This window comes from Diceros bicornis, chromosome 11, assembly GCF_020826845.1.
Source record: "Diceros bicornis minor isolate mBicDic1 chromosome 11, mDicBic1.mat.cur, whole genome shotgun sequence".
Classification (NCBI taxonomy): domain Eukaryota; kingdom Metazoa; phylum Chordata; class Mammalia; order Perissodactyla; family Rhinocerotidae; genus Diceros; species Diceros bicornis.
The window spans coordinates 78,701,514-78,773,602 of record NC_080750.1 but is presented as its reverse complement, the minus strand read 5'-3'; positions in this window follow the sequence as shown (position 1 = coordinate 78,773,602).

Genomic DNA, 72,089 nt, shown 5'->3' with positions numbered 1-72,089 from the left:
GTAAGGGAGTTGGGGCATGAAGGTATTTCTAGGAGTTGGACACAAACCAAGTTTAGCACAGTTCTGGGCATCTTAGAAATACCTATACAAACTTGTTCCTACATAGTAACTTGCAACTTTGAATGAGAATGTGCTTGCTTACAGCAACGTGCTATATGTCCTGAATGCCCGAATAGGGAATCTGTGTCACAACTTTGTTAGGAATTATGTGATCCTTACTAGATGGAAGTAAGGGAGATGGGGCATGAAGTTATTTCTAGGAGTTGGACACATACCAAGTTTAGCTCAGATCTGGGCATCTTTGAAATACCTATACAAACTTGTTCCTACATAGTAACTTGCATCTTTGAATGAGAATGTGCTTGCTTACAGCAACGTGCTATATGTTCTGAATGCCCGAATTGGGAATCTGTGTCAAAACTTTGTTAGGAATTATGTGATCCTTACTAGCTGGAAGTAAGGGAGATGGGGCATGAAGTTATTTCTAGGAGTTGGACACATACCAAGTTTAGCTCAGTTCTGGGCATCTTTGAAATACCTATACAAACTTGTTCCTACATAGTAACTTGCAACTTTGAATGAGAATGTGCTTGCTTACAGCAACGTGCTATATGTTCTGAATGCCCGAATTGGGAATCTGTGTCAAAATTTGTTAGGAATTATGTGATCCTTACGAGCTGGAAGTAAGGGAGTTGGGGCATGAAGGTATTTCTAGGAGATGGACACTAACCAAGATTAGCATAGTTCTGGGCATCTTTGAAATACCTATACAAACTTGTTCCTACATAATAACTTGCAACTTTGAATGAGAATGTGCTTGTTTACAGCAACGCGCTATATGTTCTGAATGCCCGAATTGGGAATCTGTGTCAAAAATTGTTAGGAATTATGTGATCCTTTCTAGCTGGAAGTAACGGAGTTGGGGCATGAAGGTGTTTCTAGGAGTTGGACACATAGCAAGTTTAGCTCAGTTCTGGGCATCTTTGAAATACCTATACAAACTTGTTCCTACATAGTAACTTGCAACTTTGAATGAGAATGTGCTTGCTTACAGCAACGTGCTATATGTTCTGAATGCCCGAATTGGGAATCTGTGTCAAAACATTGTTAGGAATTATGTGATCCTTACCAGCTGGAAGTAAGGGAGATGGGGAATGAAGTTATTTCTAGGAGGTGGAGACATACCAAGTTTAGCTCAGTTCTGGGCATCTTTGAAATACCTGTACAAACTTGTTCCTACATAGTAACTTGCAACTTTGAATGAGAATGTGCTTGCTTGCAGCAACGTGCTATATGTTCTGAATGCCCGAATTGGGAATCTGTGTCAAAACTTTGTTAGGAATTATGTGATCCTTACTAGCTGGAAGTAAGGGAGATGAGGCATGAAGTTATTTCTAGGAGTTGGACACACACCAAGTTTAGCTCAGTTCTGGGCATCTTTGAAATACCTATACAAACTTGTTCCTACATAGTAACTTGCATCTTTGAATGAGAATGTGCTTGCTTACAGCAACGTGCTATATGTTCTGAATGCCCGAATTGGGAATCTGTGTCAAAACTTTGTTAGGAATTATGTGATCATTACTAGATGGAAGTAAGGGAGTTGAGGCATGAAGGTATTTCTAGGAGTTGGACACATACCAAGTTTAGCTCAGTTCTGGGCATCTTTGAAATACCTGTACAAACTTGTTCCTACATAGTAACTTGCAACTTTGAATGAGAATGTGCTTGCTTGCAGCAACGTGCTATATGTTCTGAATGCCCGAATTGGGAATCTGTGTCAAAACTTTGTTAGGAATTATGTGATCCTTACTATCTGGAAGTAAGGGAGATGAGGCATGAAGTTATTTCTAGGAGTTGGACACACACCAAGTTTAGCTCAGTTCTGGGCATCTTTGAAATACCTATACAAACTTGTTCCTAGATAGTAACTTGCATCTTTGAATGAGAATGTGCTTGCTTACAGCAACGTGCTATATGTTCTGAATGCCCGAATTGGGAATCTGTGTCAAAACATTGTTAGGAATTATGTGATCCTTACTAGCTGGAAGTAAGGGAGATGGGGCATGAAGTTATTTCTAGGAGTTGGACACATACCAAGTTTAGCTCAGTTCTGGGCATCTTTGAAATACCTATACAAACTTGTTCCTACATAGTAACTTCCAACTTTGAATGAGAATGTGCTTGCTTACAGCAACGTGCTATATGTTCTGAATGCCCGAATTGGCAATCTGTGTCAAAACTTTGTTAGTAATTATGTGATCCTTACTAGATGGATGTAAGTGAGATGGGGCATGAAGTTATTTCTAGGAGTTGGAGACATACAACGTTTAGCTCAGTTCTGGGCATCTTTGAAATACCTATACAAACTTGTTCCTACATAGTAACTTGCAACTTTGAATGAGAATGTGCTTGCTTACAGCAACGTGCTATATGTTCTGAATGCCCGAATTGGGAATCTGTGTCAAAACTTTGTTAGAAATTATGTGATCCTTACTAGATGGAAGTAAGGGAGTTGGGGCATGAAGGTATTTCTAGGAGTTGGACACATACCAAGTTTAGCTCAGTTCTGGGCATCTTTGAAATACCTATACAAACTTGTTCCTACATAGTAACTTGCAACTTTGAATGAGAATGTGCTTGCTTGCAGCAACGTGCTATATGTTCTGAATGCCCGATTTGGGAATCTGTGTCAAAACTTTGTTAGGAATTATGTGATCCTTACTAGCTGGAAGTAAGGGAGATGGGGCATGAAGTTATTTCTAGGAGTTGGACACATACAACGTTTAGCTCAGTTCTGGGCATCTTTGAAATACCTATACAAACTTGTTCCTACATAGTAACTTGCAACTTTGAATGAGAATGTGCTTGCTTGCAGCAACGTGCTATATGTTCTGAATGCCCGAATTGGGAATCTGTGTCAAAACTTTGTTAGGAATTATGTGATCCTTACTAGCTGGAAGTAAGTGAGATGTGGCATGAAATTATTTCTAGGAGTTGGACACATACCAAGTTTAGCTCAGTTCTGGGCATCTTTGAAATACCTATACAAACTTGTTCCTACATAGTAACTTGCAACTTTGAATGAGAATGTGCTTGCTTACAGCAACGTACTATATGTTCTGAATGCCCGAATTGGGAATCTGTGTCAAAACTTTGTTAGGAATTATGTGGTCCTTACTAGCTGGAAGTAAGGGAGATGGGGCATGAAGTTATTTCTAGGAGTTGGACACATACCAAGTTTAGCTCAGTTCTGGGCATCTTTGAAATACCTATACAAACTTGTTCCTACATAGTAACTTGCATCTTTGAATGAGAATGTGCTTGCTTACAGCAACGTGCTATATGTTCTGAATGCCCGAATTGGCAATCTGTGTCAAAACTTTGTTAGGAATTATGTGATCCTTACTAGCTGGAAGTAAGGGAGATGGGGCATTAAGTTATTTCTAGGAGTTGGACACATACCAAGTTTAGCTCAGTTCTGGGCATCTTTGAAATACCTATACAAACTTGTTCCTACATAGTAACTTGCATCTTTGATTGAGAATCTGCTTGCTTACAGCAACGTGCTATATGTTCTGAATGCCCGAATTGGGAATCTGTGTCAAAACTTTGTTAGGAATTATGTGGTCCTTACTAGCTGGAAGTAAGGGAGATGGGGCATGAAGTTATTTCTAGGAGTTGGACACATACCAAGTTTAGCTCAGTTCTGGGCATCTTTGAAATACCTATACAAACTTGTTCCTACATAGTAACTTGCAACATTGAATGAGAATGTGGTTGCTTACAGCAACGTGCTATATGTTCTGAATGCCCGAATTGGGAATCTGTGTCAAAACTTTGTTAGGAATTATGTGATCCTTACTAGCTGGAAGTAAGGGAGATGGGGCATGAAGTTATTTTTGAGTTGGAGACATACCAAGTTTAGCTCAGTTCTGGGCATCTTTGAAATACCTATACAAACTTGTTCCTACATAGTAACTTGCAACTTTGAATGAGAATGTGCTTGCTTGCAGCAACGTGCTATATGTTCTGAATGCCCGAATTGGGAATCTGTGTCAAATCTTTGTTAGGAATTATGTGATCCTTACTATCTGGAAGTAAGTGAGATGTGGCATGAAATTATTTCTAGGAGTTGGACACATACCAAGTTTAGCTCAGTTCTGGGCATCTTTGAAATACCTATACAAACTTGTTCCTACATAGTAACTTGCAACTTTGAATGACAATGTGCTTGCTTACAGCAACGTGCTATATGTTCTGAATGCCCGAATTGGGAATCTGTGTCAAAACTTTGTTAGGAATTATGTGGTCCTTACTAGCTGGAAGTAAGGGAGATGGGGCATGAAGTTATTTCTAGGAGTTGGACACATACTAAGTTTAGCTCAGTTCTGGGCATCTTTGAAATACCTATACAAACTTGTTCCTACATAGTAACTTGCATCTTTGAATGAGAATGTGCTTGCTTACAGCAACGTGCTATATGTTCTGAATGCCCGAATTGACAATCTGTGTCAAAACTTTGTTAGGAATTATGTGATCCTTACTAGCTGGAAGTAAGGGAGATGGGGCATGAAGTTATTTCTAGGAGTTGGACACAAACGAAGTTTAGCTCAGTTCTGGGCATCTTTGAAATACCTATACAAACTTGTTCCTACATAGTAACTTGCAACTTTGAATGAGAATGTGCTTGCTTACAGCAACGTGCTATATGTTCTGAATGCCCGAATTGGGAATCTGTGTCAAAACTTTGTTAGGAATTATGTGATCCTTACTAGCTGGAAGTAAGGGAGATTGGGCATGAAGTTATTTCTAGGAGTTGGAGACATACAACGTTTAGCTCAGTTCTCGGCATCTTTGAAATAGCTATACAATCTTGTTCCCACATAGTAACTTGCAACTTTGAATGAGAATTGGCTTGCTGACAGCAACGTGCTATATGTTCTGAATGCCCGAATTGGCAATCTGTGTCAAAACTTTGTTAGAAATTATGTGATCCTTACTGGATGGAAGTAAGTGAGTTGGGGCATGAAGGTATTTCTAGGAGTTGGACACATACCAAGTTTAGCACAGTTCTGGGCATCTTTGAAATACCTATACAAACTTGTTCCTACATAGTAACTTGCAACTTTGAATGAGAATGTGCTTGCTTACAGCAACGTGCTATATGTTCTGAATGCCCGAATTGGGAATCTGTGTCAAAACTTTGTTAGGAATTATGTGATCCTTACTAGCTGGAAGTAAGGGAGATGGGGCATGAAGTTATTTCTAGGAGTTGGAGACATACAACGTTTAGCTCAGTTCTGGGCATCTTTGAAATACCTATACAAACTTGTTCCTACATAGTAACTTGCAACTTTGAATGAGAATGTGCTTGCTTACAGCAACGTGCTATATGTTCTGAATGCCCGTATTGGGAATCTGTGTCAAAATTTGTTAGGAATTATGTGATCCTTACTAGCTGGAAGTAAGGAACTTGGGGCATGAAGGTATTTCTAGGAATTGGACACATACCAATTTGGCACAGTTCTGGGCATCTTTGAAATACCTATACAAACTTGTTCCTACATAGTAACTTGCATCTTTGAATGAGAATGTGCTTGCTTACAGCAACGTGCTATATGTTCTGAATGCCCGAATTGGCAATCTGTGTCAAAACTTTGTTAGGAATTATGTGATCCTTACTAGCTGGAAGTAAGGGAGATGGGGCATTAAGTTATTTCTAGGAGTTGGAGACATACAACGTTTAGCTCAGTTCTGGGCATCTTTGAAATACCTATACAAACTTGTTCCTACATAGTAACTTGCAACTTTGAATGAGGATGTGCTTGCTTGCAGCAACGTGCTATATGTTCTGAATGCCCGAATTGGCAATCTGTGTCAAAACTTTGTTAGGAATTATGTGATCCTTACTAGCTGGAAGTAAGGGAGATGGGGCATGAAGTTATTTCTAGGAGTTGGACACATACGAAGTTTAGCTCAGTTCTGGGCATCTTTGAAATACCTATACAAACTTGTTCCTACATAGTAACTTGCAACTTTGAATGAGAATGTGCTTGCTTACAGCAACGTGCTATATGTTCTGAATGCCCGAATTGGCAATCTGTGTCAAAACTTTGTTAGGAATTATGGGATCCTTACTAGCTGGAAGTAAGGGAGATGGGGCATGAAGTTATTTCTTTGAGTTGGAGACATACAACTTTTAGCTCAGTTCTGGGCATCTTTGAAATACCTATACAAACTTGTTCCTACATAGTAACTTGCAACTTTGAATGAGAATGTGCTTGCTTGCAGCAACGTGCTATATGTTCTGAATGCCCGATTTGGGAATCTGTGTCAAAACTTTGTTAGGAATTATGTGATCCTTACTAGCTGGAAGTAAGGGAGATGGAGCATGAAGTTATTTCTAGGAGTTGGACACATACCAAGTTTAGCTCAGTTCTGGGCATCTTTGAAATACCTATACAAACTTGTTCCTACATAGTAACTTGCATCTTTGAATGAGAATGTGCTTGCTTACAGCAACGTGCTATATGTTCTGAATGCCCGAATTGGCAATCTGTGTCAAAACTTTGTTAGGAATTATGTGATCCTTACTAGCTGGAATTAAGGGAGATGGGGCATGAAGTTATTTCTAGGAGTTGGACACATACCAAGTTTAGCTCAGTTCTGGGCATCTTTGAAATACCTATACAAACTTGTTCCTACATAGTAACTTGCATCTATGAATGAGAATGTGCTTGCTTACAGCAACGTGCTATATGTTCTGAATGCCCGAATTGGGAATCTGTGTCAAAACTTTGTTAGGAATTATGTGATCCTTACTAGCTGGAAGTAAGGGAGATGGGGCATGAAGTTATTTCTAGGAGTTGGACACATACCAAGTTTAGCTCAGTTCTGGGCATCTTTGAAATACATATACAAACTTGTTCCTACATAGTAACTTGCAACTTTGAATGAAAATGTGCTTGCTTACAGCAACGTGCTATATGTTCTGAATGCCCGAATTGGGAATCTGTGTCAAAACTTTGTTAGGAATTATGTGATCCTTACTAGCTGGAAGTAAGGGAGATGGGGCATGAAGTTATTTCTAGGAGTTGGACACATACCATGTTTAGCTCAGTTCTGGGCATCTTTGAAATACCTATACAAACTTGTTCCTACATAGTAACTTGCAACATTGAAGGAGAATGTGCTTGCTGACAGCAACGTGCTATATGTTCTGAATGCCCGAATTGGGCATCTGTGTCAAAACTTTGTTAGGAATTATGTGATCCTTACTAGCTGGAAGTAAGGGAGATGGGGCATGAAGTTATTTCTTGGAGTTGGAGACATACCAAGTTTAGCTCAGGTCTGGGAATCTTTGAAATACCTATACAAACTTGTTCCTACATAGTAACTTGCATCTTTGAATGAGAATGTGCTTGCTTACAGCAACGTGCTATATGTTCTGAATGCCCGAATTGGGAATCTGTGTCAAAACTTTGTTAGGAATTATGTGATCCTTACTAGCTGGAAGTAAGGGAGATGGAGCATGAAGTTATTTCTAGGAGTTGGACACATACCAAGTTTAGCTCAGTTCTGGGCATCTTTGAAATACCTATACAAACTTGTTCCTACATAGTAACTTGCATCTTTGAATGAGAATGTGCTTGCTTACAGCAACGTGCTATATGTTCTGAATGCCCGAATTGGCAATCTGTGTCAAAACTTTGTTAGGAATTATGTGATCCTTACTAGCTGGAAGTAAGGGAGATGGGGCATGAAGTTATTTCTAGGAGTTGGACACATACCAAGTTTAGCTCAGTTCTGGGCATCTTTGAAATACCTATACAAACTTGTTCCTACATAGTAACTTGCATCTTTGAATGAGAATCTGCTTGCTTACAGCAACGTGCTATATGTTCTGAATGCCCGAATTGGCAATCTGTGTCAAAACTTTGTTAGGAATTATGTGATCCTTACTAGCTGGAAGTAAGGGAGATGGGGCATGAAGTTATTTCTAGGAGTTGGACACATACCAAGTTTAGCTCAGTTCTGGGCATCTTTGAAATACCTATACAAACTTGTTCCTACATAGTAACTTGCAACTTTGAATGAAAATGTGCTTGCTTACAGCAACGTGCTATATGTTCTGAATGCCCGAATTGGGAATCTGTGTCAAAACTTTGTTAGGAATTATGTGATCCTTACTAGCTGGAAGTAAGGGAGATGGGGCATGAAGTTATTTCTAGGAGTTGGACACATACCAAGTTTAGCTCAGTTCTGGGCATCTTTGAAATACCTATACAAACTTGTTCCTACATAGTACCTTGCAACATTGAATGAAAATGTGCTTGCTTACAGCAACGTGCTATATGTTCTGAATGCCCGAATTGGGAATCTGTGTCAAAACTTTGTTAGGAATTATGTGATCCTTACTAGCTGGAAGTAAGGGAGATGGGGCATGAAGTTATTTCTAGGAGTTGGACACATACCAAGTTTAGCTCAGTTCTGTGCATCTTGGAAATACCTATACAAACTTGTTCCTACATAGTAACTTGCAACTTTGAATGAGAATGTGCTTGCTTACAGCAACGTGCTATATGTTCTGAATGCCCGAATTGGGAATCTGTGTCAAAACTTTGTTAGGAATTATGTGATCCTTACTAGCCGGAAGTAAGGGAGATGTGGCATGAAGTTATTTCTAGGAGTTGGACACATACCAAGTTTAGCTCAGTTCTGGGCATCTTTGAAATACCTATACAAACTTGTTCCTACATAGTAACTTGCAACTTTGAATGAGAATGTGCTTGCTTGCAGCAACGTGCTATATGTTCTGAATGCCCGAATCGGGAATCTGTGTCAAAACTTTGTTAGGAATTATGTGATCCTTACTAGCTGGAAGTAAGGGAGATGGGGCATGAAATTATTTCTAGGAATTAGAGACATACCAAGTTTAGCTCAGTTCTGGGCATCTTTGAAATACCTATACAAACTTGTTCCTACATAGTAACTTGCAACTTTGAATGAGAATGTCCTTGCTTGCAGCAACGTGCTATATGTTCTGAATGCCCGATATGGGAATCTGTGTCAAAACTTTGTTAGGAATTATGTGATCCTTACTAGCTGGAAGTAAGGGAGATGGAGCATGAAGTTATTTCTAGGAGTTGGACACATACCAAGTTTAGCTCAGTTCTGGGCATCTTTGAAATACCTATACAAACTTGTTCCTACATAGTAACTTGCATCTTTGAATGAGAATGTGCTTGCTTACAGCAACGTGCTATATGTTCTGAATGCCCGAATTGGGAATCTGTGTCAAAACTTTGTTAGGAATTATGTGATCCTTACTAGCTGGAAGTAAGGGAGATGGGGCATGAAGGTATTTCTAGGAGTTGGACACATACCAAGTTTAGCACAGTTCTAGGCATCTTTCAAATACCTATACAACTTGTTCCTACATAGTAACTTGCAACTTTGAATGAGAATGTGCTTGCTTACAGCAACGTGCTATATGTTCTGAATGCCCGAATAGGGAATCTGTGTCAAAACTTTGTTAGGAATTATGTGATCCTTACTAGCTGGAAGTAAGGGAGATGGGGCATGAAGTTATGTCTAGGAGTTGGACACATACCAAGTTTAGCTCAGTTCTGGGCATCTTTGAAATACCTATACAAACTTGTTCCTACATAGTAACTTGCATCTTTGAATGAGAATGTGCTTGCTTACAGCAACGTGCTATATGTTCTGAATGCCCGAATTGGGAATCTGTGTCAAAACTTTGTTTGGAATTATGTGATCCTTACTAGCTGGAAGTAAGGGAGATGGGGAATGTTGTTATTTCTAGGAGTTGGACACATACCAAGTTTAGCTCAGTTCTGGGCATCTTTGAAATACCTATACAAACTTGTTCCTACATAGTAACTTGCAACTTTGAATGAGAATGTGCTTGCTTACAGCAACGTGCTATAAGCTCTGAATGCCCGAAAATGGAATCTGTGTCAAAACTTTGTTAGGAATTATGTGATCCTTACTATCTGGAAGTAAGTGAGATGGGGCATGAAGTTATTTCTAGGAGTTGGAGACATACAACGTTTAGCTCAGTTCTGGGCATCTTTGAAATACCTATACGAACTTGTTCCTACATAGTAACTTGCAACTTTGAATGAGAATGTGCTTGCTTACAGCAACGTGCTATATGTTCTGAATGCCCGAATTGGCAATCTGTGTCAAAACTTTGTTAGTAATTATGTGATCCTTACTAGATGGAAGTAAGTGAGATGGGGCATGAAGTTATTTCTAGGAGTTTGAGACATACAACGTTTAGCTCAGTTCTGGGCATCTTTGAAATACCTATGCAAACTTGTTCCTACATAGTAACTTGCAACTTTGAATGAGAATGTGCTTGCTTACAGCAACGTGCTATATGTTCTGAATGCCCGAATTGGGAATCTGTGTCAAAACTTTGTTAGAAATTATGTGATCCTTACTAGATGGAAGTAAGGGAGTTGGGTCATGAAGGTATTTCTAGGAGTTGGACACATACCAAGTTTAGCTCAGTTCTGGGCATCTTTGAAATACCTATACAAACTTGTTCCTACATAGTAACTTGCTACTTTGAATGAGAATGTGCTTGCTTGCAGCAACGTGCTATATGTTCTGATTGCCCGATTTGGGAATCTGTGTCAAAACTTTGTTAGGAATTATGTGATCCTTACTAGCTGGAAGTAAGGGAGATGGGGCATGAAGTTATTTCTAGGAGTTGGACACATACTAAGTTTAGCTCAGTTCTGGGCATCTTTGAAATACCTATACAAACTTGTTCCTACATAGTAACTTGCATCTTTGAATGAGAATGTGCTTGCTTACAGCAACGTGCTATATGTTCTGAATGCCCGAATTGACAATCTGTGTCAAAACTTTGTTAGGAATTATGTGATCCTTACTAGCTGGAAGTAAGGGAGATGGGGCATGAAGTTATTTCTAGGAGTTGGACACAAACGAAGTTTAGCTCAGTTCTGGGCATCTTTGAAATACCTATACAAACTTGTTCCTACATAGTAACTTGCAACTTTGAATGAGAATGTGCTTGCTTACAGCAACGTGCTATATGTTCTGAATGCCCGAATTGGGAATCTGTGTCAAAACTTTGTTAGGAATTATGTGATCCTTACTAGCTGGAAGTAAGGGAGATTGGGCATGAAGTTATTTCTAGGAGTTGGAGACATACAACGTTTAGCTCAGTTCTCGGCATCTTTGAAATAGCTATACAATCTTGTTCCCACATAGTAACTTGCAACTTTGAATGAGAATGGGCTTGCTGACAGCAACGTGCTATATGTTCTGAATGCCCGAATTGGCAATCTGTGTCAAAACTTTGTTAGAAATTATGTGATCCTTACTGGATGGAAGTAAGGGAGTTGGGGCATGAAGGTATTTCTAGGAGTTGGACACATACCAAGTTTAGCACAGTTCTGGGCATCTTTGAAATACCTATACAAACTTGTTCCTACATAGTAACTTGCAACTTTGAATGAGAATGTGCTTGCTTACAGCAACGTGCTATATGTTCTGAATGCCCGAATTGGGAATCTGTGTCAAAACTTTGTTAGGAATTATGTGATCCTTACTAGCTGGAAGTAAGGGAGATGGGGCATGAAGTTATTTCTAGGAGTTGGAGACATACAACGTTTAGCTCAGTTCTGGGCATCTTTGAAATACCTATACAAACTTGTTCCTACATAGTAACTTGCAACTTTGAATGAGAATGTGCTTGCTTACAGCAACGTGCTATCTGTTCTGAATGCCCGTATTGGGAATCTGTGTCAAAATTTGTTAGGAATTATGTGATCCTTACTAGCTGGAAGTAAGGAACTTGGGGCATGAAGGTATTTCTAGGAATTGGACACATAACAATTTGGCACAGTTCTGGGCATCTTTGAAATACCTATACAAACTTGTTCCTACATAGTAACTTGCATCTTTGAATGAGAATGTGCTTGCTTACAGCAACGTGCTATATGTTCTGAATGCCCGAATTGGCAATCTGTGTCAAAATTTTGTTAGGAATTATGTGATCCTTACTAGATGGAAGTAAGGGAGATGGGGCATTAAGTTATTTCTAGGAGTTGGAGACATACAACGTTTAGCTCAGTTCTGGGCATCTTTGAAATACCTATACAAACTTGTTCCTACATAGTAACTTGCAACTTTGAATGAGAATGTGCTTGCTTGCAGCAACGTGCTATATGTTCTGAATGCCCGAATTGGCAATCTGTGTCAAAACTTTGTTAGGAATTATGTGATCCTTACTAGCTGGAAGTAAGGGAGATGGGGCATGAAGTTATTTCTAGGAGTTGGACACATACGAAGTTTAGCTCAGTTCTGGGCATCTTTGAAATACCTATACAAACTTGTTCCTACATAGTAACTTGCAACTTTGAATGAGAATGTGCTTGCTTACAGCAACGTGCTATATGTTCTGAATGCCCGAATTGGCAATCTGTGTCAAAACTTTGTTAGGAATTATGTGATCCTTACTAGCTGGAAGTAAGGGAGATGGGGCATGAAGTTATTTCTTTGAGTTGGAGACATACAACGTTTAGCTCAGTTCTGGGCATCTTTGAAATACCTATACAAACTTGTTCCTACATAGTAACTTGCAACTTTGAATGAGAATGTGCTTGCTTGCAGCAACGTGCTATATGTTCTGAATGCCCGATTTGGGAATCTGTGTCAAAACTTTGTTAGGAATTATGTGATCCTTACTAGCTGGAAGTAAGGGAGATGGAGCATGAAGTTATTTCTAGGAGTTGGACACATACCAAGTTTAGCTCAGTTCTGGGCATCTTTGAAATACCTATACAAACTTGTTCCTACATAGTAACTTGCATCTTTGAATGAAAATGTGCTTGCTTACAGCAACGTGCTATATGTTCTGAATGCCCGAATTGGCAATCTGTGTCAAAACTTTGTTAGGAATTATGTGATCCTTACTAGCTGGAATTAAGGGAGATGGGGCATGAAGTTATTTCTAGGAGTTGGACACATACCAAGTTTAGCTCAGTTCTGGGCATCTTTGAAATACCTATACAAACTTGTTCCTACATAGTAACTTGCATCTATGAATGAGAATGTGCTTGCTTACAGCAACGTGCTATATGTTCTGAATGCCCGAATTGGGAATCTGTGTCAAAACTTTGTTAGGAATTATGTGATCCTTACTAGCTGGAAGTAAGGGAGATGGGGCATGAAGTTATTTCTAGGAGTTGGACACATACCAAGTTTAGCTCAGTTCTGGGCATCTTTGAAATACATATACAAACTTGTTCCTACATAGTAACTTGCAACTTTGAATGAAAATGTGCTTGCTTACAGCAACGTGCTTTATGTTCTGAATGCCCGAATTGGGAATCTGTGTCAAAACTTTGTTAGGAATTATGTGATCCTTACTAGCTGGAAGTAAGGGAGATGGGGCATGAAGTTATTTCTAGCAGTTGGACACATACCATGTTTAGCTCAGTTCTGGGCATCTTTGAAATACCTATACAAACTTGTTCCTACATAGTAACTTGCAACTTTGAATGAGAATGTGCTTGCTTGCAGCAACGTGCTATATGTTCTGAATGCCCGAATTGGCAATCTGTGTCAAAACTTTGTTAGGAATTATGTGATCCTTACTAGCTGGAAGTAAGGGAGATGGGGCATGAAGTTATTTCTAGGAGTTGGACACATACGAAGTTTAGCTCAGTTCTGGGCATCTTTGAAATACCTATACAAACTTGTTCCTACATAGTAACTTGCAACTTTGAATGAGAATGTGCTTGCTTACAGCAACGTGCTATATGTTCTGAATGCCCGAATTGGCAATCTGTGTCAAAACTTTGTTAGGAATTATGTGATCCTTACTAGCTGGAAGTAAGGGAGATGGGGCATGAAGTTATTTCTAGGAGTTGGACACATACCAAGTTTAGCTCAGTTCTGGGCATCTTTGAAATACCTATACAAACTTGTTCCTACATAGTAACTTGCATCTTTGAATGAGAATCTGCTTGCTTACAGCAACGTGCTATATGTTCTGAATGCCCGAATTGGGAATCTGTGTCAAAACTTTGTTAGGAATTATGTGATCCTTACTAGCTGGAAGTAAGGGAGATGGGGCATGAAGTTATTTCTAGGAGTTGGACACATACCAAGTTTAGCTCAGTTCTGGGCATCTTTGAAATACCTATACAAACTTGTTCCTACATAGTAACTTGCAACTTTGAATGAAAATGTGCTTGCTTACAGCAACGTGCTATATGTTCTGAATGCCCGAATTGGGAATCTGTGTCAAAACTTTGTTAGGAATTATGTGATCCTTACTAGCTGGAAGTAAGGGAGATGGGGCATGAAGTTATTTCTAGGAGTTGGACACATACGAAGTTTAGCTCAGTTCTGGGCATCTTTGAAATACCTATACAAACTTGTTCCTACATAGTACCTTGCAACATTGAATGAAAATGTGCTTGCTTACAGCAACGTGCTATATGTTCTGAATGCCCGAATTGGGAATCTGTGTCAAAACTTTGTTAGGAATTATGTGATCCTTACTAGCTGGAAGTAAGGGAGATGGGGCATGAAGTTATTTCTAGGAGTTGGACACATACCAAGTTGAGCTCAGTTCTGTGCATCTTGGAAATACCTATACAAACTTGTTCCTACATAGTAACTTGCAACTTTGAATGAGAATGTGCTTGCTTACAGCAACGTGCTATATGTTCTGAATGCCCGAATTGGGAATCTGTGTCAAAACTTTGTTAGGAATTATGTGATCCTTACTAGCCGGAAGTAAGGGAGATGTGGCATGAAGTTATTTCTAGGAGTTGGACACATACCAAGTTTAGCTCAGTTCTGGGCATCTTTGAAATACCTATACAAACTTGTTCCTACATAGTAACTTGCAACTTTGAATGAGAATGTGCTTGCTTGCAGCAACGTGCTATATGTTCTGAATGCCCGAATCGGGAATCTGTGTCAAAACTTTGTTAGGAATTATGTGATCCTTACTAGCTGGAAGTAAGGGAGATGGGGCATGAAATTATTTCTAGGAGTTAGAGACATACCAAGTTTAGCTCAGTTCTGGGCATCTTTGAAATACCTATACAAACTTGTTCCTACATAGTAACTTGCAACTTTGAATGAGAATGTGCTTGCTTGCAGCAACGTGCTATATGTTCTGAATGCCCGATATGGGAATCTGTGTCAAAACTTTGTTAGGAATTATGTGATCCTTACTAGCTGGATGTAAGGGAGATGGAGCATGAAGTTATTTCTAGGAGTTGGACACATACCAAGTTTAGCTCAGTTCTGGGCATCTTTGAAATACCTATACAAACTTGTTCCTACATAGTAACTTGCATCTTTGAATGAGAATGTGCTTGCTTACAGCAACGTGCTATATGTTCTGAATGCCCGAATTGGGAATCTGTGTCAAAACTTTGTTAGGAATTATGTGATCCTTACTAGCTGGAAGTAAGGGAGATGGGGCATGAAGGTATTTCTAGGAGTTGGACACATACCAAGTTTAGCACAGTTCTAGGCATCTTTGAAATACCTATACAACTTGTTCCTACATAGTAACTTGCAACTTTGAATGAGAATGTGCTTGCTTACAGCAACGTGCTATATGTTCTGAATGCCCGAAAATGGAATCTGTGTCAAAACTTTGTTAGGAATTATGTGATCCTTACTAGCTGGAAGTAAGTGAGATGGGGCATGAAGTTATTTCTAGGAGTTGGAGACATACAACGTTTAGCTCAGTTCTGGGAATCTTTGAAATACCTATACGAACTTGTTCCTACATAGTAACTTGCAACTTTGAATGAGAATGTGCTTGCTTACAGCAACGTGCTATATGTTCTGAATGCCCGAATTGGCAATCTGTGTCAAAACTTTGTTAGTAATTATGTGATCCTTACTAGATGGAAGTAAGTGAGATGGGGCATGAAGTTATTTCTAGGAGTTTGAGACATACAACGTTTAGCTCAGTTCTGGGCATCTTTGAAATACCTATACAAACTTGTTCCTACATAGTAACTTGCAACTTTGAATGAGAATGTGCTTGCTTACAGCAACGTGCTATATGTTCTGAATGCCCGAATTGGGAATCTGTGTCAAAACTTTGTTAGAAATTATGTGATCCTTACTAGATGGAAGTAAGGGAGTTGGGTCATGAAGGTATTTCTAGGAGTTGGACACATACCAAGTTTAGCTCAGTTCTGGGCATCTTTGAAATACCTATACAAACTTGTTCCTACATAGTAACTTGCTACTTTGAATGAAAATGTGCTTGCTTGCAGCAGCGTGCTATATGTTCTGAATGCCCGAATTGGGAATCTGTGTCAAAACTTTGTTAGGAATTATGTGATCCTTACTAGCTGGAAGTAAGTGAGATGGGGCATGAAATTATTTCTAGGAGTTGGACACATACCAAGTTTAGCTCAGTTCTGGGCATCTTTGAAATACCTATACAAACTTGTTCCTACATAGTAACTTGCAACTTTTAATGAGAATGTGCTTGCTTACAGCAACGTGCTATATGTTCTGAATGCCCGAATTGGGAATCTGTGTCAAAACTTTGTTAGGAATTATGTGGTCCTTACTAGCTGGAAGTAAGGGAGATGGGGCATGAAGTTATTTCTAGGAGTTGGACACATACCAAGTTTAGCTCAGTTCTGGGCATCTTTGAAATACCTATACAAACTTGTTCCTACATAGTAACTTGCAACTTTGAATGAGAATGTGCTTGCTTACAGCAATGTGCTACATGCTCTGAATGCCCGAAAACGGAATCTGTGTCAAAACTTTGTTAGGAATTATGTGATCCTTACTAGCTGGAAGTAAGGGAGATGGGGCATGAAGTTATTTCTAGGAGTTGGAGACATACAACGTTTAGCTCAGTTCTGGGCATCTTTGAAATACCTATACGAACTTGTTCCTACATAGTAACTTGCAACTTTGAATGAGAATGTGCTTGCTTGCAGCAACGTGCTATATGTTCTGAATGCCCGATTTAGGAATCTGTGTCAAAACTTTGTTAGGAATTATGTGATCCTTACTAGTTGGAAGTAAGGGAGATGGAGCATGAAGTTATTTCTAGGAGATGGACACATACCAAGTTTAGCTCAGTTCTGGGCATCTTTGAAATACCTATACAAACTTGTTCCTACATAGTAACTTGCATCTTTGAATGAGAATGTGCTTGCTTACAGCAACGTGCTATATGTTCTGAATGCCCGAATTGGGAATCTGTGTCAAAACTTTGTTAGGAATTATGTGATCCTTACTAGCTGGAAGTAAGTGCGATGGGGCATTAAGTTATTTCTAGGAGTTGGACACATACCAAGTTTACCTCAGTTCTGGGCATCTTTGAAATACCTATACAAACTTGTTCCTACATAGTAACTTGCATCTTTGAATGAGAATCTGCTTGCTTACAGCAACGTGCTATATGTTCTGAATGCCCGAATTGGGAATCTGTGTCAAAACTTTGTTAGGAATTATGTGATCCTTACTAGCTGGAAGTAAGGGAGATGGGGCATGAAGTTATTTCTAGGAGTTGGACACATACCAAGTTTAGCTCAGTTCTGGGCATCTTTGAAATACCTACACAAACTTGTTCCTACATAGTAACTTGCAACTTTGAATGAAAATGTGCTTGCTTACAGCAACGTGCTATATGATCTGAATGCCCGAATTGGGAATCTGTGTCAAAACTTTGTTAGGAATTATGTGATCCTTACTAGCTGGAAGTAAGGGAGATGGGGCATGAAGTTATTTCTAGGAGTTGGACACATACCAAGTTTAGCTCAGTTCTGGGCATCTTTGAAATACCTATACAAACTTGTTCCTACATAGTAACTTGCAACATTGAATGAGAATGTGCTTGCTTACAGCAACGTGCTATATGTTCTGAATGCCCTAATTGGGAATTTGTGTCAAAACTTTGTTAGGAATTATGTGATCCTTACTAGCTGGAAGTAAGGGAGATGGGGCATGAAGTTATTTCTTGGAGTTGGAGACATACCAAGTTTAGCTCAGTTCTGGGCATCTTTGAAATACCTATACAAACTTGTTCCTACATAGTAACTTGCAACTTTGAATGAGAATGTGCTTGCTTGCAGCAACGTGCTACATGTTCTGAATGCCCGATTTGGGAATCTGTGTCAAAACTTTGTTAGGAATTATGTGATCCTTACTAGCTGGAAGTAAGGGAGATGGAGCATGAAGTTATTTCTAGGAGTTGGACACATACCAAGTTTAGCTCAGTTCTGGGCATCTTTGAAATACCTATACAAACTTGTTCCTACATAGTAACTTGCATCTTTGAATGAGAATGTGCTTGCTTACAGCAACGTGCTATATGTTCTGAATGCTCGAATTGGGAATCTGTGTCAAAACTTTGTTAGGAATTATGTGATCCTTACTAGCTGGAAGTAAGGGAGATCGGGCATGAAGTTATTTCTAGGAGTTGGACACATACCAAGTTTAGCTCAGTTCTGGGCATCTTTGAAATACCTATACAAACTTGTTCCTACATAGTAACTTGCAACTTTGAATGAAAATGTGCTTGCTTACAGCAACGTGCTATATGTTCTGAATGCCCGAATTGGCAATCTGTGTCAAAAATTTGTTAGGAATTATGTGATCCTTACTAGCTGGAAGTAAGGGAGATGGGGCATGAAGTTATTTCTAGGAGTTGAAAACATACCAAGTTTAGCTCAGTTCTGTGCATCTTTGAAATACCTATACAAACTTGTTCCTACATAGTAACTTGCAACTTTGAATGAGAATGTGCTTGGTTAGAGCAACGTGCTATATGTTCTGAATGCCCGAATTGGGAATCTGTGTCAAAACATTGTTAGGAATTATGTGATCCTTACTAGCTGGAAGTAAGGGAGATGGGGCATGAAGTTATTTCTAGGAGTTGGACACATACCAAGTTTAGCTCAGTTCTGGGCATCTTTGAAATACCTATACAAACTTGTTCCTACATAGTAACTTGCAACTTTGAATGAGAATGTGCTTGCTTACAGCAACGTGCTATATGCTCTGAATGCCCGAAAACGGAATCTGTGTCAAAACTTTGTTAGGAATTATGTGATCCTTACTAGCTGGAAGTAAGTGAGATGGGGCATGAAGTTATTTCTAGGAGTTGGAGACATACAACGTTTAGCTCAGTTCTGGGCATCTTTGAAATACCTATAGGAACTTGTTCCTACATAGTAACTTGCAACTTTGAATGAGAATGTGCTTGCTTACAGCAACGTGCTATATGTTCTGAATGCCCGAATTGGAAAACTGTGTCAAAACTTTGTTAGTAATTATGTGATCCTTACTAGATGGAAGTAAGTGAGATGGGGCATGAAGTTATTTCTAGGAGTTGGAGACATACAACGTTTAGCTCAGTTCTGGGCATCTTTGAAATACCTATACAAACTTGTTCCTACATAGTAACTTGCAACTTTGAATGAGAATGTGCTTGCTTACAGCAACGTGCTATATGTTCTGAATGCCCGAATTGGGAATCTGTGTCAAAACTTTGTTAGAAATTATGTGATCCTTACTAGATGGAAGTAAGGGAGTTGGGGCATGAAGGTATTTCTAGGAGTTGGACACATACCAAGTTTAGCTCCGTTCTGGGCATCTTTGAAATACCTATACAAACTTGTTCCTACATAGTAACTTGCTACTTTGAATGAGAATGTGCTTGCTTGCAGCAACGTGCTATATGTTCTGAATGCCCGAATTGGCAATCTGTGTCAAAAATTTGTTAGGAATTATGTGATCCTTACTAGCTGGAAGTAAGGGAGATGGGGCATGAAGTTATTTCTAGGAGTTGAAAACATACCAAGTTTAGCTCAGTTCTGTGCATCTTTGAAATACCTATACAAACTTGTTCCTACATAGTAACTTGCAACTTTGAATGAGAATGTGCTTGCTTACAGCAACGTGCTATATGTTCTGAATGCCCGAATTGGGAATCTGTGTCAAAACATTGTTAGGAATTATGTGATCCTTACTAGCTGGAAGTAAGGGAGATGGGGCATGAAGTTATTTCTAGGAGTTGGACACATACCAAGTTTAGCTCAGTTCTGGGCATCTTTGAAATACCTATACAAACTTGTTCCTACATAGTAACTTGCAACTTTGAATGAGAATGTGCTTGCTTACAGCAACGTGCTATATGCTCTGAATGCCCGAAAACGGAATCTGTGTCAAATCTTTGTTAGGAATTATGTGATCCTTACTAGCTGGAAGTAAGTGAGATGGGGCATGAAGTTATTTCTAGGAGTTGGAGACATACAACGTTTAGCTCAGTTCTGGGCATCTTTGAAATACCTATAGGAACTTGTTCCTACATAGTAACTTGCAACTTTGAATGAGAATGTGCTTGCTTACAGCAACGTGCTATATGTTCTGAATGCCCGAATTGGAAAACTGTGTCAAAACTTTGTTAGTAATTATGTGATCCTTACTAGATGGAAGTAAGTGAGATGGGGCATGAAGTTATTTCTAGGAGTTGGAGACATACAACGTTTAGCTCAGTTCTGGGCATCTTTGAAATACCTATACAAACTTGTTCCTACATAGTAACTTGCAACTTTGAATGAGAATGTGCTTGCTTACAGCAACGTGCTATATGTTCTGAATGCCCGAATTGGGAATCTGTGTCAAAACTTTGTTAGAAATTATGTGATCCTTACTAGATGGAAGTAAGGGAGTTGGGGCATGAAGGTATTTCTAGGAGTTGGACACATACCAAGTTTAGCTCCGTTCTGGGCATCTTTGAAATACCTATACAAACTTGTTCCTACATAGTAACTTGCTACTTTGAATGAGAATGTGCTTGCTTGCAGCAACGTGCTATATGTTCTGAATGCCCGATTTGGGAATCTGTGTCAAAACTTTGTTAGGAATTATGTGATCCTTACTAGCTGGAAGTAAGGGAGATGGGGCATGAAGTTATTTCTAGGAGTTGGACACATACCAAGTTTAGCTCAGTTCTGGGCATCTTTGAAATACCTATACAAACTTGTTCCTACATAGTAACTTGCAACTTTGAATGAGAATGTGCTTGCTTACAGCAATGTGCTACATGCTCTGAATGCCCGAAAACGGAATCTGTGTCAAAACTTTGTTAGGAATTATGTGATCCTTACTAGCTTGAAGTAAGGGAGATGGAGCATGAAGTTATTTCTAGGAGATGGACACATACCAAGTTTAGCTCAGTTCTGGGCATCTTTGAAATACCTATACAAACTTGTTCCTACATAGTAACTTGCATCTTTGAATGAGAATGTGCTTGCTTAGAGCAACGTGCTATATGTTCTGAATGCCCGAATTGGCAATCTGTGTCAAAACTTTGTTAGGAATTATGTGATCCTTACTAGCTGGAAGTAAGTGAGATGGGGCATTAAGTTATTTCTAGGAGTTGGACACATACCAAGTTTAGCTCAGTTCTGGGCATCTTTGAAATACCTATACAAACTTGTTCCTACCTAGTAACTTGCATCTTTGAATGAGAATCTGCTTGCTTGCAGCAACGTGCTATATGTTCTGAATGCCCGAATTGGGAATCTGTGTCAAAACTTTGTTAGGAATTATGTGATCCTTACTAGCTGGAAGTAAGGGAGATGGGGCATGAAGTTATTTCTAGGAGTTGGACACATACCAAGTTTAGCTCAGTTCTGGGCATCTTTGAAATACCTATAGAAACTTGTTCCTACATAGTAACTTGCAACTTTGAATGAAAATGTGCTTGCTTACAGCAACGTGCTATATGTTCTGAATGCCCGAATTGGGAATCTGTGTCAAAACTTTGTGAGGAATTATGTGATCCTTACTAGCTGGAAGTAAGGGAGATGGGGCATGAAGTTATTTCTAGGAGTTGGACACATACCAAGTTTAGCTCAGTTCTGGGCATCTTTGAAATACCTATACAAACTTGTTCCTACATAGTAACTTGCAACTTAGAATGAGAATGTGCTTACTTACAGCAACGTGCTATATGTTCTGAATGCCCGAATTGGGAATCTGTGTCAAAACTTTGTTAGGAATTATGTGATCCTTACTAGCTGGAAGTAATGGAGAAGGGGCATGAAGTTATTTCTTGGAGTTGGAGACATACCAAGTTTAGCTCAGTTCTGGGCATCTTTGAAAAACCTATACAAACTTGTTCCTACATAGTAACTTGCAACTTTCAATGAGAATGTGCTTGCTTACAGCAACGTGCTATATGTTCTGAATGCCCGATTTGGGAATCTGTGTCAAAACTTTGTTAGGAATTATGTGATCCTTACTAGCTGGAAGTAAGGGAGATGGGGCATGAAGTTATTTCTTGGAGTTGGAGACATACCAAGTTTAGCTCAGTTCTGGGCATCTTTGAAATACCTATACAAACTTGTTCCTACATAGTAACTTGCAACTTTGAATGAGAATGTGCTTGCTTGCAGCAACGTGCTATATGTTCTGAATGCCCGATTTGGGAATCTGTGTCAAAACTTTGTTATGAATTATGTGATCCTTACTAGCTGGAAGTAAGGGAGATGGAGCATGAAGTTATTTCTAGGAGTTGGACACATACCAAGTTTAGCTCAGTTCTGGGCATCTTTGAAATACCTATACAAACTTGTTCCTACATAGTAACTTGCATCTTTGAATGAGAATGTGCTTGCTTACAGCAACGTGCTATATGTTCTGAATGCCCGAATTGGCAATCTGTGTCAAAACTTTGTTAGGAATTATGTGATCCTTACTAGCTGGAAGTAAGGGAGATGGGACATGAAGTTATTTCTAGGAGTTGGACACATACCAAGTTTAGCTCAGTTCTGGGCATCTTTGAAATACCTATAGAAACTTGTTCCTACATAGTAACTTGCAAGTTTGAATGAAAATGTGCTTGCTTACAGCAACGTGCTATATGTTCTGAATGCCCGAATTGGGAATCTGTGTCAAAACTTTGTTAGGAATTATGTGATCCTTACTAGCTGGAAGTAAGGGAGATGGGGCATGAAGTTATTTCTAGGAGTTGGACACATACCAAGTTTAGCTCAGTTCTGGGCATCTTTGAAATACCTATACAAACTTGTTCCTACATAGTAACTTGCAACTTTGAATGAGAATGTGCTTGCTTACAGCAACGTGCTATATGTTCTGAATGCCCGAATTGGGAATCTGTGTCAAAACTTTGTTAGGAATTATGTGATCCTTACTAGCTGGAAGTAAGGGAGACGGGGCATGAAGTTATTTCTTGGAGTTGGAGACATACCAAGTTTAGCTCAGTTCTGGGCATCTTTGAAATACCTATACAAACTTGTTCCTACATAGTAACTTGCAACTTTGAATGAGAATGTGCTTGCTTGCAGCAACGTGCTATATGTTCTGAATGCCCGATTTGGGAATCTGTGTCAAATCTTTGTTAGGAATTATGTGATCCTTACTAGCTGGAAGTAAGGGAGATGGAGCATGAAGTTATTTCTCGGAGTTGGACACATACCAAGTTTAGCTCAGTTCTGGGCATCTTTCAAATACCTATACAATCTTGTTCCTACATAGTAACTTGCATCTTTGAATGAGAATGTGCTTGCTTACAGCAACGTGCTATATGTTCTGAATGCCCGAATTGGGAATCTGTGTCAAAACTTTGTTAGGAATTATGTGATCCTTACTAGCTGGAAGTAAGGGAGATGGGGCATGAAGTTATTTCTAGGAGTTGGACACATACCAAGTTTAGCTCAGTTCTGGGCATCTTTGAAATACCTATACAAACTTGTTCCTACATAGTAACTTGCATCTTTGAATGAGAATCTGCTTGCTTACAGCAACGTGCTATATGTTCTGAATGCCCGAATTGGGAATCTGTGTCAAAACTTTGTTAGAAATTATGTGATCCTTACTAGCTGGAAGTAAGGGAGATGGGACATGAAGTTATTTCTAGGAGTTGGACACATACCAAGTTTAGCTCAGTTCTGGGCATCTTTGAAATACCTATACAAACTTGTTCCTACATAGTAACTTGCAACTTTGAATGAAAATGTGCTTGCTTACAGCAACGTGCTATATGTTCTGAATGCCCGAATTGGGAATCTGTGTCAAAACTTTGTTAGGAAATTTGTGATCCTTACTAGCTGGAAGTAAGGGAGATGGGGCATGAAGTTATTTCTAGGAGTTGGACACATGCCAAGTTTAGCTCAGTTCTGGGCATCTTTGAAATACCTATACAAACTTGTTCCTACATAGTAACTTGCATCTTTGAATGAGAATGTGCTTGCTTACAGCAACGTGCTGTATGCTCTGAATGCCCGAAAACGGAATCTGTGTCAAAACTTTGCTAGGAATTATGTGATCCTTACTAGCTGGAAGTAAGTGAGATGGGGCATGAAGTTATTTCTAGGAGTTGGAGACATACAACGTTTAGCTCAGTTCTGGGCATCTTTGAAATACCTATACGAACTTGTTCCTACATAGTAACTTGCAACTTTGAATGAGAATGTGCTTGCTTACAGCAACGTGCTATATGTTCTGAATGCCCGAATTGGGAATCTGTGTCAAAACTTTGATAGAAATTATGTGATCCTTACTAGATGGAAGTAAGGGAGTTGGGGCATGAAGGTATTTCTAGGAGTTGGACACATACCAAGTTTAGCTCAGTTCTGGGCATCTTTGAAATACCTATAGAAACTTTTCCTACATAGTAACTTGCAACTTTGAATGAGAATGTGCATGCTTGCAGCAACGTGCTATATGTTCTGAATGCCCGATTTGGGAATCTGTGTCAAAACTTTGTTAGAAATTATGTGATCCTTACTAGCTGGAAGTAAGGGAGATGGGGCATGAAGTTATTTCTAGGAGTTGGACACATACCAAGTTTAGCTCAGTTCTGGGCATCTTCGAAATACCTATACAAACTTGTACCTACATAGTAACTTGCATCTTTGAATGAGAATGTGCTTGCTTACAGCAACGTGCTATATGTTCTGAATGCCCGAATTGGGAATCTGTGTCAAAACTTTGTTAGGAATTATGTGATCCTTACTAGCTGGAAGTAAGGGAGATGGGGCATGAAGTTATTTCTAGGAGTTGGACACATACCAAGTTTAGCTCAGTTCTGTGCATCTTTGAAATACCTATACAAACTTGTTCCTACATAGTAACTTGCATCTTTGAATGACAATCTGGTTGCTTACAGCAACGTGCTATATGTTCTGAATGCCCGAATTGGGAATCTGTGTCAAAACTTTGTTAGGAATTATGTGATCCTTACTAGCTGGAAGTAAGGGAGATGGGGCATGAAGTTATTTCTAGGAGTTGGACACATACCAAGTTTAGCTCAGTTCTGGGCATCTTTGAAATACCTATACAAACTTGTTCCTACATAGTAACTTGCAACTTTGAATGAGAATGTGCTTGCTTACAGCAACGTGCTATATGTTCTGAATGCCCGAATTGGGAATCTGTGTCAAAACTTTGTTAGGAATTATGTGCTCCTTACTAGCTGGAAGTAAGGGAGATGGGGCATGAAGTTATTTCTAGGAGTTGGACACATACCAAGTTTAGCTCAGTTCTGGGCATCTTTGAAATACCTATACAAACTTGTTCCTACATAGTAACTTGCAACTTTGAATGAAAATGTGCTTGCTTACAGCAACGTGCTATATGTTCTGAATGCCCGAATTGGGAATCTGTGTCAAAACTTTGTTAGGAATTATGTGATCCTTACTAGCTGGAAGTAAGGGAGAAGGTGCATGAAGTTATTTCTAGGAGTTGGAGACATACCAAGTTTAGCTCAGTTCTGGGCATCTTTGAAATACCTATACAAACTTGTTCCTACATAGTAACTTGCATCTTTGAATGAGAATGTGCTTGCTTACAGCAACGTGCTATATGTTCTGAATGCCCGAATTGGGAATCTGTGTCAAAATTTGTTAGGAATTATGTGATCCTTACTAGCTGGAAGTAAGTGAGATGGGGCATGAAGTTATTTCTCGGAGTTGGACACATACAAAGTTTAGCTCAGTTCTGGGCATCTTTGAAATACCTATACAAACTTGTTCCTACATAGTAACTTGCAACTTTGAATGAGAATGTGCTTGCTTACAGCAACGTGCTATATGCTCTGAATGCCCGAAAACGGAATCTGTGTCAAAACATTGTTAGGAATTATGTGATCCTTACTAGCTGGAAGTAAGTGAGATGGGGCATGAAGTTATTTCTAGGAGTTAGAGACATACAACGTTTAGCTCGGTTCTGGGCATCTTTGAAATACCTATACGAACTTGTTCCTACATAGTAACTTGCAACTTTGAATGAGAATGTGCTTGCTTACAGCAACGTGCTATATGTTCTGAATGCCCGAATTGGGAATCTGTGTCAAAACTTTGTTAGTAATTATGTGATCCTTACTAGATGGAAGTAAGTGAGATGGGGCATGAAGTTTTTTCTAGGAGTTAGAGATATACAACGTTAAGCTCAGTTCTGGGCATCTTTGAAATACCTATACAAACTTGTTCCTACATAGTAACTTGCAACTTTGAATGAGAATGTGCTTGCTTACAGCAACGTGCTATATGTTCTGAATGCCCGAATTGGGAATCTGTGTCAAAACTTTGTTAGAAATTATGTGATCCTTACTAGATGGAAGTAAGGTAGTTGGGGCATGAAGGTATTTCTAGGAGTTGGACACATACCAAGTTTAGCTCAGTTCTGGGCATCTTTGAAATACCTATACAAACTTGTTCCTACATAGTAACTTGCATCTTTGAATGAGAATGTGCTTGCTTACAGCAACGTGCTATATGTTATGAATGCCCGAATTGGGAATCTGTGTCAAAACTTTGTTAGGAATTATGTGATCCTTACTAGCTGGAAGTAAGGGAGATGGGGCATGAAGTTATTTCTAGGAGTTGGACACATACCAAGTTTAGCTCAGTTCTGGGCATCTTTGAAATACCTATACAAACTTGTTCCTACATAGTAACTTGCATCTTTGAATGAGAATGTGCTTGCTTACAGCAACGTGCTATATGTTCTGAATGCCCGAATTGGGAATCTGTGTCAAAACTTTGTTAGGAATTATGTGATCCTTACTAGCTGGATGTAAGGGAGATGGGGCATGAAGTTATTTCTAGGAGTTGGACACATACCAAGTTTAGCTCAGTTCTGGGCATCTTTGAAATACCTATACAAACTTGTTCCTACATAGTAACTTGCATCTTTGAATGAGAATCTGGTTGCTTACAGCAACGTGCTATATGTTCTGAATGCCCGAATTGGGAATCTGTGTCAAAACTTTGTTAGGAATTATGTGATCCTTACTAGCTGGAAGTAAGGGAGATGGGGCATGAAGTTATTTCTAGGAGTTGGACACATACCAAGTTTAGCTCAGTTCTGGGCATCTTTGAAATACCTATACAAACTTGTTCCTACATAGCAACTTGCAACTTTGAATGAGAATGTGCTTGCTTACAGCAACGTGCTATATGTTCTGAATGCCCGAATTGGGAATCTGTGTCAAAACATTGTTAGGAATTATGTGATCCTTACTAGCTGGAAGTAAGGGAGATGGGGCATGAAGTTATTTCTAGGAGTTGGACACATACCAAGTTTAGCTCAGTTCTGGGCATCTTTGAAATACCTATACAAACTTGTTCCTACATAGTAACTTGCAACTTTGAATGAAAATGTGCTTGCTTACAGCAACGTGCTATATGTTCTGAATGCCCGAATTGGGAATCTGTGTCAAAACTTTGTTAGGAATTATGTGATCCTTACTAGCTGGAAGTAAGTGAGATGGGGCATGAAGTTATTTCTAGGAGTTGGACACATACCAAGTTTAGCACAGTTCTGGGCATCTTTGAAATACCTATACAACTTGTTCCTACATAGTAACTTGCAACTTTGAATGAGAATGTGCTTGCTTACAGCAACGTGCTATATGTTCTGAATGCCCGAATAGGGAATCTGTGTCAAAATTTTGTTAGGAATTATGTGATCCTTACTAGCTGGAAGTAAGGGAGATGGGGCATGAAGTTATTTCTAGGAGTTGGACACATACCAAGTTTAGCTCAGTTCTGGGCATCTTTGAAATACCTATACAAACTTGTTCCTACATAGTAACTTGCATCTTTGAATGACAATCTGGTTGCTTACAGCAACGTGCTATATGTTCTGAATGCCCGAATTGGGAATCTGTGTCAAAACTTTGTTAGGAATTATGTGATCCTTACTAGCTGGAAGTAAGGGAGATGGGGCATGAAGTTATTTCTAGGAGTTGGAGACATACAACGTTTAGCTCAGTTCTGGGAATCTTTGAAATACCTATACAAACTTGTTCCTACATAGTAACTTGCAACTTTGAATGAGAATGTGCTTGCTTACAGCAACGTGCTATATGTTCTGAATGCCCGAATTGGGAATCTGTGTCAAAACTTTGTTAGTAATTATGTGATCCTTACTAGATGGAAGTAAGTGAGATGGGGCATGAAGTTATTTCTAGGAGTTAGAGACATACAACGTTAAGCTCAGTTCTGGGCATCTTTGAAATACCTATACAAACTTGTTCCTACATAGTAACTTGCAACTTTGAATGAGAATGTGCTTGCTTACAGCAACGTGCTATATGTTCTGAATGCCCGAATTGGGAATCTGTGTCAAAACTTTGTTAGAAATTATGTGATCCTTACTAGATGGAAGTAAGGTAGTTGGGGCATGAAGGTATTTCTAGGAGTGGGACACATACCAAGTTTAGCTCAGTTCTGGGCATCTTTGAAATACCTATACAAACTTGTTCCTACATAGTAACTTGCATCTTTGAATGAGAATGTGCTTGCTTACAGCAACGTGCTATATGTTATGAATGCCCGAATTGGGAATCTGTGTCAAAACTTTGTTAGGAATTATGTAATCCTTACTAGCTGGAAGTAAGGGAGATGGGGCATGAAGTTATTTCTAGGAGTTGGACACATACCAAGTTTAGCTCAGTTCTGGGCATCTTTGAAATACCTATACAAACTTGTTCCTACATAGTAACTTGCATCTTTGAATGAGAATGTGCTTGCTTACAGCAACGTGCTATATGTTCTGAATGCCCGAATTGGGAATCTGTGTCAAAACTTTGTTAGGAATTATGTGATCCTTACTAGCTGGATGTAAGGGAGATGGGGCATGAAGTTATTTCTAGGAGTTGGACACATACCAAGTTTAGCTCAGTTCTGGGCGTCTTTGAAATACCTATACAAACTTGTTCCTACATAGTAACTTGCATCTTTGAATGAGAATCTGGTTGCTTACAGCAACGTGCTATATGTTCTGAATGCCCGAATTGGGAATCTGTGTCAAAACTTTGTTAGGAATTATGTGATCCTTACTAGCTGGAAGTAAGGGAGATGGGGCATGAAGTTATTTCTAGGAGTTGGACACATACCAAGTTTAGCTCAGTTCTGGGCATCTTTGAAATACCTATACAAACTTGTTCCTACATAGTAACTTGCAACTTTGAATGAGAATGTGCTTGCTTACAGCAACGTGCTATATGTTCTGAATGCCCGAATTGGGAATCTGTGTCAAAACATTGTTAGGAATTATGTGATCCTTACTAGCTGGAAGTAAGGGAGATGGGGCATGAAGTTATTTCTAGGAGTTGGACACATACCAAGTTTAGCTAAGTTCTGGGCATCTTTGAAATACCTATACAAACTTGTTCCTACATAGTAACTTGCAACTTTGAATGAAAATGTGCTTGCTTACAGCAACGTGCTATATGTTCTGAATGCCCGAATTGGGAATCTGTGTCAAAACTTTGTTAGGAATTATGTGATCCTTACTAGCTGGAAGTAAGTGAGATGGGGCATGAAGTTATTTCTAGGAGTTGGACACATACCAAGTTTAGCACAGTTCTGGGCATCTTTGAAATACCTATACAACTTGTTCCTACATAGTAACTTGCAACTTTGAATGAGAATGTGCTTGCTTACAGCAACGTGCTATATGTTCTGAATGCCCGAATAGGGAATCTGTGTCAAAATTTTGTTAGGAATTATGTGATCCTTACTAGCTGGAAGTAAGGGAGATGGGGCATGAAGTTATTTCTAGGAGTTGGACACATACCAAGTTTAGCTCAGTTCTGGGCATCTTTGAAATACCTATACAAACTTGTTCCTACATAGTAACTTGCATCTTTGAATGAGAATGTGCTTGCTTACAGCAACGTGCTATATGTTCTGAATGCCCGAATTGGGAATCTGTGTCAAAATTTGTTAGGAATTATGTGATCCTTACTAGCTGGAAGTAAGGGAGATGGGGCATGAAGTTATTTCTAGGAGTTGGACACATACCAAGTTTAGCTCAGTTCTGGGCATCTTTGAAATACCTATACAAACTTGTTCCTACATAGTAACTTGCAACTTTGAATGAGAATGTGCTTGCTTACAGCAACGTGCTATATGTTCTGAATGCCCGAATTGGGAATCTGTGTCAAAACTTTGTTAGTAATTATGTGATCCTTACTAGATGGAAGTAAGTGAGATGGGGCATGGAGTTATTTCTAGGAGTTAGAGACATACAACGTTAAGCTCAGTTCTGTGCATCTTTGAAATACCTATACAAACTTGTTCCTACATAGTAACTTGCAACTTTGAATGAGAATGTGCTTGCTTACAGCAACGTGCTATATGTTCTGAATGCCCGAATTGGGAATCTGTGTCAAAACTTTGTTAGAAATTATGTGATCCTTACTAGATGGAAGTAAGGGAGTTGGGGCATGAAGGTATTTCTAGGAGTTGGACACATACCAAGTTTAGCTCAGTTCTGGGCATCTTTGAAATACCTATACAAACTTGTTCCTACATAGTAACTTGCAACTTTGAATGAGAATGTGCTTGCTTGCAGCAACGTGCTATATGTTCTGAATGCCCGATTTGGGAATCTGTGTCAAAACTTTGTTAGGAATTATGTGATCCTTACTAGCTGGAAGTAAGGGAGATGGGGCCTGAAGTTATTTCTAGGAGTTGGAGACATACAACGTTTAGCTCAGTTCTGGGCATCTTTGAAATACCTATACAAACTTGTTCCTACATAGTAACTTGCAACTTTGAATGAGAATGTGCTTGCTTACAGCAACGTGCTATATGTTCTGAATGCCCGAATTGGGAATCTGTGTCAAAACTTTGTTAGGAATTATGTGGTCCTTACTAGCTGGAAGTAAGGGAGATGGGGCATGAAGTTATTTCTAGGAGTTGGACAGATACCAAGTTTAGCTCAGTTCTGGGCATCTTTGAAATACCTATACAAACTTGTTCCTACATAGTAACTTGCAACTTTGAATGAGAATGTGCTTGCTTACAGCAACGTGCTATATGTTCTGAATGCCCGAATTGGGAATCTGTGTCAAAACTTTGTTAGGAATTATGTGATCCTTACTAGCTGGAAGTAAGGGAGATGGGGCATGAAGTTATTTCTAGGAGTTGGAGACATACCAAGTTTAGCTCAGTTCTGGGCATCTTTGAAATACCTATACAAACTTGTTCCTACATAGTAACTTGCAACTTTGAATGAGAATGTGCTTGCTTGCAGCAACGTGCTATATGTTCTGAATGCCCGATTTGGGAATCTGTGTCAAAACTTTGTTAGGAATTATGTGATCCTTACTAGCTGGAAGTAAGGGAGATGGAGCATGAGGTTATTTCTAGGAGTTGGACACATGCCAAGTTTAGCTCAGTTCTGGGCATCTTTGCAATACCTATACAAACTTGTTCCTACATAGTAACTTCCATCTTTGAATGAGAATGTGCTTGCTTACAGCAACGTGCTATATGTTCTGAATGCCCGAATTGGGAATCTGTGTCAAAACTTTGTTACGAATTGTGTGATCCTTACTAGCTGGAAGTAAGGGAGATGGGGCATGAAGTTATTTCTAGGAGTTGGACACATACCAAGTTTAGCTCAGTTCTGGGCATCTTTGAAATACCTATACAAACTTGTTCCTACATAGTAACTTGCAACTTTGAATGAGAATGTGCTTACTTGCAGCAACGTGCTATATGTTCTGAATGCCCGAATTGGGAATCTGTGTCAAAACATTGTTAGGAATTATGTGATCCTTACTAGCTGGAAGTAAGGGAGATGGGGCATGAAATTATTTCTAGGAGTTGGACACATACCAAGTTTAGCTCAGTTCTGGGCATCTTTGAAATACCTATAGAAACTTGTTCCTACATAGTAACTTGCAACTTTCAATGAGAATGTGCTTGCTTACAGCAACGTGCTATATGTTCTGAATGCCCGAATTGGGAATCTGTGTCAAAACTTTGTTAGTAATTATGTGATCCTTACTAGATGGAAGTAAGTGAGATGGGGCATGAAGTTATTTCTAGGAGTTAGAGACATACAACGTTAAGCTCAGTTCTGGGCATCTTTGAAATACCTATACAAACTTGTTCCTACATAGTAACTTGCAACTTTGAATGAGAATGTGCTTGCTTACAGCATCGTGCTATATGTTCTGAATGCCCGAATTGGGAATCTGTGTCAAAACTTTGTTAGAAATTATGTGATCCTTACTAGATGGAAGTAAGGTAGTTGGGGCATGAAGGTATTTCTAGGAGTTGGACACATACCAAGTTTAGCTCAGTTCTGGGCATCTTTGAAATACCTATACAAACTTGTTCCTACATAGTAACTTGCATCTTTGAATGAGAATGTGCTTGCTTACAGCAACGTGCTATATGTTATGAATGCCCGAATTGGGAATCTGTGTCAAAACTTTGTTAGGAATTATGTGATCCTTACTAGCTGGAAGTAAGGGAGATGGGGCATGAAGTTATTTCTAGGAGTTGGACACATACCAAGTTTAGCTCAGTTCTGGGCATCTTTGAAATACCTATACAAACTTGTTCCTACATAGTAACTTGCATCTTTGAATGAGAATGTGCTTGCTTACAGCAACGTGCTATATGTTCTGAATGCCCGAATTGGGAATCTGTGTCAAAACTTTGTTAGGAATTATGTGATCCTTACTAGCTGGATGTAAGGGAGATGGGGCATGAAGTTATTTCTAGGAGTTGGACACATACCAAGTTTAGCTCAGTTCTGGGCGTCTTTGAAATACCTATACAAACTTGTTCCTACATAGTAACTTGCATCTTTGAATGAGAATCTGGTTGCTTACAGCAACGTGCTATATGTTCTGAATGCCCGAATTGGGAATCTGTGTCAAAACTTTGTTAGGAATTATGTGATCCTTACTAGCTGGAAGTAAGGGAGATGGGGCATGAAGTTATTTCTAGGAGTTGGACACATACCAAGTTTAGCTCAGTTCTGGGCATCTTTGAAATACCTATACAAACTTGTTCCTACATAGTAACTTGCAACTTTGAATGAGAATGTGCTTGCTTACAGCAACGTACTATATGTTCTGAATGCCCGAATTGGGAATCTGTGTCAAAACATTGTTAGGAATTATGTGATCCTTACTAGCTGGAAGTAAGGGAGATGGGGCATGAAGTTATTTCTAGGAGTTGGACACATACCAAGTTTAGCTCAGTTCTGGGCATCTTTGAAATACCTATACAAACTTGTTCCTACATAGTAACTTGCAACTTTGAATGAAAATGTGCTTGCTTACAGCAACGTGCTATATGTTCTGAATGCCCGAATTGGGAATCTGTGTCAAAACTTTGTTAGGAATTATGTGATCCTTACTAGCTGGAAGTAAGTGAGATGGGGCATGAAGTTATTTCTAGGAGTTGGACACATACCAAGTTTAGCACAGTTCTGGGCATCTTTGAAATACCTATACAACTTGTTCCTACATAGTAACTTGCAACTTTGAATGAGAATGTGCTTGCTTACAGCAACGTGCTATATGTTCTGAATGCCCGAATAGGGAATCTGTGTCAAAATTTTGTTAGGAATTATGTGATCCTTACTAGCTGGAAGTAAGGGAGATGGGGCATGAAGTTATTTCTAGGAGTTGGACACATACCAAGTTTAGCTCAGTTCTGGGCATCTTTGAAATACCTATACAAACTTGTTCCTACATAGTAACTTGCATCTTTGAATGAGAATGTGCTTGCTTACAGCAACGTGCTATATGTTCTGAATGCCCGAATTGGGAATCTGTGTCAAAATTTGTTAGAAATTATGTGATCCTTACTAGCTGGAAGTAAGTGAGATGGGGCATGAAGTTATTTCTAGGAGTTGGACACATACCAAGTTTAGCTCAGTTCTGGGCATCTTTGAAATACCTATACAAACTTGTTCCTACATAGTAACTTGCAACTTTGAATGAGAATGTGCTTGCTTACAGCAACGTGCTATATGCTCTGAATGCCCGAAAACGGAATCTGTGTCAAAACATTGTTAGGAATTATGTGATCCTTACTAGCTGGAAGTAAGTGAGATGGGGCATGAAGTTATTTCTAGGAGTTGGAGACATACAACGTTTAGCTCAGTTCTGGGCATCTTTGAAATACCTATACGAACTTGTTCCTACATAGTAACTTGCAACTTTGAATGAGAATGTGCTTGCTTACAGCAACGTGCTATATGTTCTGAATGCCCGAATTGGGAATCTGTGTCAAAACTTTGTTAGTAATCATGTGATCCTTACTAGATGGAAGTAAGTGAGATGGGGCATGGAGTTATTTCTAGGAGTTAGAGACATACAACGTTAAGCTCAGTTCTGGGCATCTTTGAAATACCTATACAAACTTGTTCCTACATAGTAACTTGCAACTTTGAATGAGAATGTGCTTGCTTACAGCAACGTGCTATATGTTCTGAATGCCCGAATTGGGAATCTGTGTCAAAACTTTGTTAGAAATTATGTGATCCTTACTAGATGGAAGTAAGGGAGTTGGGGCATGAAGGTATTTCTAGGAGTTGGACACATACCAAGTTTAGCTCAGTTCTGGGCATCTTTGAAATACCTATACAAACTTGTTCCTACATAGTAACTTGCAACTTTGAATGAGAATGTGCTTGCTTGCAGCAACGTGCTATATGTTCTGAATGCCCGATTTGGGAATCTGTGTCAAACCTTTTTAGGAATTATGTGATCATTACTAGCTGGAAGTAAGGGAGATGGGGCCTGAAGTTATTTCTAGGAGTTGGAGACATACAACGTTTAGCTCAGTTCTGGGCATCTTTGAAATACCTATACAAACTTGTTCCCACATAGTAACTTGCAACTTTGAATGAGAATGTGCTTGCTTACAGCAACGTGCTATATGTTCTGAATGCCCGAATTGGGAATCTGTGTCAAAACTTTGTTAGGAATTATGTGGTCCTTACTAGCTGGAAGTAAGGGAGATGGGGCATGAAGTTATTTCTAGGAGTTGGACAGATACCAAGTTTAGCTCAGTTCTGGGCATCTTTGAAATACCTATACAAACTTGTTCCTACATAGTAACTTGCAACTTTGAATGAGAATGTGCTTGCTTACAGCAACGTGCTATATGTTCTGAATGCCCGAATTGGGAATCTGTGTCAAAACTTTGTTAGGAATTATGTGATCCTTACTAGCTGGAAGTAAGGGAGATGGGGCATGAAGGTATTTCTAGGAGTTGGAGACATACCAAGTTTAGCTCAGTTCTGGGCATCTTTGAAATACCTATACAAACTTGTTCCTACATAGTAACTTGCAACTTTGAATGAGAATGTGCTTGCTTGCAGCAACGTGCTATATGTTCTGAATGCCCGAATTGGGAATCTGTGTCAAAACTTTGTTAGGAATTATGTGATCCTTACTAGCTGGAAGTAAGTGAGATGGGGCATGAAGTTATTTCTAGGAGTTGGACACATACCAAGTTTAGCACAGTTCTGGGCATCTTTGAAATACCTATACAACTTGTTCCTACATAGTAACTTGCAACTTTGAATGAGAATGTGCTTGCTTACAGCAACGTGCTATATGTTCTGAATGCCCGAATAGGGAATCTGTGTCAAAATTTTGTTAGGAATTATGTGATCCTTACTAGCTGGAAGTAAGGGAGATGGGGCATGAAGTTATTTCTAGGAGTTGGACACATACCAAGTTTAGCTCAGTTCTGGGCATCTTTGAAATACCTATACAAACTTGTTCCTACATAGTAACTTGCATCTTTGAATGACAATCTGGTTGCTTACAGCAACGTGCTATATGTTCTGAATGCCCGAATTGGGAATCTGTGTCAAAACTTTGTTAGGAATTATGTGATCCTTACTAGCTGGAAGTAAGGGAGATGGGGCATGAAGTTATTTCTAGGAGTTGGAGACATACAACGTTTAGCTCAGTTCTGGGAATCTTTGAAATACCTATACAAACTTGTTCCTACATAGTAACTTGCAACTTTGAATGAGAATGTGCTTGCTTACAGCAACGTGCTATATGTTCTGAATGCCCGAATTGGGAATCTGTGTCAAAACTTTGTTAGTAATTATGTGATCCTTACTAGATGGAAGTAAGTGAGATGGGGCATGAAGTTATTTCTAGGAGTTAGAGACATACAACGTTAAGCTCAGTTCTGGGCATCTTTGAAATACCTATACAAACTTGTTCCTACATAGTAACTTGCAACTTTGAATGAGAATGTGCTTGCTTACAGCAACGTGCTATATGTTCTGAATGCCCGAATTGGGAATCTGTGTCAAAACTTTGTTAGAAATTATGTGATCCTTACTAGATGGAAGTAAGGTAGTTGGGGCATGAAGGTATTTCTAGGAGTGGGACACATACCAAGTTTAGCTCAGTTCTGGGCATCTTTGAAATACCTATACAAACTTGTTCCTACATAGTAACTTGCATCTTTGAATGAGAATGTGCTTGCTTACAGCAACGTGCTATATGTTATGAATGCCCGAATTGGGAATCTGTGTCAAAACTTTGTTAGGAATTATGTAATCCTTACTAGCTGGAAGTAAGGGAGATGGGGCATGAAGTTATTTCTAGGAGTTGGACACATACCAAGTTTAGCTCAGTTCTGGGCATCTTTGAAATACCTATACAAACTTGTTCCTACATAGTAACTTGCATCTTTGAATGAGAATGTGCTTGCTTACAGCAACGTGCTATATGTTCTGAATGCCCGAATTGGGAATCTGTGTCAAAACTTTGTTAGGAATTATGTGATCCTTACTAGCTGGATGTAAGGGAGATGGGGCATGAAGTTATTTCTAGGAGTTGGACACATACCAAGTTTAGCTCAGTTCTGGGCGTCTTTGAAATACCTATACAAACTTGTTCCTACATAGTAACTTGCATCTTTGAATGAGAATCTGGTTGCTTACAGCAACGTGCTATATGTTCTGAATGCCCGAATTGGGAATCTGTGTCAAAACTTTGTTAGGAATTATGTGATCCTTACTAGCTGGAAGTAAGGGAGATGGGGCATGAAGTTATTTCTAGGAGTTGGACACATACCAAGTTTAGCTCAGTTCTGGGCATCTTTGAAATACCTATACAAACTTGTTCCTACATAGTAACTTGCAACTTTGAATGAGAATGTGCTTGCTTACAGCAACGTGCTATATGTTCTGAATGCCCGAATTGGGAATCTGTGTCAAAACATTGTTAGGAATTATGTGATCCTTACTAGCTGGAAGTAAGGGAGATGGGGCATGAAGTTATTTCTAGGAGTTGGACACATACCAAGTTTAGCTAAGTTCTGGGCATCTTTGAAATACCTATACAAACTTGTTCCTACATAGTAACTTGCAACTTTGAATGAAAATGTGCTTGCTTACAGCAACGTGCTATATGTTCTGAATGCCCGAATTGGGAATCTGTGTCAAAACTTTGTTAGGAATTATGTGATCCTTACTAGCTGGAAGTAAGTGAGATGGGGCATGAAGTTATTTCTAGGAGTTGGACACATACCAAGTTTAGCACAGTTCTGGGCATCTTTGAAATACCTATACAACTTGTTCCTACATAGTAACTTGCAACTTTGAATGAGAATGTGCTTGCTTACAGCAACGTGCTATATGTTCTGAATGCCCGAATAGGGAATCTGTGTCAAAATTTTGTTAGGAATTATGTGATCCTTACTAGCTGGAAGTAAGGGAGATGGGGCATGAAGTTATTTCTAGGAGTTGGACACATACCAAGTTTAGCTCAGTTCTGGGCATCTTTGAAATACCTATACAAACTTGTTCCTACATAGTAACTTGCATCTTTGAATGAGAATGTGCTTGCTTACAGCAACGTGCTATATGTTCTGAATGCCCGAATTGGGAATCTGTGTCAAAATTTGTTAGGAATTATGTGATCCTTACTAGCTGGAAGTAAGGGAGATGGGGCATGAAGTTATTTCTAGGAGTTGGACACATACCAAGTTTAGCTCAGTTCTGGGCATCTTTGAAATACCTATACAAACTTGTTCCTACATAGTAACTTGCAACTTTGAATGAGAATGTGCTTGCTTACAGCAACGTGCTATATGTTCTGAATGCCCGAATTGGGAATCTGTGTCAAAACTTTGTTAGTAATTATGTGATCCTTACTAGATGGAAGTAAGTGAGATGGGGCATGGAGTTATTTCTAGGAGTTAGAGACATACAACGTTAAGCTCAGTTCTGTGCATCTTTGAAATACCTATACAAACTTGTTCCTACATAGTAACTTGCAACTTTGAATGAGAATGTGCTTGCTTACAGCAACGTGCTATATGTTCTGAATGCCCGAATTGGGAATCTGTGTCAAAACTTTGTTAGAAATTATGTGATCCTTACTAGATGGAAGTAAGGGAGTTGGGGCATGAAGGTATTTCTAGGAGTTGGACACATACCAAGTTTAGCTCAGTTCTGGGCATCTTTGAAATACCTATACAAACTTGTTCCTACATAGTAACTTGCAACTTTGAATGAGAATGTGCTTGCTTGCAGCAACGTGCTATATGTTCTGAATGCCCGATTTGGGAATCTGTGTCAAAACTTTGTTAGGAATTATGTGATCCTTACTAGCTGGAAGTAAGGGAGATGGGGCCTGAAGTTATTTCTAGGAGTTGGAGACATACAACGTTTAGCTCAGTTCTGGGCATCTTTGAAATACCTATACAAACTTGTTCCTACATAGTAACTTGCAACTTTGAATGAGAATGTGCTTGCTTACAGCAACGTGCTATATGTTCTGAATGCCCGAATTGGGAATCTGTGTCAAAACTTTGTTAGGAATTATGTGGTCCTTACTAGCTGGAAGTAAGGGAGATGGGGCATGAAGTTATTTCTAGGAGTTGGACAGATACCAAGTTTAGCTCAGTTCTGGGCATCTTTGAAATACCTATACAAACTTGTTCCTACATAGTAACTTGCAACTTTGAATGAGAATGTGCTTGCTTACAGCAACGTGCTATATGTTCTGAATGCCCGAATTGGGAATCTGTGTCAAAACTTTGTTAGGAATTATGTGATCCTTACTAGCTGGAAGTAAGGGAGATGGGGCATGAAGTTATTTCTAGGAGTTGGAGACATACCAAGTTTAGCTCAGTTCTGGGCATCTTTGAAATACCTATACAAACTTGTTCCTACATAGTAACTTGCAACTTTGAATGAGAATGTGCTTGCTTGCAGCAACGTGCTATATGTTCTGAATGCCCGATTTGGGAATCTGTGTCAAAACTTTGTTAGGAATTATGTGATCCTTACTAGCTGGAAGTAAGGGAGATGGAGCATGAGGTTATTTCTAGGAGTTGGACACATGCCAAGTTTAGCTCAGTTCTGGGCATCTTTGCAATACCTATACAAACTTGTTCCTACATAGTAACTTCCATCTTTGAATGAGAATGTGCTTGCTTACAGCAACGTGCTATATGTTCTGAATGCCCGAATTGGGAATCTGTGTCAAAACTTTGTTACGAATTGTGTGATCCTTACTAGCTGGAAGTAAGGGAGATGGGGCATGAAGTTATTTCTAGGAGTTGGACACATACCAAGTTTAGCTCAGTTCTGGGCATCTTTGAAATACCTATACAAACTTGTTCCTACATAGTAACTTGCAACTTTGAATGAGAATGTGCTTACTTGCAGCAACGTGCTATATGTTCTGAATGCCCGAATTGGGAATCTGTGTCAAAACATTGTTAGGAATTATGTGATCCTTACTAGCTGGAAGTAAGGGAGATGGGGCATGAAATTATTTCTAGGAGTTGGACACATACCAAGTTTAGCTCAGTTCTGGGCATCTTTGAAATACCTATAGAAACTTGTTCCTACATAGTAACTTGCAACTTTCAATGAGAATGTGCTTGCTTACAGCAACGTGCTATATGTTCTGAATGCCCGAATTGGGAATCTGTGTCAAAACTTTGTTAGTAATTATGTGATCCTTACTAGATGGAAGTAAGTGAGATGGGGCATGAAGTTATTTCTAGGAGTTAGAGACATACAACGTTAAGCTCAGTTCTGGGCATCTTTGAAATACCTATACAAACTTGTTCCTACATAGTAACTTGCAACTTTGAATGAGAATGTGCTTGCTTACAGCATCGTGCTATATGTTCTGAATGCCCGAATTGGGAATCTGTGTCAAAACTTTGTTAGAAATTATGTGATCCTTACTAGATGGAAGTAAGGTAGTTGGGGCATGAAGGTATTTCTAGGAGTTGGACACATACCAAGTTTAGCTCAGTTCTGGGCATCTTTGAAATACCTATACAAACTTGTTCCTACATAGTAACTTGCATCTTTGAATGAGAATGTGCTTGCTTACAGCAACGTGCTATATGTTATGAATGCCCGAATTGGGAATCTGTGTCAAAACTTTGTTAGGAATTATGTGATCCTTACTAGCTGGAAGTAAGGGAGATGGGGCATGAAGTTATTTCTAGGAGTTGGACACATACCAAGTTTAGCTCAGTTCTGGGCATCTTTGAAATACCTATACAAACTTGTTCCTACATAGTAACTTGCATCTTTGAATGAGAATGTGCTTGCTTACAGCAACGTGCTATATGTTCTGAATGCCCGAATTGGGAATCTGTGTCAAAACTTTGTTAGGAATTATGTGATCCTTACTAGCTGGATGTAAGGGAGATGGGGCATGAAGTTATTTCTAGGAGTTGGACACATACCAAGTTTAGCTCAGTTCTGGGCGTCTTTGAAATACCTATACAAACTTGTTCCTACATAGTAACTTGCATCTTTGAATGAGAATCTGGTTGCTTACAGCAACGTGCTATATGTTCTGAATGCCCGAATTGGGAATCTGTGTCAAAACTTTGTTAGGAATTATGTGATCCTTACTAGCTGGAAGTAAGGGAGATGGGGCATGAAGTTATTTCTAGGAGTTGGACACATACCAAGTTTAGCTCAGTTCTGGGCATCTTTGAAATACCTATACAAACTTGTTCCTACATAGTAACTTGCAACTTTGAATGAGAATGTGCTTGCTTACAGCAACGTACTATATGTTCTGAATGCCCGAATTGGGAATCTGTGTCAAAACATTGTTAGGAATTATGTGATCCTTACTAGCTGGAAGTAAGGGAGATGGGGCATGAAGTTATTTCTAGGAGTTGGACACATACCAAGTTTAGCTCAGTTCTGGGCATCTTTGAAATACCTATACAAACTTGTTCCTACATAGTAACTTGCAACTTTGAATGAAAATGTGCTTGCTTACAGCAACGTGCTATATGTTCTGAATGCCCGAATTGGGAATCTGTGTCAAAACTTTGTTAGGAATTATGTGATCCTTACTAGCTGGAAGTAAGTGAGATGGGGCATGAAGTTATTTCTAGGAGTTGGACACATACCAAGTTTAGCACAGTTCTGGGCATCTTTGAAATACCTATACAACTTGTTCCTACATAGTAACTTGCAACTTTGAATGAGAATGTGCTTGCTTACAGCAACGTGCTATATGTTCTGAATGCCCGAATAGGGAATCTGTGTCAAAATTTTGTTAGGAATTATGTGATCCTTACTAGCTGGAAGTAAGGGAGATGGGGCATGAAGTTATTTCTAGGAGTTGGACACATACCAAGTTTAGCTCAGTTCTGGGCATCTTTGAAATACCTATACAAACTTGTTCCTACATAGTAACTTGCATCTTTGAATGAGAATGTGCTTGCTTACAGCAACGTGCTATATGTTCTGAATGCCCGAATTGGGAATCTGTGTCAAAATTTGTTAGAAATTATGTGATCCTTACTAGCTGGAAGTAAGTGAGATGGGGCATGAAGTTATTTCTAGGAGTTGGACACATACCAAGTTTAGCTCAGTTCTGGGCATCTTTGAAATACCTATACAAACTTGTTCCTACATAGTAACTTGCAACTTTGAATGAGAATGTGCTTGCTTACAGCAACGTGCTATATGCTCTGAATGCCCGAAAACGGAATCTGTGTCAAAACATTGTTAGGAATTATGTGATCCTTACTAGCTGGAAGTAAGTGAGATGGGGCATGAAGTTATTTCTAGGAGTTGGAGACATACAACGTTTAGCTCAGTTCTGGGCATCTTTGAAATACCTATACGAACTTGTTCCTACATAGTAACTTGCAACTTTGAATGAGAATGTGCTTGCTTACAGCAACGTGCTATATGTTCTGAATGCCCGAATTGGGAATCTGTGTCAAAACTTTGTTAGTAATCATGTGATCCTTACTAGATGGAAGTAAGTGAGATGGGGCATGGAGTTATTTCTAGGAGTTAGAGACATACAACGTTAAGCTCAGATCTGGGCATCTTTGAAATACCTATACAAACTTGTTCCTACATAGTAACTTGCAACTTTGAATGAGAATGTGCTTGCTTACAGCAACGTGCTATATGTTCTGAATGCCCGAATTGGGAATCTGTGTCAAAACTTTGTTAGAAATTATGTGATCCTTACTAGATGGAAGTAAGGGAGTTGGGGCATGAAGGTATTTCTAGGAGTTGGACACATACCAAGTTTAGCTCAGTTCTGGGCATCTTTGAAATACCTATACAAACTTGTTCCTACATAGTAACTTGCAACTTTGAATGAGAATGTGCTTGCTTGCAGCAACGTGCTATATGTTCTGAATGCCCGATTTGGGAATCTGTGTCAAACCTTTTTAGGAATTATGTGATCATTACTAGCTGGAAGTAAGGGAGATGGGGCCTGAAGTTATTTCTAGGAGTTGGAGACATACAACGTTTAGCTCAGTTCTGGGCATCTTTGAAATACCTATACAAACTTGTTCCTACATAGTAACTTGCAACTTTGAATGAGAATGTGCTTGCTTACAGCAACGTGCTATATGTTCTGAATGCCCGAATTGGGAATCTGTGTCAAAACTTTGTTAGGAATTATGTGGTCCTTACTAGCTGGAAGTAAGGGAGATGGGGCATGAAGTTATTTCTAGGAGTTGGACAGATACCAAGTTTAGCTCAGTTCTGGGCATCTTTGAAATACCTATACAAACTTGTTCCTACATAGTAACTTGCAACTTTGAATGAGAATGTGCTTGCTTACAGCAACGTGCTATATGTTCTGAATGCCCGAATTGGGAATCTGTGTCAAAACTTTGTTAGGAATTATGTGATCCTTACTAGCTGGAAGTAAGGGAGATGGGGCATGAAGGTATTTCTAGGAGTTGGAGACATACCAAGTTTAGCTCAGTTCTGGGCATCTTTGAAATACCTATACAAACTTGTTCCTACATAGTAACTTGCAACTTTGAATGAGAATGTGCTTGCTTGCAGCAACGTGCTATATGTTCTGAATGCCCGATTTGGGAATCTGTGTCAAAACTTTGTTAGGAATTATGTGATCCTTACTAGGTGGAAGTAAGGGAGATGGAGCATGAGGTTATTTCTAGGAGTTGGACACATACCAAGTTTAGCTCAGTTCTGGGCATCTTTGAAATACCTATACAAACTTGTTCCTACATAGTAACTTCCATCTTTGAATGAGAATGTGCTTGCTTACAGCAACGTGCTATATGTTCTGAATGCCCGAATTGGGAATCTGTGTCAAAACTTTGTTATGAATTGTGTGATCCTTACTAGCTGGAAGTAAGGGAGATGGGGCATGAAGTTATTTCTAGGAGTTGGACACATACCAAGTTTAGCTCAGTTCTGGGCATCTTTGAAATACCTATACAAACTTGTTCCTACATAGTAACTTGCAACTTTGAATGAGAATGTGCTTACTTGCAGCAACGTGCTATATGTTCTGAATGCCCGAATTGGGAATCTGTGTCAAAACATTGTTAGGAATTATGTGATCCTTACTAGCTGGAAGTAAGGGAGATGGGGCATGAAATTATTTCTAGGAGTTGGACACATACCAAGTTTAGCTCAGTTCTGGGCATCTTTGAAATACCTATAGAAACTTGTTCCTACATAGTAACTTGCAACTTTCAATGAGAATGTGCTTGCTTACAGCAACGTGCTATATGTTCTGAATGCCCGAATTGGGAATCTGTGTCAAAACTTTGTTAGGAATTATGTGATCCTTACTAGCTGGAAGTAAGGGAGATGGGGCATGAAGTTATTTCTATGAGTTGGACACATACCAAGTTTAGCTCAGTTCTGGGCATCTTTGAAATACCTATACAAACTTGTTCCTACATAGTAACTTGCAACTTTGAATGAGAATGTGCTTGCTTACAGCAACGTGCTATATGTTCTGAATGCCCGAATTGGCAATCTGTGTCAAAACTTTGTTAGGAATTATGTGATCCTTACTAGCTGGAAGTAAGGGCGATGGGGCATGATGTTATTTCTAGGAGTTGGACACATACCAAGTTTAGCTCAGTTCTGGGCATCTTTGAAATACCTATACAAACTTGTTCCTACATAGTAACTTGCAACTTTGAATGAGAATGTGCTTGCTTACAGCAACGTGCTATATGTTCTGAATGCCCGAATTGGGAATCTGTGTCAAAACTTTGTTAGGAATTATGTGATCCTTACTAGCTGGAAGTAATGGAGATGGGGCATGAAGTTATTTCTTGGAGTTGGAGACACACCAAGTTTAGCTCAGTTCTGGGCATCTTTGAAATACCTATACAAACTTGTTCCTACATATTAACCTGCAACTTTGAATGAGAATGTGCTTGCTTACAGCAACGTGCTATATGTTCTGAATGCCCGAATTGGGAATCTGTGTCAAAATTTGATATGAATTATGTGATCCTTACGAGCTGGAAGTAACGGAGTTGGGGCATGAAGGTATTTCTAGGAGTTGGACACAAACCAAGTTTAGCACAGTTCTGGGCATCTTAGAAATACCTATACAAACTTGTGCCTACATAGTAACTTGCAACTATGAATGAGAATGTGCTTGCTTACAGCAACGTGCTATATGCTCTGAATGCCCGAAAAGGGAATCTGTGTCAAAACTTTGTTAGGAATTATGTGATTCTTACTAGCTGGAAGTAAGTGAGATGGTGCATGAAGTTATTTCTAGGAGTCGGAGACATACAACGTTTAGCTCAGTTCTGGGCATCTTTGAAATACCTATACAAACTTGTTACTACATAGTAACTTGCAACTTTGAATGAGAATGTGCTTGCTTACAGCAACGTGCTATATGTTCTGAATGCCCGAATTGGGAATCTGTGTCAAATCTTTGTTAGGAATTATGTGATCCTTACTAGCTGGAAGTAAGGGAGATGGGGCATGAAGTTATTTCTAGGAGTTGGACACATACCAAGTTTCGCTCAGTTCTGGGCATCTTTGAAATACCTATACAAACTTGTTCCTACATAGTAACTTGCAACTTTGAATGAGAATGTGCTTGCTTACAGCAACGTGCTATATGTTCTGAATGCCCGAATTGGGAATCTGTGTCAAACTTTGTTAGGAATTATGTGATCCTTACTAGCTGGAAGTAAGGGAGATGGGGCATGAAGTTATTTCTAGGAGTTGGAGACATACCACGTTTAGCTCAGTTCTGGGCATCTTTGAAATACCTATACAAACTTGTTCCTACATAGTAACTTGCAACTTTGAATGAGAATGTGCTTGCTTACAGCAACGTGCTATATGTTCTGAATGCCCGAATTGGGAATCTGTGTCAAAACTTTGTTAGGAATTATGTGGTCTTTACTAGCTGGAAGTAAGGGAGTTGGGGCATGAAGTTATTTCTAGAGGTAGGACACATACCAAGTATAGCTCAGTTCTGGGCATCTTTGAAATACCTATACAAACTTGTTCCTACATAGTAACTTGCAACTTTGAATGAGAATCTGCTTGCTTACAGCAACGTGCTATATGTTCTGAATGCCCGAATTGGGAATATGTGTCAAAACTTTGTTAGGAATTATGTGATCCTTACAAGCTGGAAGTAAGTGAGATGGGGCATGAAGTTATTTCTAGGAGTTGGAGACATACATCATTTAGCTCAGATCTGGGAATCTTTGAAATACCTATACAAACTTGTTCCTACATAGTAACTTGCAACTTTGAATGAGAATGTGCTTGCTTACAGCAACGTGCTATATGTTCTGAATGCCCGAATAGGGAATCTGTGTCAAAACTTTGTTAGAAATTATGTGATCCTTACTAGATGGAAGTAGGGAGTTGGGGCATGAAGGTATTTCTAGGAGTTGGACACATACCAAGTTTAGCTCAGTTCTGGGCATCTTTGAAATACCTATACAAACTTGTTCCTACATAGTAACTTGCAACTTTGAATGAGAATGTGCTTGCTTACAGCAACGTGCTATATGTTCTGAATGCCCGAATTGGGAATCTGTGTCAAAATTTGTTAGGAATTATGTGATCCTTACTAGCTGGAAGTAAGGGATTTGGGGCATGAAGGTATTTCTAGGAGTTGGACACATACCAAGTTTAGCACAGTTCTGGGCATCTTTGAAATACCTATATAAACTTGTTCCTACATAGTAACTTGCAACTTTGAATGAGAATGTGCTTGCTTACAGCAACGTGCTATATGTTCTGAATGCCCGAATTGGGATCTGTGTCAAAACTTTGTTAGGAATTATGTGATCCTTACTAGCTGGAAGTAAGTGAGATGGGGCATGAAGTTATTTCTAGGAGTTGGAGACATACAACGTTTAGCTCAGTTCTGGGTATCTTTGAAATACCTATACAAACTTGTTCCTACATAGAAACTTGCAACTTTGAATGAGAATGTGCTTGCTTACAGCAACGTGCTATAAGTTCTGAATGCCCGAATAGGGAATCTGTGTCAAAACTTTGTTAGGAATTATGTGATCCTTACTAGCTGGAAGTAAGTGTGATGGGGCATGAAATTATTTCTAGGAGTTGGACACATAGCAATTTTAGTTCAATTCTGGGCATCTTTGAAATACCTATACAAACTTGTTCCTACATAGTAACTTGCAACTTTGAATGAGAATGTGCTTGCTTACAGCAACGTGCTATATGTTCTTAATGCCCGAATTGGATATCTGTGTCAAAACTTTGTTAGGAATTATGTGATCCTTACTAGCTGGAAGTAAGGGAGATGGGGCATGAAGTTATTTCTAGGATTTGGACACATAGCATGATTAGTTCAGTTCTGGGCATCTTGGAAATACCTATACAAACTTGTTCCTACATAGTAACTTGCAACTTTGAATGAGAATGTGCTTGCTTACAGCAACGTGTTATATGTTCTGAATGCCCGAATTGGGAATCTGTGTGAAAACTTTGTTAGGAATTATGTGATCCTTACCAGCTGGAAGTAAGGGACTTGGGGCATGAAGGTATTTCTAGGAGTTGGACACATAGCAAGTTCAGCTCAGTTCTGGGCATCTTTGAAATACCTATACAAACTTGTTCCTACATAGTAACTTGCAACTTTGAATGAGAATGTGCTTGCTTGCAGCAACGTGCTATATGTTCTGAATGCACGAATTGGGAATCTGTGTCAAAACTTTGTTAGTAATTATGTGATCCTTACTAGCTGGAAGTAAGGGAGATGGGGCATGATGTTATTTCTAGGAGTTGGACACATACCAAGTTTAGCTCAGTTCTGGGCATCTTTGAAATACCTATACAAACTTGTTCCTACATAGTAACTTGCAAGTTTGAATGAGAATGTGCTTGCTTACAGCAACGTGCTACATGTTCTGAATGCCCGAATTGGGAATCTGTGTCAAAACTATGTTAGAAATTATGTGATCCTTACTAGCTGGAAGTAAGGGAGATGGGACATGAAGTTATTTCTAGGAGTTGGACAGATACCAAGTTTAGCTCAGTTCTGGGCATCTTTGAAATACCTATACAAACTTGTTCCTACATAGTAACTTGCAACTTTGAATGAGAATGTGCTTGCTTACAGCAACGTGCTATATGTTCTGAATGCCCGAATTGGGAATCTGTGTCAAAATTCGTTAGGAATTATGTGATCCTTACAAGCTGGAAGTAAGGGAGTTGGAGCATGAAGGTATTTCTAGGAGTTGGACACATACCAAGTTTTGCACAGTTCTGGGCATCTTTGAAATACCTATACAAACTTGTTCCTACATACTAACTTGCAACTTTGAATGAGAATGTGCTTGCTTACAGCAACGTGCTATATGTTCTTAATGCCCGAATTGGGAATCTGTCTCAAAACTTTGTTAGGAATTATGTGATCCTTACTAGCTGGAAGTAAGGGAGATGGGGCATGAAGTTATTTCTAGGAGTTGGAGACATACCAAGTTTAGCTCAGTTCTGGGCATCTTTGAAATACCTATACAAACTTGTTCCTACATAGTAACTTGCAACTTTGAATGAGAATGTGCTTGCTTACAGCAACGTGCTATATGTTCTGAAAGCCCGAATTGGGAATCTGTGTCAAAACTTGGTTAGGAATTATGTGATCCTTATTAGCTGGAAGTAAGGGAGATGGGGCATGAAGTTATTTCCAGGAGTTGGAGACATGCCAAGTTTAGCTCAGTTCTGGGCATCTTTGAAATACCTACATAGTAACTTGCAACTTTGAATGAGAATGTGCTTGCTTGCAGCAACGTGCTATATGTTCTGAATGCCCGAATTGGGAATCTGTGTCAAAACTTTGTTAGGAATTATGTGATCCTTACTAGCTGGAAGTAAGGGAGATGGGGCATGAAGTTATTTCTAGGAGTTGGACACATACCAAGTTTAGCTCAGTTCTGGGCATCTTTGAAATACCTATACAAACTTGTTCCTACATAGTAACTTGCAACTTTGAATGAGAATGTGCTTGCTTACAGCAACGTGCTATATGTTCTGAATGCCCGAATTGGGAATCTGTGTCAAAATTTGTTAGGAATTATGTGATCCTTATTAGCTGGAAGTAAGGGAGTTGGGGCATGAAGGTATTTCTAGGAGTTGGACACATACCAAGTTTAGCACAGTTCTGGGCATCTTTGAAATACCTATACAAACTTGTTCCTACATAGTAACTTGCAACTTTGAATGAGAATGTGCTTGCTTACAGCAACGTGCTATATGTTCTGAATGCCCGAATTGGGAATCTGTGTCAAAACTTTGTTAGGAATTATGTGATCCTTACTAGCTGGAAGTAAGGGAGATGGGGCATGAAGTTATTTCTAGGAGTTGGAGACATACAACGTTTAGCTCAGTTCTGGGCATCTTTGAAATACCTATACAAACTTGTTCCTACATAGTAACTTGCAACTTTGAATGAGAATATGCTTGATTACAGCAACGTGCTATATGTTCTGAATGTCCGAATTGGGAATCTGTGTCAAAACTTTGTTAGGAATTATGTGATCCTTATTAGCTGGAAGTAAGTGAGATGGGGCATGAAGTTATTTCTAGGAGTTGGAGACATACAACGTTTAGCTCAGTTCTGGGCATCTTTGAAATACCTATACAAACTTGTTCCTACATAGTAACTTGCAACTTTGAATGAGAATGTGCTTGCTTACAGCAACGTGCTATATGTTCTTAATGCCCGAATTGGGAATCTGTGTCAAAACTTTGTTAGGAATTATGTGATCCTTACTAGCTGGAAGTAAGGGAGATGGGACATGAAGTTATTTCTAGGAGTTTGACAGATACCAAGTTTAGCTCAGTTCTAGGCATTTTTGAAATACCTATACAAACTTGTTCCTACATAGTAACTTGCAACTTTGAATGAGAATGTGCTTGCTTACAGCAATGTGCTATATGTTCTGAATTCCCGAATTGAGAATCTGCGTCATAACTTTGTTAGGAATTATGGGATCCTTACTAGCTGGAAGTAAGGGAGATGGGGAATGAAGTTATTTCTAGCAGTTGGAGACATACCAAGTTTAGCTCAGTTCTGGGCATCTTTGAAATACCTATACAAACTTGTTCCTACATAGTAACTTGCAACTTTGAATGAGAATGTGCTTGCTTGCAGCAACGTGGTATATGTTCTGAATGCCCGAATTGGGAATCTGTGTCAAAACTTTGTTAGGAATTATGTGATCCTTACTAGCTGGAAGTAAGGGAGATGGGGCATGAAGTTATTTCTAGGAGTTGGAGACATACCAAGTTTAGCTCAGTTCTGGGCATCTTTGAAATACCTATACAAACTTGTTCCTACATAGTAACTTGCATCTTTGAATGAGAATGTGCTTTCTTACAGCAACGTGCTATATGTTCTGAATGTCCGAATTGGGAATCTGTGTCAAAACTTTGTTAGGAATTATGTGATCCTTACTAGCTGGAAGTAAGGGAGATGGGGCATGAAGTTATTTCTAGGAGTTGGACACATACCAAGTTTAGCTCAGTTCTGGGCATCTTTGAAATACCTATACAAACTTGTTCCTACATAGTAACTTGCATCTTTGAATGAGAATGTGCTTGCTTACAGCAACGTGCTATATGTTCTGAATGTCCGAATTGGGAATCTGTGTCAAAACTTTGTTAGTAATTATGTGATCCTTACAAGCTGGAAGTAAGGGAGATGGGGCATGAAGTTATTTCTAGGAGTTGGACACATACCAAGTTTAGCTCAGTTCTGGGCATCTTTGAAATACCTATACAAACTTGTTCCTACATAGTAACTTGCAACTTTGAATGAGAATGTGCTTGCTTACAGCAAAGTGCTATATGTTCTGAATGCCCGAATTGGGAATCTGTGTCAAAACTTTGTTAGGAATTATGTGATCCTTACTAGCTGGAAGTAAGGGAGATGGGGCATGAAGTTATTTCTAGGAGTTGGACACATAGCAAGTTTAGCTCAGTTCTGGGCATCTTTGAAATACCTATACAAACTTGTTCCTACATAGTAACTTGCAACTTTGAATGAGAATGTGCTTGCTTACAGCAACGTGCTATATGTTCTGAATGCCCGAATTGGGAATCTGTGTCAAAACTTTGTTAGGAATTATGTGATCCTTACTAGCTGGACGTAAGGGAGATGGGGCATGAAGTTATTTCTAGGAGTTGGAGACATACAACGTTTAGCTCAGTTCTGGGCATCTTTGAAATACCTATACAAACTTGTTCCTACATAGTAACTTGCAACTTTGAATGAGAATGTGCTTGCTTACAGCAACGTGCTATATGTTCTTAATGCCCGAATTGGGAATCTGTGTCAAAAGTTTGTTAGAAATTATGTGATCTTTACTAGCTGGAAATAAGGGAGATGGGGCATGAAGTTATTTCTAGGAGTTGGACACAAACCAAGTTTAGCACAGTTCTGGGCATCTTAGAAATACCTATACAAACTTGTTCCTACATAGTAACTTGCAACTTTGAATGAGAATGTGCTTGCTTACAGCAACGTGCTATATGTTCTGAATGCCCGAATTGGGAATCTGTGTCAAAACTTTGTTAGGAATTATGTGATCCTTACTAGCTGGAAGTAAGGGAGTTGGGGTATGAAGTTATTTCTAGAGATTGGACACATACCAAGTTTAGCTCAGTTCTGCGCATCTTTGAAATACCTATACAAACTTGTTCCTACATAGTAACTTGCAACTTTGAATGAGAATGTGCTTGCTTACTGCAACGTGCTATATGTACTGAGTACCCGAATTGGGAATCTGTGTCAAAACTTTGTTAGGAATTATGTGATCCTTACTAGCTGGAAGTAAGGGAGATGGGGCATGACGTTATTTCTAGGAGTTGGAGACATACCAAGTTTAGCTCAGTTCTGGGCATCTTTGAAATACCTATACAAACTTGCTCCTACATAGTAACTTGCATCTTTGAATGAGAATGTGCTTGCTTACAGTAACATGCTATATGTGCTGAATGCCCGAATTGGGAATCTGTGTCAAAACTTTGTTAGGAATTATGTGATCCTTACTAGCTGGAAGTAAGGGAGATGGGGCATGAAGTTATATCTAGGAGTTGGACACATACCAAGTTTAGCTCAGTTCTGGGCATCTTTGAAATACCTATACAAACTTGTTCCTACATAGTAACAAGCAACTTTGAATGAGAATGTGCTTGCTTACAGCAACGTGCTATATGTTCTTAATGCCCGAATTGGGAATCTGTGTCAAAATTTGTTAGGAATTATGTGATCCTTACGAGCTGGAAGTAAGGGAGTTGGGGCATGAAGGTATTTCTAGGAGTTGGACACAAACCAAGTTTAGCACAGTTCTGGGCATCTTAGAAATACCTATACAAACTTGTTCCTACATAGTAACTTGCAACTTTGAATGAGAATGTGCTTGCTTACAGCAACGTGCTATATGCTCTGAATGCCCGAAATGGGAATCTGTGTCAAAACTTTGTTAGGAATTATGTGATTCTTACTAGCTGGAAGTAAGTGAGATTTGGCATGAAGTTATTTCTAGGAGTTGGAGACATACCAAGTTTAGCTAAGATCTGGGCATCTTTGAAATACCTATACAAACTTGTTCCTACATAGTAACTTGCATCTTTGATTGAGAATGTGCTTGCTTACAGCAACGTGCTATATGTGCTGAATGCCCGAATTGGGAATATGTGTCAAATCTTTGTTAGGAATTATGTGATCCTTACTAGCTGGAAGTAAGGAGATGGGGCATGAAGTTATTTCTAGGAGTTGGACACATACCAAGTTTAGCTCAGTTCTAGGCATCTTTGAAATACCTATACAAACTTGTTCCTACTTAGTAACTTGCATCTTTGAATGAGAATGTGCTTGCTTACAGCAACGTGGTATATGTTCTGAACGCCCGAATTGGGAATACGTGTCAAAACTTTGTTAGGAATTATGTGATCCTTACTAGCTGGAAGTAAGGGAGATGGGGCATGAAGTTATTTCTAGGAGTTGGACACATACCAAGTTTAGCTCAGTTCTGGGCATCTTTGAAATACCTATACAAACTTGTTCCTACATAGTAACTTGCAACTTTGAATGAGAATGTGCTTGCTTACAGCAACGTGCTATATGTTCTGGATGTCCGAATTGGGAATCTGTGTCAAAATTTGTTAGGAATTATGTGATCCTTACGAGCTGGAAGTAGTGGAGTTGGGGCATGAAGGTATTTCTAGGAGTTGGACACAAACCAAGTTTAGCACAGTTCTGGGCATCTTAGAAATACCTATACAAACTTGTTCCTACATAGTAACTTGCAACTTTGAATGAGAATGTGCTTGCTTACAGCAACGTGCTATATGCTCTGAATGCCCTAAAAGGGAATCTGTGTCAAAACTTTGTTAGGAATTATGTGATCCTTACTAGCTGGAAGTAAGGGAGATGGGGCATGAAGTTATTTCTAGGAGTTGAAGACATACAACGTTTAGCTCAGTTCTGGGCATCTTTGAAATACCTATACAAACTTGTTCCTTCATAGTAACTTGCAACTTTAAATGAGAATGTGCTTGCTTACAGCAACGTGCTTTGTGTTCTTAATGCCCGAATTGGGAATCTGTGTCAAAACTTTGTTGGGAATTATGTGATCCTTACTAGCTGGAAGTAAGGGAGATGGGGCATGAAGTTATTTCTAGGAGTTGGACACAAACCAAGTTTAGCACAGTTCTGGGCATCTTAGAAATACCTATACAAACTTGTTCCTACATAGTAACTTGCAACTTTGAATGAGAATGTGCTTGCTTACTGCAACGTGCTATATGTACTGTATACCCGAATTGGGAATCTGTGTCAAAACTTTGTTAGGAATTATGTGATCCTTACTAGCTGGAAGTAAGGGAGATGGGGCATGAAGTTATTTCTAGGAGTTGGACACATACCAAGTTTAACTCAGTTCTGGGCATCTTTGAAATACCTATACAAACTTGTTCCTACATAGTAACTTGCATCTTTCAATGAGAATGTGCTTGCTTACAGCAACGTGCTATATGTTCTGAATGCCCGAATTGGGAATCTGTGTCAAAACTTTGTTAGCAATTATGTGATCCTTACTAGCTGGAAGTAAGGGAGATGGGGTATGAAGTTATTTCTAGGAGTTGTACACATACAAAGTTTAGCTCAGTTCTGGGCATCTTTGAAATACCTATACAAACTTGTTCCTACATATTAACTTGCAACTTTGAATGAGAAAGTGCTTGCTTGCAGCAACGTGCTATATGTTCTGAATGCCCGAATTTGGAATCTGTGTCAAAATTTGTTAGGAATTATGTGATCCTTACTAGCTGGAAGTAAGGGAGTTGGGGCATGAAGGTATTTCTAGGAGTTGGACACAAACCAAGTTTACCACAGTTCTGGGCATCTTAGAAATATCTATACAAACTTGTTCCTACATAGTAACTTGCAACTTTGAATGAGAATGTGCTTGCTTACAGAAACGTGCTATATGTTCTGAATGCCCGAATTGGGAATCTGTGTCAAAATTTGTTAGGAATTATGTGATCCTTACTAGCTGGAAGTAAGGGAGTTGGGGCATGAAGGTATTTCTAGGAGTTGGACACAAACCAAGTTTAACACAGTTCTCGGCATCTTAGATATACCTATACAAACTTGTTCCTACATAGTAACTTGCAACTTTGAATGAGTATGTGCTTGCTTACAGCAACGTGCTATATGCTCTGAATGCCCTAAAAGGGAATCTGTGTCAAAACTTTGTTAGGAATTATGTGATCCTTACTAGCTGGAAGTAAGGGAGATGGGGCATGAAGTTATTTCTAGGAGTTGGAGACATACCAAGTTTAGCTCAGTTCTGGGCATCTTTGAAATACCTATACAAACTTGTTCCTACATAGTAACTTGCAACTTTGAATGAGAATGTGCTTGCTTACAGCAACGTGCTATATGTTCTGAATGCCCGAATTGGGAATCTGTGTCAAAACTTTGTTAGAAATTATGTGATCCTTACTAGCTGGAAGTAAGGGAGATGGGGCATGAAGTTATTTCTAGGAGTTGGAGACATACCACGTTTAGCTCAGTTCTGGGCATCTTTGAAATACCTATACAAACTTGTTCCTACATAGTAACTTGCAACTTTGAATGAGAATGTGCTTGCTTAGAGCAACGTGCTATATGTTCTGAATGACCGAATTGGGAATCTGTGTCAAAACTTTGTTAGGAATTACGTGATCCTTACTAACTTGAAGTAAGGCAGATGGGGCATGACGTTATTTCTAGGAGTTGGAGACATACCAAGTTTAGCTCAGTTCTGGGCATCTTTGAAATACCTATACAAACTTGTTCCTACATAGTAACTTGCATCTTTGAATGAGAATGTGCTTGCTTACAGCAACGTGCTATATGTGCTGAATGCCCAAATTGGCAATCTGTGTCAAAACTTTGTTAGGAATTATGTGATCCTTACTAGCTGGAAGTAAGGGAGATGGGGCATGAAGTTATTTCTAGGAGTTGGACACATACCAAGTTTAGCTCAGTTCTGGGCATCTTTGAAATACCTATACAAACTTGTTCCTACATAGTAACTTGCAACTTTGAATGAGAATGTGCTTGCTTACAGCAACGTGCTATATGTTCTAAATGCTCGAATTGGGAATCTGTGTCAAAATTTGTTAGGAATTATGTGATCCTTACGAGCTGGAAGAAGTGGAGTTGGGGCATGAAGGTATTTCTAGGAGTTGGACACAAACCAAGTTTAGCACAGTTCTGGGCATCTTAGAAATACCTATACAAACTTGTTCCTACATAGTAACTTGCAACTTTGAATGAGAATGTGCTTGCTTACAGCAACGTGCCATATGCTCTGAATGCCCTAAAAGGGAATCTGTGTCAAAACTTTGTTAGGAATTATGTGATCCTTACTAGCTGGAAGTAAGGGAGATGGGGCATGAAGTTATTTCTAGGAGTTGGAGACATACAACGTTTAGCTCAGTTCTGGGCATCTTTGAAATACCTATACAAACTTGTTCCTACATAGTAACTTGCAACTTTGAATGAGAATGTGCTTGCTTACAGCAACGTGCTATATGTTCTGAATCCCCGAATTGGGAATCTGTGTCAAAACTTTGTTACGAATTATGTGATCCTTACTAGCTGGAAGTAAGGGAGTTGGGGCATGAAGTTATTTCTAGAGATTGGACACATACCAAGTTTAGCTCAGTTCTGGGCATCTTTGAGATACCTATACAAACTTGTTCCTACATAGTAACTTGCAACTTTGAATGAGAATGTGCTTGCTTACAGCAACGTGCTATATGTTCTGAATGCCCGAATTGGGAATCTGTGTCAAAACTTTGTTAGGAATTATGTGATCCTTACTAGCTGGAAGTAAGGGAGATGGGGCATGAAGTTATTTCTAGGAGTTGGAGACATACAACGTTTAGCTCAGTTCTGGGCATCTTTGAAATACCTATACAAACTTGTTCCTACATAGTAACTTGCAACTTTGAATGAGAATGTGCTTGCTTACAGCAACGTGCTATATGTTCTGAATGCCCGAATTGGGAATCTGTGTCAAAACTTTGTTAGGAATTATGTGATCCTTACTAGCTGAAAGTAAGGGAGTTGGGGCATGAAGTTATTTCTAGAGATTGGACACATACCAAGTTTAGCTCAGTTCTGGGCATCTTTGAGATACCTATACAAACATGTTCCTACATAGTAACTTGCAACTTTGAATGAGAATGTGCTTGCTTACAGCAACGTGCTATATGTTCTGAATGCCCGAATTGGGAATCTGTGTCAAAACTTTGTTAGGAATTATGTGATCCTTACTAGATGGAAGTAAGGGAGATGGGGCATGAAGTTATTTCTAGGAGTTAGAGACATACAACATTTAGCTCAGTTCTGGGCATCTTTGAAATACCTATACAAACTTGTTCCTACATAGTAACTTGCAACTTTGAATGAGAATGTGCTTGCTTACAGCAATGTGCTATATGTTCTGAATGCCCGAATTGGGAATCTGTGTCAAAACTTTGTTAGGAATTATGTGATCATTACCAGCTGGAAGTAAGTGAGTTGGGGCATGAAGTTATTTCTAGAGGTTGGACACATACCAAGTTTAGCTCAGTTCTGGGCATCTTTGAAATACCTATACAAACTTGTTCCTACATAGTAACTTGCAATTTTGAATGAGAATGTGCTTGCTTACAGCAACGTGCTATATGTTCTGAATGCCCGAATACGGAATCTGTGTCAAAACTTTGTTAGGAATTATGTGATCCTTACTAGCTGGAAGTAAGGGAGATGGGGCATGAAGTTATTTCTAGGAGTTGGAGACATACAACGTTTAGCTCAGTTCTGGGCATCTTTGAAATACCTATACAAACTTGTTCCTTCATAGTAACTTGCAACTTTGAATGAGAATGTGCTTGCTTACAGCAACGTGCTATATGTTCTGAATGCCCGAAAATGGAATCTGTGTCAAAACTTTGTTAGGAATTATGTGATCCTTACTAGCTGGAAGTAAGGGAGTTGGGGCATGAAGTTATTTCTAGAGATTGGACACATACCAAGTTTAGCTCAGTTCTGGGCATCTTTGAGATACCTATACAAACTTGTTCCTACATAGTAACTTGCAACTTTGAATGAGAATGTGCTTGCTTACAGCAACGTGCTATATGTTCTGAATGCCCGAATTGGGAATCTGTGTCAAAACTTTGTTAGGAATTATGTGATCCTTACTAGATGGAAGTAAGGGAGATGGGGCATGAAGTTATTTCTAGGAGTTGGAGACATACAACGTTTAGCTCAGTTCTGGGCATCTTTGAAATACCTATACAAACTTGTTCCTACATAGTAACTTGCAACTTTGAATGAGATTGTGCTTGCTTACAGCAATGTGCTATATGTTCTGAATGCCCGAATTGGGAATCTGTGTCAAAACTTTGTTAGGAATTATGTGATCATTACCAGCTGGAAGTAAGTGAGTTGGGGCATGAAGTTATTTCTAGAGGTTGGACACATACCAAGTTTAGCTCAGTTCTGGGCATCTTTGAAATACCTATACAAACTTGTTCCTACATAGTAACTTGCAATTTTGAATGAGAATGTGCTTGCTTACAGCAACGTGCTATATGTTCTGAATGCCCGAATAGGGAATCTGTGTCAAAAATTTGTTAGGAATTATGTGATCCTTACTAGCTGGAAGTAAGGGAGATGGGGCATGAAGTTATTTCTAGGAGTTGGAGACATACAACGTTTAGCTCAGTTCTGGGCATCTTTGAAATACCTATACAAACTTGTTCCTACATAGTAACTTGCAACTTTGAATGAGAATGTGCTTGCTTACAGCAACGTGCTATATGTTCTGAATGCCCGAATTGGGAATCTGTGTCAAAACTTTGTTAGGAATTATGTGATCCTTACTAGCTGGAAGTAAGGGAGATGGGGCATGAAGTTATTTCTAGGAGTTGGAGACATACAACTTTTAGCTCAGGTCTGGGCATCTTTGAAATACCTATACAAACTTGTTCCTACATAGTAACTTGCAACTTTGAATGAGAATGTGCTTGCTTACAGCAACGTGCTATATGTTCTGAATGCCCGAATTGGGAATCTGTGTCATAACTTTGTTAGGAATTATGTGATCCTTACTAGATGGAAGTAAGGGAGATGGGGCATGAAGTTATTTCTAGGAGTTGGAGACATGCAACGTTTAGCTCAGTTCTGGGCATCTTTGAAATACCTATACAAACTTGTTCCTACATAGTATCTTGCAACTTTGAATGAGAATGTGCTTGCTTACAGCAACGTGCTATATGTTCTGAATGCCCGAATTGGGAATCTGTGTCAAAACTTTGTTAGGAATTATGTGATCCTTACTAGCTGGAAGTAAGGGAGATGGGGCATGAAGTTATTTCTAGGAGTTGGAGACATACAACGTTTAGCTCAGTTCTGGGAATCTTTGAAATACCTATACAAACTTGTTCCTACATAGTAACTTGCAACTTTGAATGAGAATGTGCTTGCTTACAGCAACGTGCTATATGTTCTGAATGCCCGAATTGGGAATCTGTGTCAAAACTTTGTTAGGAATTATGTGATCCTTACTGGCTGGAAGTAAGGGAGATGGGGCATGAAGTTATTTCTAGGAGTTGGAGACATACCAAGTTTAGCTCAGTTCTGGGCATCTTTGAAATACCTATACAAACTTGTTCCTACATAGTAACTAGCAACATTGAATGAGAATGTGCTTGCTTACAGCAACGTGCTATATGTTCTGAATGCCCGAATTGGGAATCTGTGTCAAAACTTTGTTAGAAATTATGTGATCCTTACTAGCTCTAAGTAAGGGAGATGGGGCATTAAGTTATTTCTAGGAGTTGGAGACATACCACGTTTAGCTCAGTTCTGGGCATCTTTGAAATACCTATACATACTTGTTCCTACATAGTAACTTGCAACTTTGAATGAGAATGTGCTTGCTTAGAGCAACGTGCTATATGTTCTGAATGCCCGAATTGGGAATCTGTGTCAAAAATTTGTTAGGAATTACGTGATCCTTACTAGCTGGAAGTAAGGGAGATGGGGCATGACGTTATTTCTAGGAGTTGGAGACATACCAATTTTAGCTCAGTTCTGGGCATCTTTGAAATACCTATACAAACTTGTTCCTACATAGTATCTTGCATCTTTGAATGAGAATGTGCTTGCTTACAGCAACGTGCTATATGCTCTGAATCCCCGAAATGAGAATCTGTGTCAAAACTTTGTTAGGAATTATGTGATTCTTACTAGCTGGAAGTAAGTGAGATGTTGCATGAAGTTATTTCTAGGAGTTGGAGACATACCAAGTTTAGCTCAGTTCTGGGCATCTTTGAAATACCTATACAAACTTGTTCCTACATATTAACTTGCAACTTTGAATGAGAATGTGCTTGCTTACAGCAACGTGCTATATGTTCTGAATGCCCGAATTGGGAATATGTGTCAAAATTTGTTAGGAATTATGTGATCCTTAATAGCTGGAAGTAAGGGAGTTGGGGCATGAAGGTATTTCTAGGAGTTGGACACAAACCAAGTTTAGCACAGTTCTGGGCATCTTAGAAATACCTATACAAACTTGTTCCTACATAGTAACTTGCAACTTTGAATGAGAATGTGCTTGCTTACAGCAACGTGCTATATGTTCTGAATGCCCGAATTGGGAATCTGTGTCAAAATTTGTTAGGAATTATGTGATCCTTACTAGCTGGAAGTAAGGGAGTTGGGGCATGAAGGTATTTCTAGGAGTTGGACACAAACCAAGTTTGGCACAGTTCTGGGCATCTTAGAAATATCTATACAAACTTGTTCCTACATAGTAACTTGCAACTTTGAATGAGAATGTGCTTGCTTACAGCAACGTGCTATATGCTCTGAATGCCCTAAAAGGCAATCTGTGTCAAAACTTTGTTCGGAATTATGTGATCCTTACTAGCTGGAAGTAAGGGAGATGGGGCATGAAGTTATTTCTAGGAGTTGGAGACATACAACGTTTAGCTCAGTTCTGGGCATCTTTGAAATACCTATACAAACTTGTTCCTACATAGTAACTTGAAACTTTGAATGAGAATGTGCTTGCTTACAGCAACGTGCTATATGTTCTGAATGCCCTAAAAGGGAATCTGTGTCAAAACTTTGTTAGAAAATATGTGATCCTTACTAGCTGGAAGTAAGGGAGATGGGGCATGAAGTTATTTCTAGGAGTTGGAGACATACCAAGCTTAGCTCAGTTCTGGGCATCTTTGAAATACCTATACAAACTTGTTCCTACATAGTAACTTGCAACTTTGAATGAGAATGTGCTTGCTTAGAGCAACGTGCTATATGTTCTGAATGCCCGATTTGGGAATCTGTGTCAAAACTTTGTTAGGAATTATGTGATCCTTACTAGCTGGAAGTAAGGGAGATGGGGCATGAAGTTATTTCTAGGCGTTGGACACATACCAAGTTTAGCTCAGTTCTGGGCATCTTTGAAATACCTATACAAACTTGTTCCTACATAGTAACTTGCATTTTTGAATGAGAATGTGCTTGCTTACAGCAACGTGCTATATGTTCTGAATGCCCGAATTGGGAATATGTGTCAAAACTTTGTTAGGAATTATGTGATCCTTACTAGCTGGAAGTAAGGGAGATGGGGCATGAAGTTATTTCTAGGAGTTGCAGACATACCAAGTTTAGCTCAGTTCTGGGCATCTTTGAAATGCCTATACAAACTTGTTCCTACATATTAACTTGCAACTTTGAATGAGAATGTGCTTGCTTACAGCAACGTGCTATATGTTCTGAATGCCCGAGTTGGGAATCTGTGTCAAAATTTGTTAGGAATTATGTGATCCTTACGAGCTGGAAGTAGTGGAGTTGGGAGATGAAGGTATTTCTAGGAGTTGGACAGAAACCAAGTTTAGCACAGTTCTGGGCATCTTAGAAATACCTATACAAACTTGTTCCTACATAGTAACTTGCAACTTTGAATGAGAATGTGCTTGCTTACAGCAACGTGCTTTATGTTCTGAATGCCCGAATTTGGAATCTGTGTCAAGATTTGTTAGGAATTATGTGATCCTTACTAGCTGGAAGTAAGGGAGATGGGGCATGAAGTTATTTCTAGGAGTTGGAGACATACAACGTTTAGCTCATTTCTGGGCATCTTTGAAATACCTATACAAACTTGTTCCTACATAGTAACTTGCAACTTTGAATGAGAATGTGCTTGCTTACAGCAACGTGCTATATGTTCTGAATGCCCGAATTGGGAATCTGTGTCAAATCTTTGTTAGAAATTATGTGATCCTTACTAGATGGAAGTAAGGGAGATGGGGCATGAAGTTATTTCTAGGAGTTGGAGACATACCAAGTTTAGCTCAGTTCTGGGCATCTTTGAAATACCTATACAAACTTGTTCCTACATAGTAACTTGCAACTTTGAATGAGAATGTGCTTGCTTACAGCAACGTGCTATATGTTCTGAATGCCCGAATTGGGATTCTGTGTCAAAACTTTGTTAGGAATTATGTGATCCTTACTAGCTGGAAGTAAGGGAGATGGGGCATGACGTTATTTCTAGGAGTTGGAGACATACCAAGTTTAGCTCAGTTCTGGGCATCTTTGAAATACCTATACAAACTTGTTCCTACATAGTAACTTGCATCTTTGAATGAGAATGTGCTTGCTTACAGCAACGTGCTATATGTTCTGAATGCCCGAATTGGGAATCTGTGTCAAAACTTTGTTAGGAATTATGTGATCATTACCAGCTGGAAGTAAGGGAGTTGGGGCATGAAGTTATTTCTAGAGGTTGGACACATACCAAGTTTAGCTCAGTTCTGGGCATCTTTGAAATACCTATACAAACTTGTTCCTACATAGTAACTTGCAACTTTGAATGAGAATGTGCTTGCTTACAGCAACGTGCTATATGTTCTGAATGCCCGAATTGGGAATCTGTGTCAAAACTTTGTTAGGAATTATGTGATCCTTACTAGCTGGAAGTAAGGGAGATGGGGCATGAAGTTATTTCTAGGAGTTGGAGACATACAACGTTTAGCTCAGTTCTGGGCATCTTTGAAATACCTATACAAACTTGTTCCTACATAGTAACTTGCAACTTTGATTGAGAATGTGCTTGCTTACAGCAACGTGCTATATGTTCTGAATGCCCGAATTGGGAATCTGTGTCAAAACTTTGTTAGGAATTATGTGATCCTTACCAGCTGGAAGTAAGAGAGATGGGGCATGAAGTTATTTCTAGGAGTTGGAGACATACAACGTTTAGCTCAGTTCTGGGCATCTTTGAAATACCTATACAAACTTGTTCCTACATAGTAACTTGCAACTTTGAATGAGAATGTGCTTGCTTACAGCAACGTGCTATATGTTCTGAATGCCCGAATTGGGAATCTGTGTCAAAATTTGTTAGGAATTATGTGATCCTTAATAGCTGGAAGTAAGGGAGTTGGGGCATGAAGGTATTTCTAGGAGTTGGACACAAACCAAGTTTAGCACAGTTCTGGGCATCTTAGAAATACCTATACAAACTTGTTCCTACATAGTAACTTGCAACTTTGAATGAGAATGTGCTTGCTTACAGCAACGTGCTATATGTTCTGAATGCCCGAATTTGGAATCTGTGTCAAGATTTGTTAGGAATTTTGTGATCCTTACTAGCTGGAAGTAAGGGAGATGGGGCATGAAGTTATTTCTAGGAGTTGGAGACATACAACGTTTAGCTCATTTCTGGGCATCTTTGAAATACCTATACAAACTTGTTCCTACATAGTAACTTGCAACTTTGAATGAGAATGTGCTTGCTTACAGCAACGTGCTATATGTTCTGAATGCCCGAATTGGGCATCTGTGTCAACACTTTGTTAGAAATTATGTGATCCTTACTAGCTGGAAGTAAGGGAGATGGGGCATGAAGTTATTTCTAGGAGTTGGACACATACCAAGTTTAGCTCAGTTCTGGGCATCTTTGAAATACCTATACAAACTTGTTCCTACATAGTAACTTGCAACTTTGAATGAGAATGTGCTTGCTTACAGCAACGTGCTATATGTTCTGAATGCCCGAATTGGGAATCTGTGTCAAAACTTTGTTAGGAATTATGAGATCCTTACTAGCTGGAAGTAAGGGAGATGGGGCATGACGTTATTTCTAGGAGTTGGACACATACCAAGTTTAGCTCAGTTCTGGGCATCTTTGAAATACCTATACAAACTTGTTCCTACATAGTAACTTGCATCTTTGAATGAGAATGTGCTTGCTTACAGCAACGTGCTATATGTGCTGAATGCCCGAATTGGGAATCTGTGTCAAAACGTTGTTAGGAATTATGTGATCCTTACTAGCTGGAAGTAAGGGAGATGGGGCATGAAGTTATTTCTAGGAATTGGACATATACCAAGTTTAGCTCAGTTCTGGGCATCTTTGAAATACCTATACAAACTTGTTCCTACATAGTAACTTGCAACTTTGAATGAGAATGTGCTTGCTTACAGCAATGTGCTATATGTTCTGAATGCCCGAATTGGGAATCTGTGTCAAAACTTTGTTAGGAATTATGTGATCATTACCAGCTGGAAGTAAGGGAGTTGGGGCATGAAGTTATTTCTAGAGGTTGGACACATACCAAGTTTAGCTCAGTTCTGGGCATCTTTGAAATACCTATACAAACTTGTTCCTACATAGTAACTTGCAACTTTGAATGAGAATGTGCTTGCTTACAGCAACGTGCTATATGTTCTGAATGCCCGAATTGGGAATCTGTGTCAAAACTTTGTTAGGAATTATGTGATCCTTACTAGCTGGAAGTAAGGGAGATGGGGCATGAAGTTATTTCTAGGAGTTGGAGACATACAACGTTTAGCTCAGTTCTGGGCATCTTTGAAATACCTATACAAACTTGTTCCTACATAGTAACTTGCAACTTTGATTGAGAATGTGCTTGCTTACAGCAACGTGCTATATGTTCTGAATGCCCGAATTGGGAATCTGTGTCAAAACTTTGTTAGGAATTATGTGATCCTTACCAGCTGGAAGTAAGAGAGATGGGGCATGAAGTTATTTCTAGGAGTTGGAGACATACAACGTTTAGCTCAGTTCTGGGCATCTTTGAAATACCTATACAAACTTGTTCCTACATAGTAACTTGCAACTTTGAATGAGAATGTGCTTGCTTACAGCAACGTGCTATATGTTCTGAATGCCCGAATTGGGAATCTGTGTCAAAATTTGTTAGGAATTATGTGATCCTTAATAGCTGGAAGTAAGGGAGTTGGGGCATGAAGGTATTTCTAGGAGTTGGACACAAACCAAGTTTAGCACAGTTCTGGGCATCTTAGAAATACCTATACAAACTTGTTCCTACATAGTAACTTGCAACTTTGAATGAGAATGTGCTTGCTTACAGCAACGTGCTATATGTTCTGAATGCCCGAATTGGGAATCTGTGTCAAAATGTGTTAGGAATTATGTGATCCTTACTAGCTGGAAGTAAGGGAGATGGGGCATGAAGTTATTTCTAGGAGTTGGAGACATACAACGTTTAGCTCAGTTCTGGGCATCTTTGAAATACCTATACAAACTTGTTCCTACATAGTAACTTGCAACTTTGAATGAGAATGTGCTTGCTTACAGCAACGTGCTATATGTTCTGAATGCCCGAATTGGGAATCTGTGTCAAATCTTTGTTAGGAATTATGTGATCCTTACTAGCTGGAAGTAAGGGAGATGGGGCATGAAGTTATTTCTAGGAGTTGGAGACATACAACGTTTAGCTCATTTCTGGGCATCTTTGAAATACCTATACAAACTTGTTCCTACATAGTAACTTGCAACTTTGAATGAGAATGTGCTTGCTTACAGCAACGTGCTATATGTTCTGAATGCCCGAATTGGGAATCTGTGTCAAATCTTTGTTAGAAATTATGTGATCCTTACTAGCTGGAAGTAAGGGAGATGGGGCATGAAGTTATTTCTAGGAGTTGGAGACATACCAAGTTTAGCTCAGTTCTGGGCATCTTTGAAATACCTATACAAACTTGTTCCTACATAGTAACTTGCAACTTTGAATGAGAAAGTGCTTGCTTACAGCAACGTGCTATATGTTCTGAATGCCCGAATTGGGATTCTGTGTCAAAACTTTGTTAGGAATTATGTGATCCTTACTAGCTGGAAGTAAGGGAGATGGGGCATGACGTTATTTCTAGGAGTTGGAGACATACCAAGTTTAGCTCAGTTCTGGGCATCTTTGAAATACCTATACAAACTTGTTCCTACATAGTAACTTGCATCTTTGAATGAGAATGTGCTTGCTTACAGCAACGTGCTATATGTTCTGAATGCCCGAATTGGGAATCTGTGTCATAACTTTGTTAGGAATTATGTGATCCTTACTATATGGAAATAAGGGAGATGGTGCATGAAGTTATTTCTAGGAGTTGGAGACATACAACGTTTAGCTCAGTTCTGGGCATCTTTGAAATACCTATACAAACTTGTTCCTACATAGTATCTTACAACTTTGAATGAGAATGTGCTTGCTTACAGCAACGTGCTATATGTTCTGAATGCCCGAATTGGGAATCTATGTCAAAACTTTGTTAGGAATTATGTGATCCTTACCAGCTGGAAGTAAGGGAGATGGGGCATGAAGTTATTTCTAGGAGTTGGAGAAATACAACGTTTAGCTCAGTTCTGGGCATCTTTGAAATACCTATACAAACTTGTTCCTACATAGTAACTTGCAACTTTGAATGAGAATGTGCTTGCTTACAGCAACGTGCTATATGTTCTGAATGCCCGAATTGGGAATCTGTGTCAAAACTTTGTTAGGAATTATGTGATCCTTACTGGCTGGAAGTAAGGGAGATGGGGCATGAAGTTATTTCTAGGAGTTGGAGACATACCACGTTTAGCTCAGTTCTGGGCATCTTTGAAATACCTATACAAACTTGTTCCTACATATTAACTTGCAACTTTCAATGAGAATGTGCTTGCTTACAGCAACGTGCTATATGTTCTGAATGCCCGAATTGGGAATCTGTGTCAAAATTTGTTAGGAATTATGTGATCCTTAATAGCTGGAAGTAAGGGAGTTGGGGCATGAAGGTATTTCTAGATGTTGGACACAAACCAAGTTTAGCACAGTTCTGGGCATCTTAGAAATACCTATACAAACTTGTTCCTACATAGTAACTTGCAACTTTGAATGAGAATGTGCTTGCTTACAGCAACGTGCTATATGTTCTGAATGCCCGAATTGGGAATCTGTGTCAAAATTTGTTAGGAATTATGTGATCCTTACTAGCTGGAAGTAAGGGAGTTGGGGCATGAAGGTATTTCTAGGAGTTGGACACAAACCAAGTTTAGCACAGTTCTGGGCATCTTAGAAATATCTATACAAACTTGTTCCTACATAGTAACTTGCAACTTTGAATGAGAATGTGCTTGCTTACAGCAACGTGCTATATGCTCTGAATGCCCTAAAAGGGAATCTGTGTCAAAACTTTGTTCGGAATTATGTGATCCTTACTAGCTGGAAGTAAGGGAGATGGGGCATGAAGTTATTTCTAGGAGTTGGAGACATACAACGTTTAGCTCAGTTCTGGGCATATTTGAAATACCTATACAAACTTGTTCCTACATAGTAACTTGAAACTTTGAATGAGAATGTGCTTGCTTACAGCAACGTGCTATATGTTCTGAATGCCCTAAAAGGGAATCTGTGTCAAAACTTTGTTAGAAATTATGTGATCCTTACTAGCTGGAAGTAAGGGAGATGGGGCATGAAGTTATTTCTAGGAGTTGGAGACATACCAAGCTTAGCTCAGTTCTGGGCATCTTTGAAATACCTATACAAACTTGTTCCTACATAGTAACTTGCAACTTTGAATGAGAATGTGCTTGCTTAGAGCAACGTGCTATATGTTCTGAATGCCCGAATTGGGAATCTGTGTCAAAACTTTGTTAGGAATTATGTGATCCTTACTAGCTAGAAGTAAGGGAGATGGGGCATGAAGTTATTTCTAGGAGTTGGACACATACCAAGTTTAGCTCAGTTCTGGGCATCTTTGAAATACCTATACAAACTTGTTCCTACATAGTAACTTGCATTTTTGAATGAGAATGTGCTTGCTTACAGCAACGTGCTATATGTTCTGAATGCCCGAATTGGGAATATGCGTCAAAACTTTGTTAGGAATTATGTGATCCTTACTAGCTGGAAGTAAGGGAGATGGGGCATGAAGTTATTTCTAGGAGTTGCAGACATACCAAGTTTAGCTCAGTTCTGGGCATCTTTGAAATGCCTATACAAACTTGTTCCTACATATTAACTTGCAACTTTGAATGAGAATGTACTTGCTTACAGCAACGTGCTATATGTTCTGAATGCCCGAATTGGGAATCTGTGTCAAAATTTGTTAGGAATTATGTGATCCTTAGGAGCTGGAAGTAGTGGAGTTGGGACATGAAGGTATTTCTAGGAGTTGGACAGAAACCAAGTTTAGCACAGTTCTGGGCATCTTAGAAATACCTATACAAACTTGTTCCTACATAGTAACTTGCAACTTTGAATGAGAATGTGCTTGCTTACAGCAACGTGCTATATGTTCTGAATGCCCGAATTTGGAATCTGTGTCAAGATTTGTTAGGAATTATGTGATCCTTACTAGCTGGAAGTAAGGGAGATGGGGCATGAAGTTATTTCTAGGAGTTGGAGACATACAACGTTTAGCTCATTTCTGGGCATCTTTGAAATACCTATACAAACTTGTTCCTACATAGTAACTTGCAACTTTGAATGAGAATGTGCTTGCTTACAGCAACGTGCTATATGTTCTGAATGCCCGAATTGGGAATCTGTGTCAACACATTGTTAGAAATTATGTGATCCTTACTAGCTGGAAGTAAGGGAGATGGGGCATGAAGTTATTTCTAGGAGTTGGACACATACCAAGTTTAGCTCAGTTCTGGGCATCTTTGAAATACCTATACAAACTTGTTCCTACATAGTAACTTGCAACTTTGAATGAGAATGTGCTTGCTTACAGCAACTTGCTATATGTTCTGAATGCCCGAATTGGGAATCTGTGTCAAAACTTTGTTAGGAATTATGAGATCCTTACTAGCTGGAAGTAAGGGAGATGGGGCATGACGTTATTTCTAGGAGTTGGAGACATACCAAGTTTAGCTCAGTTCTGGGCATCTTTGAAATACCTATACAAACTTGTTCCTACATAGTAACTTGCATCTTTGAATGAGAATGTGCTTGCTTACAGCAACGTGCTATATGTGCTGAATGCCCGAATTGGGAATCTGTGTCAAAACGTTGTTAGGAATTATGTGATCCTTACTAGCTGGAAGTAAGGGAGATGGGGCATGAAGTTATTTCTAGGAATTGGACATATACCAAGTTTAGCTCAGTTCTGGGCATCTTTGAAATACCTATACAAACTTGTTCCTACATAGTAACTTGCAACTTTGAATGAGAATGTGCTTGCTTACAGCAATGTGCTATATGTTCTGAATGCCCGAATTGGGAATCTGTGTCAAAACTTTGTTAGGAATTATGTGATCATTACCAGCTGGAAGTAAGGGAGTTGGGGCATGAAGTTATTTCTAGAGGTTGGACACATACCAAGTTTAGCTCAGTTCTGGGCATCTTTGAAATACCTATACAAACTTGTTCCTACATAGTAACTTGCAACTTTGAATGAGAATGTGCTTGCTTACAGCAACGTGCTATATGTTCTGAATGCCCGAATTGGGAATCTGTGTCAAAACTTTGTTAGGAATTATGTGATCCTTACTAGCTGGAAGTAAGGGAGATGGGGCATGAAGTTATTTCTAGGAGTTGGAGACATACAACGTTTAGCTCAGTTCTGGGCATCTTTGAAATACCTATACAAACTTGTTCCTACATAGTAACTTGCAACTTTGATTGAGAATGTGCTTGCTTACAGCAACGTGCTATATGTTCTGAATGCCCGAATTGGGAATCTGTGTCAAAACTTTGTTAGGAATTATGTGATCCTTACTAGCTGGAAGTAATGAGATGGGGCATGAAGTTATTTCTAGGATTTGGACACATACCAAGTTTAGCTCAGTTCTGGGCATCTTTGAAATACCTATACAAACTTGTTCCTACATATTAACTTGCAACTTTGAATGAGAATGTGCTTGCTTACAGCAACGTGCTATATGTTCTTAATGCCCGAATTGGGAATCTGTGTCAAAATTTGTTAGGAATTATGTGATCCTTACGAGCTGGAAGTAAGGGAGTTGGGGCATGAAGGTATTTCTAGGAGTTGGACACAAACCAAGTTTAGCACAGTTCTGGGCATCTTAGAAATACCTTTACAAACTTGTTCCTACATAGTAACTTGCAACTTTGAATGAGAATGTGCTTGCTTACAGCAACGTGCTATATGCTCTGAATGCCCGAAATGGGAATCTGTGTCAAAACTTTGTTAGGAATTATGTGATTCTTACTAGCTGGAAGTAAGTGAGATGGGGCATGAAGTTATTTCTAGGAGTTGGAGACATACCAAGTTTAGCTCAGTTCTGGGCATCTTTGAAATACCTATACAAACTTGTTCCTACATAGTAACTTGCATCTTTGATTGAGAATGTGCTTGCTTACAGCAACGTGCTATATGTGCTGAATGCCCGAATTGGGAATATGTGTCAAATCTTTGTTAGGAATTATGTGATCCTTACTAGCTGGAAGTAAGGGAGATGGGGCATGAAGTTGTTTCTAGGAGTTGGACACATACCAAGTTTAGCTCAGTTCTGGGCATCTTTGAAATACCTATACAAACTTGTTCCTACATAGTAACTTGCATCTTTGAATGAGAATGTGCTTGCTTACAGCAACGTGCTATTTGTTCTGAATGCCCGAATTGGGAATCTGTGTCAAAATTTGTTAGGAATTATGTGATCCTTACGAGCTGGAAGTAGCGGAGTTGGGGCATGTAGGTATTTCTAGGAGTTGGACACAAACCAAGTTTAGCACAGTTCTGGGCATCTTAGAAATACCTATACAAACTTGTTCCTACATAGTAACTTGCAACTTTGAATGAGAATGTGCTTGCTTACAGCAACGTTGCTATATGTTCTGAATGCCCGAATTGGGAATATGTGTCAAAACTTTGTTAGAAATTATGTGATCCTTACTAGCTGGAAGTAATGAGATGGGGCATGAAGTTATTTCTAGGATTTGGACACATACCAAGGTTAGCTCAGTTCTGGGCATCTTTGAAATACCTATACAAACTTGTTCCTACATATTAACTTGCAACTTTGAATGAGAATGTGCTTGCTTACAGCAACGTGCTATATGTTCTTAATGCCCGAATTGGGAATCTGTGTCAAAATTTGTTAGGAATTATGTGATCCTTACGAGCTGGAAGTAAGGGAGTTGGGGCATGAAGGTATTTCTAGGAGTTGGACACAAACCAAGTTTAGCACAGTTCTGGGCATCTTAGAAATACCTATACAAACTTGTTCCTACATAGTAACTTGCAACTTTGAATGAGAATGTGCTTGCTTACAGCAACGTGGTATATGCTCTGAATGCCCGAAATGGGAATCTGTGTCAAAACTTTGTTAGGAATTATGTGATTCTTACTAGCTGGAAGTAAGTGAGATGGGGCATGAAGTTATTTCTAGGAGTTGGAGACATACCAAGTTTAGCTCAGTTCTGGGCATCTTTGAAATACCTATACAAACTTGTTCCTACATAGTAACTTGCATCTTTGATTGAGAATGTGCTTGCTTACAGCAACGTGCTATATGTGCTGAATGCCCGAATTGGGAATATGTGTCAAATCTTTGTTAGGAATTATGTGATCCTTACTAGCTGGAAGTAAGGGAGATGGGGCATGAAGTTGTTTCTAGGAGTTGGACACATACCAAGTTTAGCTCAGTTCTGGGCATCTTTGAAATACCTATACAAACTTGTTCCTACATAGTAACTTGCATCTTTGAATGAGAATGTGCTTGCTTACAGCAACGTGCTATTTGTTCTGAATGCCCGAATTGGGAATCTGTGTCAAAATTTGTTAGGAATTATGTGATCCTTACGAGCTGGAAGTAGCGGAGTTGGGGCATGTAGGTATTTCTAGGAGTTGGACACAAACCAAGTTTAGCACAGTTCTGGGCATCTTAGAAATACCTATACAAACTTGTTCCTACATAGTAACTTGCAACTTTGAATGAGAATGTGCTTGCTTACAGCAACGTGCTATATGATCTGAATGCCCGAATTGGGAATCTGTGTCAAAACTTTGTTGGGAATTATGTGATCCTTACTAGCTGGAAGTAAGGGAGATGGGGCATGAAGTTATTTCTAGGAGTTGGAGACATACAACGTTTAGCTCAGTTCTGGGCATCTTTGAAATACCTATACAAACTTGTTCCTACATAGTAACT